Source organism: Photinus pyralis, unplaced genomic scaffold (assembly GCF_008802855.1).
Source record: "Photinus pyralis isolate 1611_PpyrPB1 unplaced genomic scaffold, Ppyr1.3 Ppyr1.4_LG5, whole genome shotgun sequence".
In the NCBI taxonomy this organism is placed as follows: domain Eukaryota; kingdom Metazoa; phylum Arthropoda; class Insecta; order Coleoptera; family Lampyridae; genus Photinus; species Photinus pyralis.
The window spans coordinates 32,269,432-32,341,520 of record NW_022170596.1 but is presented as its reverse complement, the minus strand read 5'-3'; the positions used below and the strand labels follow the sequence as shown (position 1 = coordinate 32,341,520).

The following is a 72,089-nucleotide window of genomic DNA, read 5'->3' as shown; positions in this document are numbered from 1 at the left end:
AAGATAAGTGAGTCCTCTTTTTTAATCGAATCGTTAAAGTCTACGGATTTTTTTAAGTGACCGCTGAAAGTCTTGAAAAAGTTTCCACAGGGCCACTGCAATTTTTCAAAATTAGCAATCAAAGAATACCAAAAACTATTTCTGATGCCAGAAATTTTCTGGGTCATTAATTCGTAGAAGTTAGGCAATTCTCTGATCGCTGTCAGCTGTCATCTCCGCCCAATTTTTGTAAAACCTTGTATGTAAAAAAATCGTTCTTTTTCAGAATTTTACGTAATGACCCGAGAGATGTACGTAGGTATAGGTCATTTTTGAGTAGGTATTTGAGACCGTTGGAATCAATGACGTAAGGCACTTCATCCTAAGTTCTCGGCTGTACAACTTTTTTTTATTATAAATTGACCCCTCTTTCCCGAAACTTACCTACTCCTCTCCACCATGGCAGATCCATACAAAATGATTATTTCAGATCTTTCACTTAAAGTGTATCCAATTAAAATTATTTTCTTAGGTATCAACTAAACGATTTGAACTAACTCAAACAACAAAAGCAAAGTAGCAAGCACAGAACAACAAATACCATCAAAATGTTGTAGGTTGGTATTTCTGTAGAGAGAATTTTATGGCCTTTAAAATGATGTGCCACTCGATGTGGGGCGCAATTTATAATTTTGAAGTGGGGGAGCTGGGGACGCGGGGGTAAATCCTAAAACTAAGGTAAATCATCAATTAAATTTCCCCCTGGACTATGAACGTGTTGTTGCAGTTTTTGTTTGAGACAAAATTACAAATTACCTACAATCGGTTGTTCGTTTTGAAATGAAACAATGTAGGTATGGCCTTAGTGTCTATTCTTACACTATGGTACGGCCAGGGGTACGGCGTATACCTAAGCAAATTCAGATTTAGATAATGACAATCATTTTGTACTGATTGTGATTATAAATCCATGTACATTGCACACGCACAGAATCGCAAATGTGTTAACTTGCTCATTCGAGACTGTGCGGCTACAACAAATTAAATTAAAGTTGTCCCCGTGCGTGTATGCTCGATAATAAAATTACCGCTTTATTAAGTTTCACATAAGCGATCGTGCCCAAATAGAGTAGAATTCATTACGAAATAATGCAAATACCAAACACAAACTTAATAACTCTTTAATGCAGTGATCTATCACTGAAAGCGAAATCCGTATCATTCACCCTATCCGTAACCCTGACAAAGTCAAATCCTCTAAGCCCAAAGCTAACAAACACGTCCACCAAATAATTTAATTAAATCAAACGGAGGGGCACTTTTTAATTTCGTACCGAACTGTAAACAAACCTGATTATTGGAATACGGATTAGAAACGAGAAATCATTCTTCATGTCTATAAAATGGCAAATCTGGTTTAAGAAATAAATGGGTTTTGCACCATTAGAAAAATGGCACAAAATTAACAAAATAAGGAATCCCTATATCTACCTATAATTATAAAACACAATTGGGGTATGATCACGTTGTTCCTACAGGGTGATGGTCCTAAATATGATGTGAAATACAGATGGGGCTGATTCTATTAAGAATTATACTTTTATTTAGTCAACTAAGAAAATTGATTTTTGTTTCTCCATAACGGTCTGAAATACGAAAAAAACAACATCCTGTAGATTCTCATTACCATTAACATGGCCAATTATGTAAGAAAGAAGAACTTAAAAAATCTTGAAAGTTAATCACCCTGTAGATCGGTACAGAAGCGGTTGCGGACCTATGCTTATATGAACTTTTAGCCATAAAATAAGCCAAATTCTTCCGTATTTACATCATGTCTAGGAACACGTTGTTTAGTCTTAGTGCTGTATACCTACCAACGATTTTTAAAAAAAAACCGTTACTCAGTCTGGGGGAGGATGGTGCAGTGGCCGATCACGATAAGAGGTCGATGAGGAGGGCTATGGTTGGTAGAAATTAATTCCTTTCGTTGAGACCTTTCATTAGAGAACCATAAAACTAGTTACACTCTCCCCCACCCTCGCCCTTCGCCCCGTACTTTGATAAGAGGACAGAAAGAAGGACAGTAGTAGAAAACGGTTCCTTTCGTTGAAACCTATAATTAGAATACAATGAGAGATAAAATTAATCTTTTAACCCCCCCCTCCCCCAGGCCCCGTCGCACACTGATCTCGAAAAAGAGTCGTACGGGAAGGTTATAGTTTGTACAAACCAATTTATTTCGATGAGACTTTTCATTAGAATACCATGAAGGGTAGAACATGTGTTAACCCCCCCCCCCCTCCATTTTATAAAGTTTAACTTGGCACCACTTTTCGTGAGACTTTTCATTAGAATACCATGACCATGAGTATAACTTGGCACCACTATTCGTATGCAAAATCTGAGACCAATTGGTTGTCGTATGTAAAAGTTATGCACATTTTTCTTTCAAAAACAGCATCTCAGGAAATAAATTTAGACACCGAAATTTGATGGCCATTTGGCACACCTTCAAGGTATAGGATACCTACTGCAAAAAATTCCAGGATTCTAGGGCCATCCCCTAGAAGTAGATCGAAACGGCAGAAGCGAGTCCGGACGGACGGACAGACAACACGCAAACAATAGCACATTTTTTTTTATTCTTAAAAAAAATGCGCAAAAAAGTCGTATCGATGGTGGGAGATTGTAAATCGTGCGATGGAACACTTGGGACGCCATATTTTCCTGTCAATTCCCGCTCTAGCAACGCCACATGGCAACGAAATGTTACTAACACTGGCACCTCTGTTCTACCTACTCCACGCCAGTCCGTAGAAGGCATTTCGATGTGTTCTTCAAGTGACAATGATGATGTTTTTACCATGGCACTTGCCTTATATAATGAGGACAGTAAGAAGAAGAAACTGAAAAGTAAATGTCAAATGCAGCAGTTAGTTCTCACTAAGTGATCGGATATGATCGGACCGGATGCCCCCCTATCGTTGAGTGAAGGATTTATTACTCAATGCTCCTATCAGTAAAGCCCGTTTGTAACGCTCACTTATTTAGTCAAATTTTTAGTCCTTTTTTTCTTCAATAAAGATAATGCTATCCTAAAAATGTCATAAATGATGAAACTGTATGTAACATTCCATAATATTGTCAATTTTTTAGTACCAGTAAAATGTAAATATTTGTACATATGTTATATTAAATCTGGAGACTAAATATTTATCTTCTGTAAACTAAGGTCTCTATCTACTGTCAACGTATTATAGTGAGCTTTAAAAATGAATATAAATTTAATTTTAATTTTACAAATTCCCTATAATCTGTCAAAAGTTCTAAAAAATTGAGGGAAAATAGGACAGGTTCTAAACATTACAAAAATAGGACAATTTTCAGTTCCTAAAATAACTTCCAAAAAATTGATCAAAGTTGATGTATGAAATGTTCAATTTTTTTGTTCCTAAAAAAATTATTTAAAAATTGACTAAATAAGTGATCGTTACAAACGGGCTTAAGAATTTTGAGCATATAATATAACATAGGGTTTTGAGTGGCAATTTTGAGTTAACGTGTGAGGTTCCTACAGAAGAATTTTCTTGAATGTAACTAGACTCTAGAGACATCTATCAATGACAACTAGAAGTAGCGTGAGCATTTGATTAGTGATAATGCGAACATAGAATTTTGTATGCAATGTAATTTTCCTATAACGGGCGATCAAAAATGAGTTGCTGTTGAGTCGCCTTCAGGTTAAGTACGTTTTCCCGTGTAAACAAAAATTCCAAAGGTGACTCAACAGCCACTCATTTTTGACGGCATAGTATATTAGATTTTAAAAAACACGCATCAATCTATTTGAATCTATTGAGTAATTCAAATGAGTAGTAGATAAAATTGATAGCTGTTACATTTTTAAAAATTTAAGCAAAATGCTTACTTTAGAGATGAAGGTCCAAATTGTCAATTGGTACAAAAGTGAGAACAGTTTTAGGAGAGTTCGAGACTTATTTGCAATATACAGGGTGATTCCTATAGTACCTGCCACCGTTTGGGAGCGTATAGGGGGTGCCTAGGGGAGTATTTTGATATAGGACACTTGGGGTCGGAAATCTAAAATAAGGGCGCCAGAACCAAATTTATCTTCTGGAATTTCACGCCTGTATGTAGGCAACCCAACCGACCGACGTTTCGCGCGGAGCGATGCAGAGCGAGTTAGCGCGAGGAAGCGACATGGGAGGGAAGGAGGGAAAACGACAGTCAAAAGCAATAACGGTTACAAGTGTTCAACGTGGCCACCGTTGTTCTCAATGCACTTCCTACATCTAGCCAACTATTATTATACTATTGCCATAGTGGTTATTCACTTGATACGCGTCGTTGCAGACGGGATTTCGTGGGTTTAAACAAAATTCTGATCAAGTGTCAGCCACACATCGCCGCCTGAGATCGCTCCGTGTGCACCGCCGGCCGGTTGGGTTGCCTAACTACAGGCGCGAAATTCCAGAAGGTAAATTTGGCTCTGGCACCCTTATTTTAGATTTCCGACCCCAAGTGTCCTATATCAAAATACTCCCCTACGCACCACCTACACGCTCCCAAACGGTGGCAGGTACTATAGGAATCACCCTGTATGTATTGAATAGATCAAATTAGTAAAATACCAGATGCACATAACCTACAAATAATTGAAGGTTGGTTCACAATTAATTGTGAGATCAGCGTGTGCCTTATAGTATATTATACAATGCTTATAGAGAAGCTAAGGCTTAGACCACCGGCGTACGCAAAGGGGGGGCTGAAGGGGCTACAGCCCCCTCCGAAATAATCGACTTAACTACTCAGCGGCACATCCCGTAAGTCGTCAGTCATGGTATAATTATTTAAATGCCAAGCGACAATAAAAATGTTGCAGTTGCTGGAAAAACTACCTTACTTTTTCCTTCACTTACTTGATCTTGCGAATGTGTACGACATACGTGAAAATTTACATACTTTGGTCTTAATTCTCGAGTTTCAGCCCCTCCCGAAAAAAAATCCTGCGTACGCTACTGGCTTAGACTATTAGCGTTTTCGATTGGCAAAACTCGTACTGCACGAGTGTTGCACGAGAAACTGAAGAAATCCATGTGAAAATTGCTCTCAATGGAACATAAATATTCGTAAATATTTGCTGTCATTTGTCCATAACCTCATTTTAGATTTGTATTTATACAATGATTTAGGTAATCGACAAATCTGTATTCTAAAAAATGACTGAAACGATTTCACTATTATTTATGATAAACAATGAGGAATATAAATTTGAAATTCCTGTAAAGAACCAATTTTTGGCGTTCACTTTAAAGAGTAAATGCAACTTTTTGTACCTAAAGTAGAAGTTATATGGCTAGTTCATCATCTCTATCGCTAGATGACAACAAAAAACTCTCCAACGCAAGAAACAAATTCAAATTGGCGCACTTTTATTTTGAAAATTTGCTCCACGAGCTCTCCGACCTCGTGCGTCAAAATTTGCATTTAGTGCGTAATTGTTGCATCACATTTGCCAATGGAACACAGAAAATTGCCCTAAAATTACCAATAGAACGTAAAAATTGCACTCGTGCAGCACGAGTTTTGCCAATCGAAAACGCTATATGAAAGAAAGGGGACTGATAATATCTTATCAAGGGCAATGCTGCGCGTTGAAGCCTGGGGCGGCCATATTTTCGGAGCCAAAGTTTGTTTAATTTTTCATTTTCGTGTTTATGCGATCCTTAAGTATCGAAGTGTGCGATTAAATCATTCTTGGATAATGGTACATTGTAGTGCACGAAAGTGATAGCCAAAAAACACACGAAAGTATATCGTTTTACAGGTATAATAGGTTACTTTTCGGTGAAATAACAAACAAATGTGGGCTTCACTTTACGATCATTATTATCACTCCTCACTCTCTCCTTCTCTAAGGTCTAAGGCGTGTGCCCTGTGAGGTTAAGTTATTGTAAGTTTAAGAAAAAAAAATTATCCATAAGTTGCTATACCACGGCCTCACATGGCTTCTTTATTCATCATCAAGACTAGAAACGAGAAACCGTTGCTGTTCATAGTCACGCAAGTTGCGCGTTTTTCTGGTACGAATGTACACCTAATAGACTGATGCGATTTTTTTAAACGAACATAGGGAAAATATATTGCATATACAAAATCGTAAGTTCGGATTAAAAAAAAACTCACTGTATATTAGGTCATTGCGCGCCTCTTCTGGTGATCGTATCAAGTAAAAATAAGTGTATCCCCTCCACGAACTTAAGTTCGTGATCCCCTCCATTTGCGGCACGCTCTAAGCAGTGGCGGATTTAAATTTTTTGCTCCCCTAGGCACACCGAAAGATATGCGCCACAAAATAATCTTTAAATTTTAAAATGCTAATAAAAATCAAATTATAAGTTGAATTTTTAAAACTAATATGAAAAGAAATACAGTATACCTAATTTTTACAAACGTCAAAACTTGCATTATCGATTATCTTTCTTACAGTTACAGTTTGTTTAAACTATCTACCAATTCCAATTTATTTCATAATTTTAATTAAAGATTTTTGTCATTTGCAACTTGTTAAGGGACTTACTTTAAAACTCAAAATGTTACCTAACATAAATATAATGCAAAAAATGCCGCCCCTATGCACGTGCCTAGTGTGACTATATGTAAATCCGCCACTGGCTCTAAGTCAACCGAGACTGAGATTTTGTCTCATCAAGCAACGATCAGCATTATAGAATAAAAGATTGGTATTTGCTGCTTAATTTGACACAGGAGAATTCATATTATAGGACCCATACCCTGCTATAAACACTTAGTACAAATTTCAATAGTTTTTATTGTAACAATCCCAACACAATGAGTTTTACGTATTTCGCAGTTTTTATAATTTAGGAATACTCTTGTTAATTGTACCTTGTAGATATAAAAACAATTATGCAATAACTAAAGAAGCGATACAAAATAAACGCAATTAACTTATTTACTATATCTAACGTGGAATGCTGACAACAAAATGCGAAACTGTGTCAACAAGTTCACTACTCACAAGTCAGTCAAAATTTATAATGAGAACATCTATTAATACGATCTGTTTAACCATATCAACGTTTTTAACAGGAAATATGCAATACCGATTCCGTAAAAAATCTTTTCCTTTTGCAATCGGCTCAAATTTTCTAATTCTAATGCCATAACTCGTCTGTTCAACTTGGCCATTTGTCGACGGAGATGCAATATTTCGTCAGTTGTCGACATAGGATCCAAGCTAATGTTTAATGGAGGAGTCGATTCCCGATGGGGAACTAACTCTTCGCCACGCAATTCAGAGAGAACTTGCGTCTTACTTTTAACATGCTTATTTGGTATTTCCGCTGCCTTTGGCTCAGTATCATTTACTCCAGGAAATTGGTACTTATCTAAAGTTAACATTCTAGGAGGAGTTCCCACTCTTACATCGCCGGGATACGGATCCTTAGGAAGTATGGAGTTATCATATACGATTTCTCGAGGAGGGGCTCGCGTACCTGCAAATAAAATGACTCATAAATCTGACTGCCTGCAGTTGTATGACGTACCAATGTGTTGATCTTGGCCCACTACTAATATGCGGTCTGGCACTTGCATATTAAGAACTTCGAGTTCGGAACCCCAGGGATTTGTTGTTACGCCGTTTGTAGGAGCATCGGGATTAAAACTTATTTTATTTGGGACTTTCATGCGCTGGCCTATATCCACTTTAAAGTTGACATCCGATATATAATTCTCGTCGATGTCGGGGTATGAGAGTTCAGTAGTTGCAGACATTTCTCAAATGCTTATCAATATATCAATAACTTTAAAACTAAGAGTTAAAAATAAACGATTACCTTTTCAATCAATGAAAAAGTTACGATTACAAAATTGTTATTTTGACATTTTTCTCAGAAATAGGAAATGCGACGTTGACAATTCTCATAAAGTTGGAACTTGTAAAGAAACCATATGACGTATATACAGGGTAAGTCCGTTGTTTAGCATGGAAACTACAGAGTGAGCAACAAAGATTGAAGCGTGCCGCTTCAGCTAAATTGGCAATGTGCCGCTCATAGCATATGCTGATTTGATACAAGATACGAAATACGAATAGACGCACGTCACTGTGACAGCGCAGAACGTCATTTTCGTATACAACTCCATACAAAGAAGGTAGTTTTGATATTAATAGGAACAAGCGGTGATGACGCACGCTTCAATCATTGTTGCTCACACTGTATAATAGTGATAATGAGGCCATTAATTAGGGAAAGAATTACGGATTCAATGTAAGGATAGACACTACATGATTTTTATTTCAGAACGAAGTATGTAAAGTTGTCTTTTATATTGCACATTTTCCACCTGTATAAAACAAGCGGCGCGACGGAAGCTTTGATATCTAAGTATAAAGTTACTTCCCTATTACTGATGCCTTTGAGGTTGTCGGTTATGAATGATAAAGACAGATGTAGGTAGACGGATGACCGGATGACGATGTATTGTGAGCTGCCTATAATCGGCAATTAATTTTCGCTGTCGATTTTCCAAGACAACTTACCTACAAATGATGGAACAATTTCCTAAATAGCTGTATGTTCGTAATGTTAATATATAGGCAATAATGGCAGGAATTTTTGTTTCCTTTTTTCGATTTCAAAATATAGCACTCTAACAGCCTCCGACGTTTTAAAAAAATGTTTTCAAACATTTTAATAAACCTCCGTGTAACTGTCTAGCTAAAGCATTTACAGGAATATTCGACCTCTACTGCATCTTCACTCAGAATTCAGATATCGTGGAACGAAATCAAGCGTTTTCGGGTGCAACGGAACCTGCGTACTATCCAACCTTATGCATAACACTTGGAGTTAGAGCACCAGTTTTGCACACTTGTAGATGAAATGTACTTTCTGGTTTGCATCTCATTGATTTTTAAGATTTTGTATTTAAACGGATTATGGATGTATCTTATTACCACAGATTACTTACATCATTTGAAATTAATTTAGAATAAGGTACTATCAAAGAGTAGTACTATGTTCCCAGTTAAAATAATAAATACAGGTGAAAGATTAACTTTAGTTTCGTCTCAGAATTAAGCTCACATTGTCCGTGGGTACGAATTCCGTAACACCCTGTAGAATTGCAGTTGGCGTTTGTTAACGCTTTATTTATTTATTGCATATTGTTTTTTAGTTATTCCATTTGGAGTATGATATTTTCAAACCCCAAAACACAAGTAATGCTTCCTTCTATGCTATGTCGTTTATTGTAGGAAAAATGCACCTCAAACATCAGTAGAACGAATGTAACAAACAAAAATCAAAAATAGGGGAACTAATAATACATTAAAATACCAAACGAAACAAATTACAAGACCTCGGAGAACGGGGTTTTCCGCGTTTTTTCAAAAACCTTGAAAATGAACTCCGAGCACATTAAAAATATTTAAAAATATTAGTGGTACTCATTTTTTTGTCAAGAGAAATCGTTGTGATTAACAAACACGATTTTAAAATGAACGGCGTTTGAAAAGTTTCGAATGACCGCCACATTGCAGTGACGTCACTACGCGCGTTGGCGCTCAGCCGTAGCATTGCTTACAATCGATTCAGAGAAAGAAAACGTCGTTTTGACGGAAAGCGTCGAATAATTATTGCATTTGTACCTGAGCGTGATAGCAGACAGAAGTCATCGCGAACCTAATAAATTGTATATAAACGTCCCAACAGGAAATATACGAAAAAAGTTCGACGTGATACCGCGAATTTGACATCCCATTTGTATTGTTGTGAAGACGATTCTAATTAATTAAAGTGCATAATGTCGATTTACTTTCAGTCAGTTATCGACGAAAATCCATAGATATAATATTGTAATTGTAATTCAGAATATGATTTACTTCGAACTCTGTTCTGGGCATATCTGTGCCCTTACAGCGCACACATTTTTCTCTATTTTCACTTCCACATATCCAACACCCTAATTTTCTCGTTGAAATCCGTAAGGTGCATACTGTATTAGGTACCTACACTATACCTTGCACTATACACACATAACTTGATGTTATACTTCCTATGAACCATAACAGATTTGCTTGTGGGCTTTGACTCCACTCAACCGAGTGGCATGGAAAAACTCACTTTTCGAGAAAAAGGCGGCGACCATTAACACAACCTTTGGCAGACTATCTAACTGCCCCTTTACGAACCAGTCAGAACTCGGTTTATGGCAGATTGCCATAATAAGTCGAATCGAACTCCTATCAGTGTCATGCACTAATATAACTCCCGATCGGCAACCCGCGTAGTGACGTATGCGACGCTCGGCCAATATCGGCATGTCGTCGGTTGCATGACAAAATTTGAAAGTTTTACGATATTGTATGTTGTTTCCTGACATGTTGCAATTAGAAAAAAAAGTTTTGTATATGAGATGTTTAATTACAGGTTATAAACTTTACAGTAAGACACAAAAAAGTTACAATATTTTTTTTCAGGAAGACCCTACTAACAAACGTAAAGTGATTTATGCATATATCTTTGGACTTAAAAGTAAAAATGCAATCACGATAGAAAAATGATAACTAACTCGTTATCTTCGTCACCCAACCTGAATGTGAATGCGTTCCATTTTTCGTTGGGTCGTTATTCAAACAGTACATGACAAGTTTGAGCTTCATTCCTCATTAGAGCGACACAATACTCAACATCTGTGAAATAATTATAAATGATTAAATTAATAAAGCGCTCACAACGAGTTGCCATCGTTGGAACACCCTGTAATTGAGGTAGTTTGTTTATGGCAACACTGTTAAGGGGTTAAATGGCCACTACCGTTGACGAATGGCTGTGTCGCGGTACAGCTGTTAAATGTCAATAAATGCAAAGAATTCGGTTATGTTATTTCTCCATAAGCAAATGAGGTTTTTTTATGTTTAATCATTCTTTAATATGTAAAAATAAGCAGAATTATACCATAAGCAAGATGTTGGTGAAACACGGTTCTAAATTATAACCTATACATAGTAACAATGCTTAAAATACAGGAAACAGTTCACAGTTCATAGACCTTTCATTTTCATTCCCTCACAATGATGTCGAATTTATTATATGAGAAACGCCCTCTAAAAAAACCGAGGATAGGTCCCCCTGATGTCTATCCTCAGGAACCCAAGCAGAAGGAAGACGAGCTGACAAGCGTAAACGTTAAACATGGCTTTCCAACAATGACACATTTAAATGACGAATTCGGCACTGCACGTAATTGTAATGTGACCGCTGGCAAGGTACTTTCAGTTAATTTTCTTACCTGGTAGTCGCCTAATCGTGCAATTCTTTCATTAGATTGGGGCATATTTTAATGCGATCATTGCAAAAAAGGAAGAATTAAGTACACTTCCCGATTCTGGAAGGAAACGCCAGCAAATCAACCCGAAAGATAACTTCTGGCCGGTCACTATGAGAACTAAGAATGCCATCGAGGCGTGGTTTAAAGATTTGGCAGGTAGTAAACCACTAACGAGTTTATCAAAGAAAGCACCAAATTTTAATAAGAAAGAGGAAATATTTATGATGCTTTGTGAACATCAGGTTCCGATGTTACGTGCTGCGTGGTTTATTAAGCTGAGTTCTGCGTACACAGTTGCCGTGTCTGAAGCAAAAATTAAGAAGCGACAAATGCCTGATCCTACTACCGGTGATTAGCAAATTGTTTTGTGCAGGTATAATTTGTGTGTTTTAGAGTGGACGAGTACGTTACTTAAATTTTTAAAGGATCAAATACCTAAACTACAGGAGTATTATTCTCAAACTGATAAGACTGCAAATAATTCCACTACAGGTGTTACATCCATTGATACGGATCAAAAAGTTGCTATTAAACAGTGGACATACTGTACACAGCTTCTGAAATTCATGTATGAGGAAGGTAAGCTATTATCATTATCGACAATTGTGTACCTATACTGCATTCGCACCTCCAGATGCAGTCTTATGGACTAAATGCCTCTCTTGCTAATTTGTGTCATTTTGCGATAACGTTACCCTTCTTGCTACCCGCAATGATGCCAAACTGACATATGATTGAATTGAAGTATTAAAACACAACATAATCTTGTGCTGTCATTGTCACTTTTGTACTTCCTAGGGTTTTTACAACTTCGACCTCTAATTCTAAATTCTAAGGAAAATAATGGCGGCGCTCAAATTCCTTACATTCCAAAAGGATTACTTACACAAATAAAATTATTTTAAACACACAAGGTCCGTTTACAAGTGGGTTTTTAAATTTTTTTTGTATCTGTTCAAATAACATCAGCATAAAATAAGTTGGAAAATTCCGATTTTTCTGGCATATCTTCGTTAGCAATCGGAATATTCTGGTTCTCTTTTTGAGCATGATAATTACTCTTTAATTGCGCAACTTTCCCTAATTTGATCATTTTCTATGGTTTCCGAGATCCCCGCGATAGACATCCTTATCTTGGACACACTGTATATTAACTCATTAAATTGCTTTCAGGATTACTGGACTCGCAAGAAGTATTAAACTGGATATTAGAGTTATTAGAAAAATTTCGTACACATCCGTCCGATGATGGACTCTTACGATTATACCTGCCACTCACATTACAGTATCTTGAGGAATTTGTACAATCCGAACTGTTATCGCGCCGAATGGCTTATCTGTGTACAAAAAAACTAGGAAATATGCTAACTAATGTCGCGGAAAGCAACATAATCACATCTCCGCAAAGTGAACAAAACAAAAACGATCCGAAAGAGGGAGAGAAAGAGAAGAAAGATGTTGCACTTGTGACGCCGATTCAAAGCACGCTATTAGAGTACCAAAATTGCCCACACCACAGGGATTTAGGTAACTTACCAGTTTGAGTGCCTTATATTATTAATCCGAATTATTTTTTAGTATTGCAGCTTAGTACTATTATACAAACAATTACATTAGAATGCCCTAGCAGTATTGTATGGTGTGGTGCGGGTGTTGGTTCTGTGTGGTACGGTTCTCCTTTAGATTTATTACCTATACTCCCTTCCGCTCTACCGACCCCAACTCGATGCAATGCGGCTGTCTACAGGAAACAACTCCAACAAACTGAGCATAACATACGAGAGAGGAGTAAACGTGCTGAAGGTCGTTGGTGCAGCGAAAAATGGCAAGCCTGCTCTACAGGTATTCCAAGTGCAACGAAATGAACGTAATGATGATCTCTTTTAGGTGTTACAACAACATGCGTTTTGGCTGCGTTAGATGCTTTGGATCGGCATCGTTTCGATCGAATGGACGCTACAAATTCACTAGATACTCTTTATAATAAAGTAAGAAAGATCTGGGTTGTCAGACGTATCACTTTCCGCTTTTAAGGTTTTCAGTAGCGGAAATGACCAAGAAAGTGCAGTGGTGAAGCTTCTTTGTGAATGGGCCGTCTCGCCCGAAAGAACTGGTGAACATCGAGCGTTAGCTGTCGCGGCTTTGTTGGATCGTCGACAGTCGGATATATCGTCATCTACAGATCAGGATACAATCATTGATGATCGAGATTCGAGTAGCTCAATGCCTGGTGGACCTCCAATGTTTCAATCTTTGCTGATGAAGTTTTTGGATACTGACGCTCCTATACCGTCTCTTGACGACTCTCCACAGGTACAGTGTGTGTAGTACTATGCGTATCAGTCATTCTTCAAGCATTCTCTTGCATTACCGAAACTCATTATTGGTGTCTTATGTTTGTTTTACTGTATTGAAAGTAATTTAATTTTCAAATAGTTTTCTTCTTTTGTGCATGAATTTTCTTACAAACACATATATTTTTTGCTATAGCCTTTTAAAGTAATTTAAATGAAATGGCCACTTCCTTTTTTTAAATATAAATAACCTAATTCCTCAAATTTGAATAATACATACGTATACATACACACCTAACCAATTTTTTATTTTTTGTATAAAAGAAAAAATGAACCCTTGTTTTTTGGCTGATTGATTATTGAAATTATGGAACAAACTTTTAAACTTGTACAAAAACGAATTTTGAATCTACACCAAATTCAGTAGGCTCTTCAGTTGCGTTCGCTACAATGAAAAAAATCTCGATAAAGATTTAATTTTATTATGAATTGCTCCATCTTGAAAGTTCGGTGGGGTTATAATTATAGGAAGAAATATCTTTCGAACTAACGTTTATTATAAAGAATATTCTTTATAATAAACGTTAGTTCGGAAGATATTTTTTCCTATAATTATTAATTTTATTAATTTAGGAATCTTAGCAGCCTTAATCACATTCATCAACTCCAAGGAATTATTTAAACAAATGTTGAATTACACCTAGCATCAGCTACTGTATTGGCAAAGACAAAGATTATTTCTGTAAGACATAAAAAAATTAAATCTATAAGCTGAAAGAAAGATAGGCTTTAGATCCAGATTTACACATTCCACGCATGCAAGCGATCGATTCTCAATTTAAGAAATCTTAGTTACTTTTAAATAATTAAATAATTTGGTCGTTAACTGCAATTTTTGGGGCGCAAAGAACTAAACAAACACTCGCTGACAGCTTCAAAAACTACACTTCTTTTCTATTACACTTAATAGTGATATCATAAACTGGCTTTATTGACTTTGATGATTAAATCTTGTGGCTTCTCGAATGATGGAAAGAAAAATCTTACTTTAGCGCATACTTGGAGTACCTTGCTGTGCAATAAACTGCTTGGTTGACACACTTGAACTATTAATTTTTCTGTATACGGTTTAAATGCTTTAAATTTCTCTCAAACTTTATTAATTAACTTCGTACTATCAACTAACTTTTTCACCCAAAAAAACCTTTCTTTAAAATTTCGTAAACAAATAGCCAATCAGAACCAAATTTGATTAACGCCAGCTTCGACATTAACTGCACACCTGTTGTTTTCTTATTGGCGAAAAACACGCGATTATCTTGAAATTAATTAAATTTTACCTTAAGTAACGCGATAGCAAATGGTTTTACCCCGTATGTATAGGAACCTGCGAATTTCTTTCAATAAGTTTTTAAGCAAGTTTTTCAGTACAATAGGGGTTTACAGTATAGTTGAATTCCGTAATTTAATAGGCGTATACCTGAAACCATAAAACAATTTTTTGGACAGTAAAAGTTTATTTAAAAATAGTGACTAGAAAAAAATAATGAACATGTGCGGTATTAGGGGTTTAATCAAAACGAGATGATTGTGGCGGGCGCTGTGACGTAATAAGCCCGACCAATCAGCTGCTAGAACCATTCAGATGACATACGACTTGGCAATATTGCAGGAGAATGTCATTTGTAACTTGCGTCATCTGTCACAGGCACTTGTCGTTCACTTTCGCGAGATGCCTGTGAAAACGTCAAATCCGACAAACGTCAGACTCTCGCACAAGGTTGCCCGCTCACTTTTACGTGATTGGTTGTAGGTTTGTGACGTATTTCGACTGAAGCGTTTCAAATTCGAACCAAAAACACAGCTTTTTAATAATTTATTTTTATTGCCCTTTGTAGATCAGAAATAAAAAATGAAGGCGGGATGCCCCTATTGAGGATTGTTTTTCTCTCAATGGTTTTGCTTACAATAGCAATTTTTTGTTACAATTAATTACAAGGAATAATTTAAAGTTGCAAGAAAAAGCGTTAAAAAGTCGAATAATAGGTATGTAATAAAGCTATGAAAAAATCTTCAATGTATTAGAAAAATTATTCACTGGGGACCTTCTTCAAAATAATCTATTTATTTTGAAATTGCAATTTGGTATGAACATTTGGTGTTTGATTAACGTTTTTATTTTCTTTTTTTTTTTCAGAAAAAAACCGCCTTCACAAACTTGGTTCATTTGTTTTATGAACTAATTCGTCGAGATGTGTTCTCACATGATGCATATATGTGCACTTTGATTTCAAGAGGGGATCTTTTGGGACATGAAGAAAGCACTGACATGACGCAATCAAAAATGGAGGTAAGAATTGAGTAAGTTGGTCAGTATAGTGTAGTGTAGTGTTATTTCCTCAAATCAGACTGAGATGACATATTTCTTTACAAAAGAGTGCATTGCATAGGTTAGCTCAAATACCAACAATGGATGTGTCAGCTAATAAGTTTGTTTAAAATAATTAAGCGAAAACCACGGGATAATTTCTAAATGTCATTCTTCGGACCCTCCTGACTACAGAGAAACTGGAGCCAGGCTGCTTAGGTGTTCTAGAGCGGAGCTGAATTCGAATCATTTTGACGGATTCGAAGGCAGGATAGGGAATTTGGAATTCGGATTCTTGTCAAAGGATTCGTATTTCGGTGATTCGGTTGGATTTCTGCATCAACAAATCATTCTGCACCACTTTCACAATGCTTGTTCTTCATAGTACCGTTCACTGGTTGGCCATCCAGACGGAAATAAACGAAAACGGTACCAGTAACGAGTGCACACAAAATTAATCGGAGATACATATTAGCAAAAATGTTGTGTGAGGCCACCTCCTTATAAGAGCTGTACGTTTGCTAGAAAGCGTTTATACGGACTTTTTGTCTTATTTTGGCGTTTAAAACACGCCCTAGGATTTCTGCCGGATATTTATGAAACATCCTGTATTATTTATTCAACTCTACATTTCTACAGCTAGTTTTACATCAACAATTACTTGATGAAGTTATTTGTCAATTTATTGAACAATTTCTTGCTTTCCTTGATTTTACACTGCTGTTAACACATTGTACAATTTCACCACCATTTAATTATTTTGTTAGGTTTTCATTTTTGTGTAGAAAAAAGTCAAAATTTTCGAACGTAAGTTTTATCGCTAGACATACTTATATTCATGTTTCGTACGAAGCGGTATATGCGTCTATTTCCCTATGTTTACAAAAATATAAATTCGAAAAATTACTAGCGACCACCCACTTTGCAATGTGAACTTTGCTGTCTTCCGTTTAATGCTAATTAATGTAATAAATTATTATTATTATTACTATACCCGCGCATGCTTACCCAAAAACGAAAACTATTGAAGTGAAATGAAAAGTAAACACGCATAAAATTGGCTGTTTTGTTACCAAAGAAACGCTGTGTTAAGCCTGGTCTTGTATGTGGAGTCTATGTATATGGAGTTTCTGGAAGACTAGAATAGAAGCTTACATTTTTAGCGCATTTTCCGACGAAGTTGGGTGCGCTATTTTCAGCCACTTTCACTGTCCGCCCGTCTGTCCGAGGCCTTAACTACTCCTACAGTTTTCAAGATATTAAGTTTGTTCTTTTTGCATTCGGTAGTGTATAGCTCTAGCACCTGAGCCAAGGAAAATCTTGACAATTAAACTGTGCAATGTTTCCATATTTGTTAATATATTTTATTGAAATTTTAACCACAGATACTTCTGGTGGAGGTAAATATATCGCATTATAGTAAAAATCACTTGTGCGCATGCGTAATAGCAACTTTCTTATTTATGGAGGTATTTCTTTGAAATTTTACCCAAAGATGCTTTTAATGCAAGCAAACGTATCGCATATTGTAAACATCAGATTAATGCAGGATGCTCAATATCAGCTGCTATTTATCGAGATATCTTTTTGAAACTTTAATCATAGATGCTTCTGTTAAAGGCAAACATAACTGATATTGCAAAAATTAGATATTGCGCATGCGCAGTCAGTGCCGTCTTTGTTTATCAAGATATTTCTTTAAAATTTTAACTATCACATGTGGTAAACATCGAAAACCACAAATGTCATTAGGAAAGGTAAACATCGCACATAGTAAAAATCAAATCCGCGCATGCGTAGACTGCAAAATGCCAATTTTTTTACTTATGAAAATCTCTCTTTAAAGTTTAACCATAAACGCTTCTAGTAAAAACAAACATCACATACCTATAGCATAAATTAAATGAACTCATGCGCGAACTGCGCAACGCCACCTTTTCTGTTTATGGAGATATTTCTTTGAAATTTTAACCATATATGCCTCTAGTAAAGAAAATCACAGCGCACATAGCTATGGCCTTTTGGGAAGTACTGGATCATTCATGGAAAATGCCCTGAAGTTACTCGCCTTAGGGCGAAAACCTTTTTACTTGTTTTATATTTTGATGGATTTGTATAATGTACCTGTCTGTAGTTTGAGCCTCTATTTGCAAGGTTGGTTCTCTTTTCTGATTTTATTTCTACCTCTCTGCACTGTTTCTGTTGGTACCAATAATTTATTTCTAATTTGAATAACACTATTGCCAGACCAAGCTCATCGTTGTCTCTCGGTCATCATTAGATTAAACAGTTTTATTTTTTGTGTCCTACTTTGGCGTATGAGAAGTAGAATTTCTAAAAATCTTCAAAATATATACAAGTATAATTATTTTTATTTAATTATTTATTATTATTATTATATTATAATTTTTGTTTGTAGGATCATTCCCATGGAATGGATTATGACGATTCTAAAATAGACGATGATTTAGACAAAATCCTGCAAAACATAAAGGAGGATCAACAAAATTCAATGGACATTCCAGACAGTCCGAAAGATCATGACCACAGCCATCAACAGCATATGCCGAGCTTAATGGGACTAGCGCCAATGGAAAATGATCATAACGGTCACAAAGTAAAACCGTCACGTCATTTATTATACACCATACATTTTCCCCTTCCACAAGACGACCCCTTTTCACAACACGATTGCAACCAACGTCACGTATTGCTATATGGGGTGGGTAAAATCCGAGATGACGCTCGTCACATAGTCAAAAAAATGTCGAAAGAAATATGCAAATTGTTTTCCAAAAAGTTCAGTATAGACGTTGCCGAAGGAGGCAAAGTTAAGAAGCACTCACGCAACGAATTCAATTTTGAGGCCACCACTCAGAAGTGCCAAAGTTTGAGTTACTTCGATCAGCACGTCGTAACGTGGCAGTGCAGTGTTACCGTAATCGAAATGCTAAATTCTTTCGCAACTGGAAACTCAAATTACTTACCCGTTCAAGAGCATGTGGCCTTCTTGTTCGATCTGATGGAGTTGGCTTTAAACATCTACGGCTTGATTGATGTGTGCATACAAATACTGAAGGAGCTTCCCGAAGTTGAGGCCCAACTTTTAGCAAAAAACTCAATCTTAATGAAAAGTTATACCACATCGTTAAGTTTATATATAGTTGGTGTGTTACGAAGATACCACTGTTGTTTATTATGTAAGTAATTTTTATGTACAGTAGAAGATACACACTCTGCATTTTAGTGTCGCCCGATCAAACCTCGGCCGTATTCGAAGGACTATGTCGAGTTGTAAAGCATGTTTCTAATCCGTGTGATTGCAGTTCAGCGGAACGTTGTATTTTAGCTCACCTTTATGATCTCTACTCGTCTTGTAGTCTTTTAAAGGCAAAACCTCACACTGTCGAACCGTTTGGCAATGCGTATCCGAAAATTCGGCAAGCCTTGTACACAGCCCTTCAACCCATGCCTAATAATAGTTACGTTTACAATCCGCAATTTATGCAAGAAGTATTTACGAATCCGAAGAAAGGTGGAAAAATTGAAGGCTCGTGGGCTAGACAATTAAGTGAGAATGTGAATAATAGGTAATGTAGACTTTCTTCCTGTCACTAACTTTATTGCTTATGTCGTGTAACCACTGATGTGATAATTCAGTTCAACATAAGAAAATAAACATAACTCGTACAGCGTACTGGTATAATTTGGTATTGCACTCACAGTGTTATAAATCTCGTTTTCCTAACAATATTGCACGGACCGTTCTTTGTGATCATAATACAAACGCCCATCATATCGCCAAAATGATTATCTGAAACAAATGTCGGAAGTCCGGGAAGCCGGGAGCATGTACAGCTGAGTCAAATAGTACCATACCATTATGCCTAAAACAATAGGTACATTGATAAATCTAATTAAAATGAAGATCTTCATCTTGACTTATTGTTTTTTTTTGTTATTCTGCAAACCAGAAATTAATTAACCGCGCCACATAATACCATTGACTTTATACATAATAAAATTTATAAATAAAGTCAATGATAATACCAAATAAGTTAAACATAACCCCATTTTTGAATGGCGGAATTCCATGTAAAAAACCATTTCAGGAATAACAATAATTAGATTCGCGTCTATTACGTTATTATTGCAAGCACTGTTATTCATATTCAATTGTTAACGCATTAATCACATAATATTAACTGAAAAAGCCGCGCATCAGGTTTAGGGCGAATATTTGTGGTTAGAGTTTATCTCGCACGATCGCGACATCCCAGACATACCCGACGCAACGGTCTCTACACAAATCACCCTTGTGGATCTCTACATTTAAAGGCCAGTCCAGACTTGTTGCATATCCTCATATCGTATCAGGGTAGGCAGGGATACGTTGCACAGAACCGTATCAAAACTGTGATACATGGAACGCTACGGACGTGGATCGCCTAGTTGGCGTTTTTTCGCGCCGAGACCTCAAAGGGATGACATGCCACTAGTTTGGACGGCTATAAATTTACATGTTGCAACAACGTTGTTTTTAAATATCTCTGAATGTTGTATCCTTTTTTGAAATTGTTGGCCACAACCTTAAGAGACGAAAAACTGTGATACAAAGAATTAGCCCAATTGACTCTCCGTGTCTTTTTTTTATGCGGATACTTTGTGCTGTCTGGAGTTGCGTAGCTGTTGCACTGTATCATGTCAAATAATTCTCAAACCGCCATTGCTTTTTAGGTATATTGACTACGACATTTACTGAAGTGAGAAAGTCAATACCCAACAGGGTCTCCCTTCCATTAATATATCACATTACTACGTTACAATGTGCACCAAACAAAAAAAAGCCACGGTTCACGTTTTCCTCTGCTATATCAAACATTTTTCCGTCACTCACTTTTCGTCTGTACTTCTGTATCAAATTTAATGCGTCTCCGATAAACTCACACCTTTAGCGATAACACGCTTTACGCAGCGATAAACTTCTTATCGCAATGACCGGATTTAAAAGAGATAAACTTTTACAAAACAACACGCAATTATTTCCAAATGTTCCTTAACTTATTAACGCACGTAATTTAACTTTACAATAAAGTAAACAAATAAACAAAGCGATTATTTAAAGAAAAATATTCCTTTATTAAATAAATCTTAACCAAAAAATCAACATTGATTTCAATTAGAATAACATGATCGAAATTGAACATTTTTTACCGCAATGCAATACCTCCCTTATTTGCGGGTGGTAATAACTATTTAGTATAAAATAAAAGATCAATCAAGCCTGAAAAAAATGAGACTGTTACTATCTCCCAGACTATCACAACTCGATTTTTATGTTTATATGCTTTTAATTGTATCAGAAGTAGAGTGTAAGAAAATATTTGTTCCAGGTATTCATTTGTAAGTAACGCCATTATATATGTATGCCGTGAGACTGACAATGAACGACTTAACGATCTGGCTATTATGTGTGCTGAAATGACGGCATGTTGTAATTCGTTAGCCTTTGAATGGTTGGGTGCTTTACTAGCCCTATGTTGTCCTATGTCTCATCCCGGCTATTACACAGATGTTTTTGCGCAACTCGACATACAGGTTATTATTTTACATTCAATTGGTACTGTTCTGTAATGTGTGGTTTTCAGGATATCAGCATCCACAATGCCTTAGCAGTATTTACTTGTGTTCTTATCGCTCGACATTGCTTCTCATTAGAAGATTTTGTAGCCCGTATCGCTCTGCCGAGCCTTTTAAAGGTAATATCCTTAGTGTATTAGAAACAAGGTTAGAAATTATTTTTTAGGTTAAATCGTTGGATAATAGTGGGTCATCTGCCGAAGGTGGCATGCGACTAACGTGTCATTTACTTTTAAGACTGTTTAGAACTGCCGAAGGTCCACAACCTGGACTTTATTCTGTAGGATCTCCTCCCCTGACAGCTCCTAGACCTCCTTTAGGAGTACGATTAAGTTGTGATAGGCACTTATTGGCGGCCGCACATCGTAATATTCATGTGGGCCCGGTACTTGCCGTTTTAAAAGCAGTATTAGTTGTTGGCGATGCAACTGCGAAAGAGGGAACTGAACTGAGTATTTCGCATATTTTAGGTACAAGTGATTTGCTTAGCGGCGGAGATGGACCATCTTCTGATATAGTGTGAGTTCTTAGGCGGACGTTTTGCAAACTTGGAAATAAGTTGTTCACTTGTTACAGTCCATCGAGCACTGTAAATGGTGAAAGCACTGCCTCCTTATCTGCCTTCGCATGCCACGTTCTACGAGAAATATGCTCACAACAGTGGGTGTTGGAAAGGTGCCTGTCTCATCCCGAGGAGCTCTGCCATCCTGACAATTTACTCGATCCCTTATTATCGCATTCCCAGGCACAGAGATTGTTGCATATGATTTGTTATCCCGACGTGAGTTCAGCAATTGAAGAGTTGGATCAGAAAAGCATGATTGGTCGCATATTAGAGGTGACACAACGTTTTTTTTGTCCAAATTCCGTGAGATTGAATGTTTCAGAATTTGGAGCAGTGGAGTTTACGGATGTCGTGGTTGGATCTCCAATTGATGTTTAAACAATTTAATACTACCTCGTCCGAGCTAAATCAATGGCTGGATACAGTTGCTAAGGCCGCGATTGATGTGTTTCAACTGACACCTTCTTCAAATCCTCACAGTGAAGAGAAAAAGTAAGTTAAAGTATGAACGAATCTGCTCGTATAACTAATTTAATGCCAGAAACAAGCATCATAATTCGATATGGTTAGTCGCTCCACTTATTTCGAAATTGCCAAGTGCTGTGCAAGGACGAGTTTTGAAGGTTGCCGCACAAGTGTTGGAGAGCGGTGGGTGGTGTCGTGAACAAAAAAATAAACAGCGTTCCAATGTTGAAAACCAAAGTTTACTGAGCCATCAACCATTTTTAACGTTGGTTCTTACGTGTCTCAAAGGACAAGAGGAGGGTCAAAGAGAAGGGCTGTTATTTTCCTTACATTCACAATTGACCCAGGTCAGTATAATACAATTTTCAGGAGGGTAAAGGATTTATATTGCAGTTGGTGTCATTGGCCCGTGACGGAAACTTATTGGAGATTGTTAGTAATGAACGGACTTTGGATGGTTTGCAGTTGAGATTCTCTCTTGTTGGTGGAGTTTTTGAAGCTATCCAAAGAAGTTCCACAGCTTTAACTGATTGGTGTCTGCTTTTGGTTCAATTGGTAACACATGGCTTAATCGATTTGCACACCCACAATGAGTTATTCACAACTGTCATTGATATGCTGGCTACACTTATACATTCAGCTTTAGCATCCGATAGTCAGGTACTTTTCATTCAACCTCGAAAATGTTTAAAATATCAAAGGTTTTAGGATGATGGTAGAAAAATGTATCAAAATCTAATGAAAAAACTGAAAAAAGAAGTAGGGGAAAAGTATAGCGCATCTTTACAGCATATTAGACAACTGTTACCATTTCCTAGGCAAGTAACTGAAGTGATCGCTGTTGAACCAATTGGTTGCCTTACCGACAGTAAAGGAAATAAAATAAGTTTCGACAGTATTGATAAAAAACACGGACTACAAGTAAAAACGACCAACTTTTCATTCTCATTGCAAAATAAAATAATTGTAGATGACCGATCGACAAAGAGTGAGCAGTTGGGATTTACTTGAGGGTATGAAGAATCCGGCTCCGTTATCATGGGCGTGGTTTGGTGCGGTAAGATTAGAACGGCGTCCACTTGCATGTGAAGAAACATTTCGATTGCTGAGATTTCATACCCATAATTTACAAAGACCTGCCTCCCATTATCTGGATCCACCGCCTCTACCACCAGAAGATTTAGAACCAATCCCTGACAAACCTGTAAGTAAAGGAAGAATTAAATTTAGTAAGCTGTGACTGACAAAAAATTACTTGTCATTTTGATGTAAACATCTGTAGAAATTCTTGTTCATTTAATTTTTTATTTTATTGTGTATAAATCATAGGTTGATACACCATCATCGGTTGATCAAAGTCCGCACAGTGGCATTTTAAGCAAAGGACGTGGTAAAGGCCAACGTAGACCGCGCAAAGCAAAGTCCGCATCTGGACAAATGGCAAGTGCAGCAGCAATGGCTATGACGCAATCACCAATGGCGCAGACTCAACCAGGTATGGCAATGCAAGGTGTGCAAGGACCTTCTCAGCAAATGCAGCATATGGGACAGTACAATCAAGGCGCTACTGGAATGCAACAAGGCCAACAATTTGGTGCTGCAATGGGACAACAACAGTGGTATAATCAACAGCAGCAGCAACAGCAACAACAGCAGCAGCAGCAGCAACAAGGATATTACCCCCAGCAGATGCCTAATGGTAACACCCTTCCTTACTTCTTTATCTCTTTAAATGACGGTATTTTAGTAAATCGATTTGAACGCCCTCAACAAATTAACCAATCAAAGCAAGCCCTGTCGCTCATGTTAAAGCAACGCCATCCGTTAAATCAATTTTTGGGACCGGGAGGACAGAATTCGGGGCCCCCAACTCAAAATGCCAATTACGCAACTATGCAGAGACAGTTTCCACGTCAGCCAATGAGACAGCAACATCCGGGAACCATGCAATCAAATCAGGTAGGGCCAATTTCTCTTTTAGAATCCTACCTACAGTTTGGTTTACAGGCAATGTTCCAACAATACGGAAATATGCCCAATACGATGAACCAGCAGTGTAACAATTACGGCAATCCTGGTAATATGATGCAGGCGAGTTTGCAAAACAATCCTCAGCTTATGCAAACGCAACAAACTGGTATGTTTGGCGGGCAGCAACAAGGCTTCAGCCAGGCGCGAGCTCCACAGCCGGATTACAGGGGAATGGCACAGCATGCGCGACCTCAGTACATGCAGCAAGTTCCTAATGTGACAATGAACGCCAACCTCAATAATATGAACGCTATGGGCGGCGCGCAGACTGGACCGGCACCGCCATATTCGAGGCCTGTCGGACAGGGCATGCAGGGAGTACAGCAAAACCAGTTTCAGCAGCAGCAGCAACAGCGTATGAGGCAGCAGATGATGGTAATGCAACAGCAGCAACAGCAACAGAATGCAGGGTTAGGCGCACAACCTTCGCCTGCACTTGTTGCACAACTCCAACGACAGATGAATCCCAATCCGTATCCTCCTCAACCTCCACCCTATAACCCGCCTTATGGTTAATTTTCCTACTATAATTACAAGTGGTCAAATTGTCTTGTATTAAATAATTGATGTAATGTCTTAAGTAAATTTTGTGGAGGAGAGTATGCTTTTTATAAGATTTTCCAAATCGAACATGGTTTATCACTTTAGTATTACAAAACGAAGTTGAAAATGCGCGTTTCACTTGCAATGAAAATCCTATAAAAAAAAAATGGGACAAAAACCAGACGAAAATAATTCCACGTGAAACTACCATACTGGAACGACTTTAAAAGAAATTTTTCTCCGCTGTAACTGTTACTTTCCTATTTGTGGCCCGCCGCCGGACGGCGCGTTACCTATACGGGGGGGGGCTCTATTGTTATGTTTCTGTGTATTGAGTGGTTCAACTGTTTCCATGAAGGAAGTATCTAATACGGTACGTTACTTTGCTGTATCTCTTACTCGTGGCCCAAGGATACTATATAATATAAGGATTGCTCGATCACTGAATTTTTTCGCCGCGTGTAGTGACGTCACTCGCGGACCCAGTACCAACGCATGCTTTGATTAAGGCCGATTCCCATTATAGCAGCATCGAGCAGCGCGGCGCGGTGAAAAGCTGCTCTCAATTGTTCGCATGTAAATAAGTAGATCCGTTTTCACCTAGGCAGAGCGGTGCAGAGCAGAGCGGCGCGGTGCAGCGCAGCAAATTTTAAACGCGTCGGGAAGCATTGGAATATACGGCGCTGCTTTGAAACGCGCTGCTCTGCGTGTAGACGGACAAGTGGGAATCGGGGAGCGAAGCAGATCGACGTGGTGCTGCGGCTTGTGAAAAGCATTTATTTGTCTTCTGTGTTGAGCTTGCGTGTGTTAGTGGATTCGCTATGGACGGACAAAGAATAGAAAAATTAATTGTACTCGTCCGCTTTCTTTTTCTTCTTTTTTCGTCATGTACATGGCATAGTGCCGCTATAAATATTATGAAATCATCTGGTGATGATGATGATGGCTCTTCTTCGAGCGTGTAAGAATACATTCTCCCTTAAACTGAACAGACACGCTGCTTCGTCACGCTTTCAAATGGTACTTAAGTGGGAATACCCCTCTACAATTTGCTGCTAGCGACGCGCAGCGCTGCTCTGCGCCGCGCCGCTCGGGGCTGCTCTAATGAGAATCGACCTTTAGGATTACCATAAAATACGTTCAAATGGGTGTTGTAGGCAGGCATTTACCTAAATTAGAAACACTTGTCCATTAATCTCGCTTGCAGCACCATATCCATTCCTTGCGTATTAATCCATCGGTTTTAGGGAAGTTATGATAAATGACTTCCGGGTTAGTGATTTTTGTGCAAACACGGCTGTTGTTACAGTCTAATATTGCACATCGGCATCCTGGCGTCCATGCAAATACGTTCACAACTTAGCAAATTATAACTGTCAATTCTGACAGCCAGGTCCGTTGGTGACGTCACATATGACTTAAACTTGGGCAACATTACAAGTATAGGGATCGAGCAATCCTTATATTATATAGTATCCTTGCTCGTGGCCCACTGGTGGATGGTGCACAAGTTATACGAGAGAGATCCTCTAATATTAACATTCCTTCTATTTAAAATGTGTTGTGCTTGGTCGATAATGAACTTCAACATGAATATTTGCTATTGGCATTCTTATATGTACCTTGGGTGTCAGCGTGTTAAATTATTTATGGAAACAGGCTGGAGTAGAGCCCCGCCATTTTGATGTTTTCTTATGTACATACAATTTATCATTTGCCGTTGTTTTATCTCAATTGATCGTATATGTGTTTTTGTACCAAATTGATTAATCATGTTTTCCACTTGCATTTATGATATCTAGTGTGTTGTTTTATTTAGTGAATTTGATGTTTAACTGCATTTGATTTGTTACCTGATTTTTATCCTACAATTTGAGATGTTTTATTTGCTGGGGTTTTGTCCCATGGAGGTTTCCTGGGCATTACCTTGTGTGCGTAATCTTATTTGTTCTTGTCTTTTCGTACGCACAAAAGATTATACTCACGTTCCAACAACAAGAACTTGCCTGTCGTTTCGACTTGTAGGTGGCTCTGCTCGTAGTGTTTCCATATATATATACTTCTCTTATACAGGGTGTTTGGTAAACATGCGGCAAAAATGAAAGAGGTTATTCCTTGGACTATTCTAATGTTATTTTATCCTTTGATGATTTTTTAAAAAACGCTTCGTTGCGAAGATACATGTGTAATTTCTGCCCTTATTACTTAAACGGTTGTTTGTGAAATCCTCTATCATGGCTCATTATTCGAATGAGTTTTTTCAAAAATCATCAAAGGATAAAATATCATTAGAATAGTCCAAGGAATAACCTCTTTCATTTTTGCCGCATGTTTACCAAACACCCTGTATACATATATGGTGTTTCCCAGAGTTGGCAACTGTAAGTATAGGGTAAGTCAGCATTTTCACTATAGGCTTGGGGGACCTCTAGCATCATCATAAGTTCCATAATTTAGCTATAATGAACCATGAGATCGTCACCTTCTTGAGGAGCACCATATCCTATCCTGTCGCATTTGTGTCTGTTTTTTTTCTATATATAACGTATATTGGCTTTTTATTAGTTTCATTAATAGCCTGGGAATTGTGTTTATAGGAAGAGACATTCAATATAAGGAGTTTACTAATCCTTGGCGGTTTAAGCTAATCTTCTTAATAACTAATTACTACAAAAACCAAATAAATATAGAAATCGCCTACAAATGGTGGTGACTAATTCTTAAAAAATTTATACATGGATATCAGGACACGCGCCGGAATTCCTGGTAACTTGGTAGTTGACAAAGCAGCACAAGAAGCGTCTAGAGGTACCTACTTACCTTAATAGCATCCTCGTAAGACCAAATAATTTGAAAGGGTCCCTATATCAAACAATCGTTGAAAGATACATGGCGGACGAAATGGGATAATGTACATACTTACCTAAAGGAAATCAAGTCAATCATTATCCCATGGGAAAATAAGTACTACGGAAGTAGAAGAGAACAGGTTGCGTTATCAAGAATAAGACTTGGTCACACAAACTTAAAGCATTATTAATAACAGCAAATAAGCATTAAAGCTTATTAGGAAAGAGCCCACAACAGAAATGCAACGACTGTGATATCTATTTCAGTGTCAGGACATGTTCTTGTGAATGCCCAACGTATAACACAGAAAATGCAAATACCCAGAAACTGAATGAGAAATTTTTCTTGATGAGAAAAGTGCAATAGAAACATTACTGACATATCTAAAAATAACAGGACAAATAAAAAGAATCTAAAGCCAAATAGTAGGTACAGTAAACTTAAGAAATAAAAGCAAATGACCATAGCAAGCCTTAACGAAAAAAAAACGAATTAATTAACAGAAAGATGTGGGCATGCGCAGACTGCGCAATACTAAGTTCTTTATTTATAAAAATATTTATGATCTCACACATCAATCGTCTGTTAGGTACATGATCTTGGGAAGTCGGTACCGATGCTGATCAATTCATGGAAAGTGCTTTCATTATACTGGTTTAGGTCCGACTCGATGACTTGTTTGTTTCATTTCCGCATTGTACAGGGTGGCCCATGAAAGCTTTCGTCTGCGTAAAATTCAAACGGTTCCAATGCGCACGCTCGAACCAACGTCGTGAATATGTAGGAATCTCCTAATAACCAATTAATTGGGTGGGTGACTAGATTGCCGAATCCAGTTCCACGTATTAACCCAACCAAGAACTGTAATTGGCTTCTCCTACTAAACTTTTGGCGAGCAAGAATTTTGCAACTACACCGGGGAATGGTTTCATAACGAACTCTATCGGAACCGGTTTACCAACAGGACTGTTTAATAGCAACATCTGTTGAAACTGAAACAAGTCTGTTATACCTATTCGTATGGTCATAATAACCTGTCTATCCAAAAGAAATAGGTCGGTTTAATACAATCAGGGATGTGAACTTTAGATTCTGGTTTGGATTTGGACACATAATATTTGATTAGTAACTACTGTCCTCACGGCGAGTGTTTGCCCAGCGGTAGGATGCGCACTCGTCCGAATTTAAATTGTTTGAATGCGCGCGATTGCGTATCCTCGGTGGCGGCGTGAGGGCTAATTCATATAACGCCGAATCTAAATTTTGATGTTTCGATCTCCACAACTAACAATCTTAAAATTCCGGCGATGGGCATGTGTTCTATTTTGAATCATTTGACGAATATACAAACGTAAATGACTTATAAATAAAGATTGATATACGTATTATTTTTTTTTCTTGTAATTTTGCGGCGCCACTGGTAGGGTAGGTAATTTAGACAACCGACCGCTGCCGAGCGCACGATATACCTGCGCGACACGAGGCAAACACTTGCTGTGAGGACTGTACACTCCGAGATTGCAACAGCGGACATCTGTTTTGCCGTAGCCATAGCCACATTCAAATGTACTGCAGCATAGCCACTTTTATATTGTTAACTTTTAGGTTATAAACTATGGCATTTGGCGGGATTCCTGAATCCTGATTTGTTTCTGCAATTTTATAGTGTTGGTTATGTGGTGTGTATTTTCGTTATAATAAAACAGTTTAAAATGGAGTCATTTCTCAAGTCTGGAAAGTTGGGCAGTAGTACAACAAAAGTAGATAAGAGTAGTCATGCAAATAATGAAACTTCAAAGAAAAAAAGATCAGTTCCTTGGATCGAGAAATAGTGGGTAAGCAATCTGACAATGTCTTTCTAAAGCTCCATTTTAGTCGGCCACGAACAGTTTCGGATATAGTTGAACAAAATGAGGCCGTGCAAGTTTTAGAACAGTGCATTGCAGGAGCCGATCTGCCTAATTTACTCTTTTATGGACCTCCAGGTACAGGTAAAACAAGCACTGTTTTGGCAGCCGCACGGCAGCTGTTTGGAGACATGTATAAAGATCGTATACTAGAGCTGAATGCATCTGATGAACGTGGCATTCAAGTAATTCGTGATAAAGTGAAAACGTTTGCACAATTAACTGCTAGTGCAGTTCGTCATGAGTAAGAGAAATTGTGAGCTTGTATGTTTTAAGTTCATGTACATTTCTAGTGGAAAACCTTGCCCTCCGTTCAAAATAATCATACTAGATGAGGCTGACTCCTTAACAAACGCAGCACAGGCTGCTCTCAGAAGGACAATGGAAAAAGAATCTAAAACTACACGATTTTGTTTAATATGTAATTATGTGTCAAGAATCATTGAACCTTTAACTTCGAGGTGTACGAAATTTCAGTTTAAACCGCTGGATGAGTCCAAGATACTTGAAAGGTAGACACATGTTTTAATTTTCTGTTACTTATTTGTCCAATTTGCAGATTGCAACACATTGCCAAAGAGGAAAGTTTGCAAATAGATTCTGATGTTCTAAATGCTCTAGTGAAAACTAGCGGCGGAGATATGAGGCGTGCAACCACATCTCTTCAAAGTTGTTCCACATTAAAAGGGAAAGACACAACCATCAGTATGCAGGATGTCTATGAGATTACTGGAGTATGTTGATTTTTGTTATTTTCTTTTGGCTCAATTAATGATTTCTAGGTGGTTCCCGAACAATGGATCAAAAATTATTTGCAGGCATGTAAATCAAACGATTATTCAAAATTAGAGGTTTTTATTGAAACATTTATTTTGGAAGCATATACTGCTTCACAGGTAAGCACAAGTCGGGTTTTGGGTTCTTTGTGATTTGGTTTTTTAGATTTTGAAACAGATGAATGAATTCATTGTAAATACAGATGAATTTAATGATAAGCAGAAAGCGATAATTGGTGAAAAGTTAGGGGTGAGTTTTACATTTCAATGTTGAACAGCATGTAATTATAAATTTTTTTAGACTGTGAGTTATCGTTTACAGGATGGTGGTTCCGAATACATCCAATTGCTTGATTTGGGATGTGCCATTATGATCGAATATTCTAAAACTTGATAAACAGTTTCTTGGCATATTTATTTTAAACTTTGCATTTTTTTTGTAATTAATGAGTTTCAAAAAAAAAACTTTGGTTTAACCTTGTATCATTGATAATTATCTTTTGTATTATTATTTTCTATTGCCTGCGCCATGTTTCCTCCAGATACACCGAATTGGTAGAAATCTACCTGGAAACCAAGGTGCAGGCCTTTGCTGGAAACAATTCCGAAAATATTGTAACCATAGCAAAACCTACCAATTCTGTTAAACCAATGAGCTCAATAAAAAATTTGGAATTTTGCCACCGTCGCGATCGTGCTAGTGAGCAGTATAAAGTTACTGTTCCTCTAGTCAATTTTCAAATTATTACAAATGGTTAGACCACCAACAATACACATTCTTTGCTCTGTGATGTAGTAAGTAATACCACAGATTTAAACACTGTAATACCACAGACAACATGATATATCTAGAATAGAGCCCAGGGCCCTTCCTAGACTCTTGGCCGCCTGCGTGATAAAAATGAAATTGCCGCCCCTTTTTCCAAATTGATAGAATAAACTAAATTTTGTTCTATTGCTATAATTTGTCAACTGTTCTTGTGTAATTGACAGTCGCAAATATATTTTTATATCAACATTTCCTCAACTTAATAAATGACATTTTCAGTTCAAACCCCGTACGGATATAAACTTTTTCCTTAAAATCACCCGAGGATTCACACCCTGTATTATCGGCATTCAATTAATTAACAGCCTGTATAATCAATCAATAAGTGTATAATAATGAATCCTTTGAGGAGCGCTTCTTCTCTTGTAACTTCGAGCCGCCCTTTGCTTCGGCGGCCTGCGTGATTTTCACGCATCGCTCTATAGATAGGAACGGCCCACCGGCCCTGCTAGAGCCTGCACATACACACTATATCAGAAATTGTTAGTGAAAATTTGAAGTGTTTATAGCTATTGTAACTGCTGAGAATATCTCAGCCGGCTAGCCATATAACGAATATAATAGTGTATTTTTTTCAAAAATGCGCTAAAAAATTTAATAATGGAAGAAAGAAAAAAAGCCTTGTAATGACATGACTTATAGTATAAACCATTTGAAAAAATTCAAAATGGCAGTCGCACTCAAAAACCATGTGTGAAACAAATTTTTTTAACCTCAAAATACGTGAAATAATTTCAAATGGAAGCGTTTCATGTCTATATCTCTAATGGTTTGAGTGTGAGAGCTTTTGCTCCATCTTTAATAGCGACAATTTGCATTGTCATAGAAAAAACTATTTTAAAATGAAAGAAAAGGAAAGGGAGGCCCCCAGAGATGCATTGCCTAGGGTTAATCCGGCACTGCACTTGCCCTTTATGAGTACTCTCTTCCGATACTTCGTTTTAGATATTCGATTCGACCTAACCCATAGATATGTCTAGTGTCCACCAGACGATCCATTTTGCCTCCGACATACCGTTTTTGAGAGATTTGCTGTTAAAGTTTTGGGATCACCAAAATGGATATATTTTTTCCAATTCTCCCAATCGTCTATCAGTCTGGTTCTTTTTACGTCCACGCGCGAAGGAAGACGGAACCGATGATGGGGTGGTTGACATCCATAGACATATGATATGTCTATGTTGACATCACACAGGATGAACTGGCTCACTAAGTTTCTGGGATGGTCTAGGTTCGGGGACAGCAGCTTGAAGGTACGGTAGGTGTTGATGATACGGTCTCATTGGCAGCAAAAAGTTTATACTTGCCCGAGACTTGGCGATGTCGCGAGCTGAGGACGGGAAAAACGGACACGTCGGCTCCTGTCTCCACTACGAATCGGGTCGGGTGTTGGGTTTAACGTCTTTAACGAGTAGGCGGCAAATGCTTTTGGTGTCATCACACACTGCCGTAGACGGCGACGAGGAAATTAGTTTTCTGGATTGGTAGTCCTGTACGAACTGGGATCCGTGCAATTTTTTACTCGGACACCGAATATTCGATTACACCAGTATTCGCCTGGGCGTACGTAGGGGAGATTGCTTCTAGAAGATCGGAAATGCGAGCGTTTTCGGTGCCACTGACGGTTGTCGCCTGGATCTTGTGTATGGAGGGCGTTGACTCGAGCCGTCAAAGTGGTTTCCCAATTAAGTGGTGATAATTCCAATGGTTTATACCTCATACAGCTTGTCGGTCATAGTTACGACTTACGAGTTGATCCAGGTTATCGGGACTGACCGCTAAATCGCCTGGTGCTGATGTGGCAATCGTGAGAGCTACCGTAATGACTTGATACTGGCGTACCCGCTGCGTGGGAGCACCTAGGTTAAGAAGTTGTAGAAGTAATTGGGACGGTTTGAGGTCGCTCAGTTCAATTCCAATCAACAGTTTTTGCAGGCGTCGCTTTTCGCTGTCCGTGAAACGGGCCGTCGATCTCTTTTTCAGAACTGAGTACTGTTTTCGGCCGGGGGAGAGTGGATAATATCGGAGACCCCTCTGTTTTATCTTCTTATGCAAGCGTATGCTCGATTGTGTTCTTACTATGTTGAATGCTGTTTTTTCTGAGACGCCAGTTATTTAAGGAGCGACGCTAAATAAAATGTTGTTGCGTTTTATAGAAATATATTTACAATATACAATATACAAAGCAACAGTATTCAAATTAATGAATATGACAGCCAGATCTTTAAATGTTTTACGAGTTATTTTGGTTGCATAAAATTAGGCGCCCTTCAGAAAAGATTTTGTAATTTCAAGTAGACATAGGAAGAAACAATACACGTAAATCTCTATGTCTCTATGCTTCTTAACGAAGCATTGTATACGAAATGGTACCCGAAGTGTAGGGATCTACGCCCCCCCCCCGCCCCTCCCCCCCCCCAAACCAGCGAAATTTGATGGCCGTCTGGCACACCTCAAAGTGTAGGCCATACCATTGCAAACAAATTCCAGGACTCTAGGACCATTCTCCAAAAGTAACTCAACACAGCAGAAGTGGGTCCGTACGGACGGACGGACAAAACGCAAACAAAAGCAATTTTTTTTAATTCTTAAAAAATGCGCTAATAAACTATGTAGGTAGGTCGATCTTCAATTGCATTGCGAAGACTTGATTGGACCTAAGTAGGGGGAAACAACTTTGAATTTTTGGTGTACACTCCTCTTAATTTATTCATTTGAATTAATTGGAATTAACGTGAATTAATTAGAATTACCGTGTATTAATTAGAATTAACGTGTATGAATTAGAATTAACGTGTATTAATTAGAATTAACGAGAATTAACGTAAATTAATTTGAATTTGCGCGAATTAACGTGAATTACCATGAAATTACGTGAATTAACTTGCATTACAACGAATGCGGTTAATGTCCATTAATGAAATGCATTCACACAGTAACCGGACACAAATAATCTGTTGGGAAATTGTTTCATGACGATCGTTGAAGATGCTTCACGATGTGATTTCAAACGAAACTATTCGTACACCGTTCTGTCATACCACAGATGTAAATATACTATTAAATCTGTGGTCATACGCATGGCCTAATAAGAGTATATTTTAGGGTTATGGTCACACGTACGAAGATGGATCGATCGATGATGTTCGGTGGATTAAATTCTTCTACGCTTTCTCTATCTCCAGAAGGGTTTCTTCTAGGTGATTTGATAATGTCGAATTTTCCCTTCGGAAATAAATAGGAGTGTTATGTTGGCAAAAATGTTGAACTTGTGCAATTTGGCTTAGTTCTTGAGCCGACTGCTTGTCGACGTGACAACTAAAGCTTTATATACATACCTACTTATTTACTTTACATATAAGGACATAAAGGTATCCGTCAAACAGCCAAATATGACCTCACCCTTCTGGGACAAACTGCCAAAATTAGGCGATGTCCCATTCAGACTTTGCCCCTGGTCTCCAAAATTTTCCAAGGACAAAGTATGAAAATACCGTTATACCTACTCGTGTATTTTAAATACAAATTAAGTGTATTTTGCTCAGCGTTGCTTGTGGTTCAGTTAAATATTGTATGGATGTAAGTATTTATTGATTTATTTTACTTTCATAATTAAAACCTAGCATTTTAAATTTTGTTAACGCTATATAAACATGAAGGACGAAATCAATATAACGTAATCGTAAATGTCTCTGTCGTAGTGAGGACGTATAAAACAAACTTTCTCTAACAACATTGAGTAAATATAGTGCGAAAAAATATTCTTAGATCACCAACGGTCTATCTAAAAATGATCTAGATCACAAATCTTTAATGAGGAGCAGATAAGAAGGTGTGATTCTCTTTCTGACACCTTCGTAATGTGATTTTATCATTGTAGAATAGAAGACGGCACATAGGTACCTAGTATCTCATGGAATGAGAGAACTCCAGTCTAGACCATTTTAGATAGATCGTAGGTACACTTCCATCCACAAGAACAGCAAATCTATAAGTCTACAAGAACTCCCTCTAAGGTAATTCCAGGTGCTACATCAGTTACAACATGTACATCCTCCCCAAATGAAACTTTAACTTTTGGTGCTTCCTTCTTGATCCCTTTCAACATGTTCTTTTTCTCTGCCAGAGACTGCTCAAACAGTTCATTTTGGGTGGTGTCTTTATCTGAATCTGTTTTTTCGTCAAATTCCTTTCGGTAGTTAGTCTTTCTCAGCATAGCTTGAAAATTAAACGGTGGCTCGTCTTCGTGAACAAGCGACTTTCGTCTCCCTTTACTTTCAAGCTCATTGATTGGATCGGCGTAATCATCTTTCGGTTTAGGGGTTTTCTTTAAAATCGGCGCCTTTATGTATTCGAAATCCTTATCGGCCGAAGTAGTATTGTTGATACTATTTAAATGTTCCACTACTAATTTACGATTGATTAAGGGAGATTTGGGTACTTCGTTTTCGTTTTGTAATTTACAGACTTCGACATCGTTTGATAATGGGGTGAATTCGGAAGGTTGACGCTTAAATGGCAGCTTTGTTAATTGAAGTTTTGCTTCCACGCCCTTGTAGTAACCTATTGCGGATATATCGGAAATTTCGCGCAAATAAAATGGAGAGTCCCAATTCTCTTCATCTTCAGAACTGCAATGTAATTACGGTATTATTTAAAGTATTATTTTTTCAAATTTTCGTCCAAATCCACTTTGCCACAGTCTAATCTTTATTCTCCAGTAATATAAGTCTATATAGACCTTGTGGCTAGACGTTTTGTGACGACATTAACAGATGGTGCTACAAGTTGTAACTTACTCTTTCGTTGTCAAGTGACACAGATGCACTGTATCGTAAAAGGGTATGTTATCCAATCGAAACGGCAATTTCAAAACGGATGACTTATTCTCCCCCAAAAATATTTCAGGATCCGCATTTGAAACAACGGAACTTAGCTCCACGTCTTCCAACATGGTAACTTCATTCATAATGTATTGATTGTAGAGGTGGACCTTTGGGAACAAAAAGTAACTTGATCTAACCTGATCTGGCGTCTACACTTACCTGTTGGGACAAATTATATAAGTCTTGGTATTGAGATGCTCGGTATTGCAAAAGTATTTGGTACACGGATTTTCTCTTCCATTTATTGAAAAAGTAACTCGCTAACTTTGTCTCATCGTTATCAAGTGGAACACCCTTGTGGTGTTTTCTTCCGTAGTAGTTTCGATAGGCTGAAATAAAGCAGTCGTAGTTTTTCATTCACTTAAAACCTGTTCTGTTCCAGTTGGTTGTTCGGAAAGGACCGTGAAGCAATAATGTGAAGCGATCAGAGCAGTTAAGTAGGTTATCTGTAAAATACCGTAGGGTTGTTTTATTTTGAGCGAAATTCGCGTTGAGCCATAACCACCTGTAGATTATTCTGGGGTGTTTTATTTGTACCGAGAGAATTCACGCAAGAAGTGAGACAGGGTTACGTCAACAGCCTGTAATTTTGTTCGTTGCGTTGGTTGTTTCGATGTGTCTTTTGTTTCACCTTTGGTGTTGTTTCTTTTTGTTCCACCATGTTACATTACGTTATAGTACTATACGATCAAAAGTGAGCTGTTGAGTGACCTTTGGAATTTTTGTTTACATTGGAAATCATACTAAACTTGAACTTTCAAAGGCGACTCGACATCAATCCATTTTTGATTGCCCACCTGCTTAGCTACGTATACGTTATCTTACCATTCGTTACGCCACGGTTTGTTTCGTTTTGTCTCCAGTTTTAGCTCCTTCTCCCATCTGTTTTTCTTTAGGGAAATTTTTTTAAAGAAACTCCCATTTATATTATGGTTTTGTCCGTCCGCCTTCTGTCTGTCCGTCTTTTCCTCGTCTAACTAGAGACAGCAATATCAAACCTTTGCCAATCGATTTCTACGAGTTCAAGGACCAGTGCTATTGAATAGGAGTCGAATTAAAAAATCTGTTTTCGAATGGGAACCGAGTGTCAAAAAATTCCCCTACTGAAAATCGTATGCGATTCTTCGTGTCTTGTTCCTTTCACGTTATTTTAGATTTTTGTGTCGCTTTGCGTCATACGCGACGCTACAGCTACGTTATAACGTTACTGTACGTTACGCTACGGTTCGTATAGTCTCCACGCTTTGTCGTCTTGTTTGTCCTCGTGTAATTACCTTCCATTTGACATCGTTTCGTGTCGATTCTTTTTTCATTTCGCTTTAGTTAACATTCTCCTTTCGTCTTTTGATTAGTATATTGTTTCGGCTTTCGTTTTTTCCTGCGCTTGGCCTTTCGTTTCGCATTTCGTTTTGTCTTCCGTTCCGTCTGTCATTTTGGTTCCGACTGTATCTTCCGTTCCGTTTCCTAGTTTGACAGATGGCATTCAGAACCACGACTTTTAATCCGGCTCATTTTTCAATACTCATAGAAATCGATTCGCGAAGGTTTGACACCACTGTCTCTTATCGTTCTTGAATTAGACGAGGAACAAGCGGACACACGGACGGATAAAACCATAACAATTTTCTTTCTTTAGAAAAATTTCCCTAAAAATTGGCCCACATATATTTGGACGAAAATTCGGAAGTTTGGCTAATGCTTCAAAATTGTACGTCCTCATTAACGCTACGTGAACTCTATTTAGAAGAAGCGAGCGGGGTAGTACGCCCAACTCAACTTGCAGACGCTCAATAGACACGTTAATGGATCGTAAAAAAGTAGCGTATTGTTTTTAAAAAAGTTGCTGCGTTTTGTTCCTTTATGCTCGCGATTGTTTTTTAATGCATGCATTTGTCTTTGAATGAGACTTGGGGTTGGATGAAGGGGTGGATAAAATGAAGACAGGGGGGGTGCGACTGTCCAAGGAAAAAGAATCCACATGCTGCGCTTGGCAGAAGGTTGCTAGCTGAGACACAAGAAGAGTCAAAAACAAAAATCATACTCACTCTCACTCCCCTCCCCCTCCCCCTGTTCAATGGTTACATTGAAAAGAGTGTGGATGAAGACGAAACATGAAGACAGGAGGGGGAGGGGGTGTGAATGTCCAAGGAAAAACAATCCACATGCTGCGCTTTGCAGATGATTGCTAGCTGAGAAATAAGAAGGGTCAAATACAAAAATCATGGTGGCGAGTACACACGGTACAACGGCAGAGTGGTCACTAAGCGGCGATTGGTTAGAAAACGTTTCTTTTACGTACCTTGGAAGCAAGTTACATCGGATGGGAGATCAAAAACAGAAATAATAAACCGAATGCCACCTTTAACAACAAACGGAAACTGTTTACCTCCAACAATACTGACTTCTGATAAAAACATTTAATGGAGCGTTTTTCTGTACAGAAGTAAGACTTGGACACTTGCAAAGACTGACAAAAAATGGGTAAAGAAGGCGCTAGAAATGCCATGATACTATGTAATATTAAAGATTTCTTGGGTGGACAAAGTGAGAAATAAAGAGGTGTTGAGGAGAGTTGAAGAAGATAGACCTTGTCTGTGGCCTACTCTGAAAAAGAAAAGGGACAGTAGGATTAGACATATTCTAAGACACGAAGGTTTGCTAAAGACTGGAAGGTGCTGTGGAAGGTACAAATGCTAGACGGTTACTACTTAAACTTGCTTGCTTAGATTATTATTGGTTGCATTGTTTGCGAAGATTGTAAGAATTTTTCATTTTCATCAGAATTCAATTTGAGGTAACTTTTGGAATGTTTGTCACAGTTGTTACTGATTCACAAAGGGAATGAACAGGTTTCTTTCAGAAGAAAGCTAACTAAATGTACTGGAGTATTTAAAATATTCTGCTAACAGTGTGAGATAGCACTTTTCCAAAGTTATTGCTTATGAATTTTTAATTAGTAAGCGAACCACACTGTAGTATTACCGCTAGTTTGAGCTAGCTATAGAAAATCATGCACAAAAAAGGCTTGAAAATTTGAAAAGAGAGTACCTTTTTGAACGACTATAGCCGCTTCTTCTCTAATTAAGTCCACTCGCTCCTTTTCACCTTTACCTAGAAGCACAAGTATGAATACCTACGTCATGTGAATTTGAAGCTATTACTTTTATTATCAACTGTTAACTTTTTAGCCATTTTTCTTTTAATTAGATATGATCTTATAAGCGCTTGAATTTTAATGATCTTCTTCACCTGCTTTTCGTATAATCTACCAAAAATGCTTATTCGAGTGGTTCCTTTTCGTTTGTATCACAACATACCTGGAGAGGTATTCTTCGTGATAATATTTTAGAAATACCTTCGTCTTTCCTATAGCCCAATTTTCCATGTTTAGTCGAATTAGGAGGAGACGACAATTTTCCTTTGTGATGTCAACGGCTTCGGTAAAATCGAATGCTAAAAACTTATATCTGGAAGTGCAAATATTAATTTCGTATTAAAACTAGTGTACTGAATTCAACCTTTTAAGAAATTCCATAAATGGAATTCGTAGTGAAAAACCGCGCTTTCGAACGGTTGCCGTTTCCACCACCGCCAATGCTCGCAATTGTTGTTTTATAAGTTCTTTGTGAAAACTCTGCGGGTTACCAGCAAAGTCCGATCTGAGGCAGCGAACAAAGTGTGCCCCACCAGTACGTGCACTTATCGATAGTTCTTTCATTAACTCAAGACTGGATGCTTTAAATGTGGTTGCTGCCGAGTACAACTTAGCAGTTTGAGAAAATTGTTTGGCATTCTAAAAGTGAAAGGTTGTACTTAAAATGAAAAAATTAGACAAATTTCACTTTTTGCAAATATTGCTCATTGTTAATCAACTCCTTTCGATGTTTTAAATCCTCGTCAAACTTCACGCAGGAATTTCCCATTTTGTTTAATTTGCTCATGAATAACGTTTTTAAAATGGCATCGTTCGAACTGCGTAGTAGTTTAATAGTTTCTGCTGGCAACACGTCTCTGTTAAAAGCCGCCATTTTAGTTGCGTCGTATACTACACTTCCGGCGTAGTGATTTGCGCAAAACTCACTGTCGGTTTCTCTACTGACAAATGTTTTATTTTTATTAATTAGACCACCTGAAACACAGTTTGTAATTATGGGGTTACCCAAGTTTCACGTACTGATAATGTGAGCCCTTCCTTTATTCTCCTTGGTAGCCTCTTCGACCAAGGCAAGCACGCTGAATGCTCCCAACATCTCATCCAAAGCCTTCTTGTTATTGTAGTACAATACTGATTGGTATGGAATATTTTCTTCAACTGATTCCAATTCTTCCCACGAAAAAACGGCTTGGTTATAAAAGTACTGAATCTGTTCGTTTGTGCAATTAATCAAAAATTGAGAAAAACTGTTGGACTTAAACGATTCAAAACCATAAAAATCCAGAACCTTGATCGCATATTTATCCCCACTACAATTCATTTGTTTAGTAACGTATCTGATGGGGATTATACTTACAATATGGCCCGCCCATAACAGAGTTTACTATTGATGGCACTAACAATGTACTGCACCACTCTGGAGTACAAAGTATTGGCAAGGACATCTCTGAGATGCGAACTAGTCAGACCAGAAATAAAGCCCTCTTCTTCTATCTTTAACAATTGAGCCACTTTAGAAGCGCAATCTTTATTAACAATTTCGTTCGATTCAAAGTCTATATCACCAAGTACTAGTATAGCAGCCAAGGCGCTAAATATGGCTTCGATTTCTTCCTTTCCAAACAGAAACTCTCGCAAAATTTCGAGAATTTTTTGAAACTTTTTAGTGTTTGACTTGGGATCATCTCTTGGTTTACAACTACATTTAGCCTCGGGTGGTATACGAAGATAACGACATTGACGATCATCTCTGAGGAGATACTTGTTTAACTCTCCATTGGCCTGTATTCCGTCATAGAAATAGTAGAGAATATGAAAGTTCGCTTGCGATCTGCAATAAAAAAATATTGCTGTGTAAAAAATGTCGGTCAGGACGTTGACTTTTGAAATTAGGACATTTGGAATGAATTCGAGTGGCCTAGTTATTAATTAATGTTCATTAAAATTTTGTTTTCTCTGTTTAATGTCGTGGGCCTGATTACGTCTGAACACAAAACACTTTATCAAATCGTGGGGTCAGGGTTATATTTATTTATTCTCTGTTTAAATGATAAGGTATAACTGGGAATTGTGAGATTAAGAAATTAAAGTACCCTTAAGTTTTACTTGTCAAGTTGTGACAGTTTCGAGTTGATTTATTAAGTTTCTCCTGTATTTGTGAGAGATAAAGGTAATTGTTTGGAAATAACGAGGCTATTTTAATTATTAAAAAAATTGTAATATTAGGTAGAAATTGATCGAATTATATAAGAAAAATTCGTAGAAGTAAGGTGTACGTGCCGTATCGAGGTGTTATGTGTTGGTTATTATAGTTTCTAGGCAGTGTTTATTGGTTGGTAAAGTTTTACGAAAAATTAAGTGGGATTTTCATTCAAATACGAAAGACGTGAAACGAAGACACTTTTTGTTAAAATTCGGGGCGGAACCGCTGTCCGTCTGTAGTAGTATTTTTCGTCGTATAAAGTTTTCGAGTCCAAGTTTTTGGTTAAATGTTTGTTTGCCAGTTTCCAGTGCCTCTCGTTAAAAGAGAATACTGAGTTTAATTTCACCCAGTTTCGTAGCCAACTGCGTTTTGGGTTGAACAAAAACTGTAATCATGTTGGAGTTTTGTTTGTTAGTTAAAGGTCGGTCTGGATTTCGTTTGTGATGTTTTCGAAAGAGGTTTTGTTTGTGCGTGCATAGAATCATTTTTTGAAAAGTTGGGTTGGCGGTTTCAAGTTTGATAGATATTATACGTTAACATAAAATAAGTATAAATACAATTACGTGGGACAGAAGTCGAAGGACCAAGTTTGTGCGTGCTGTAAGTAATTTTAGGATTTAGTTGGCACTTTATTAATGAGCTTCTAGCGAGTTTATAATTTTACGGTGTCTGTCCGTCCGTCCGTCCGTTAGCACGATAACTCATAAACGAATGGACCGATTACGATGAAATTTTGCAGGTGGATTGTTTATCAAATTTGTAGATCGGAGTTCGTGAATTGGCATTGTAGACCAAAAACTAAAGTAGGTCCTTTTGACATCTCCGTTAGTTATGAACCGAACTGCATGAAATTCAATATGCGCATAACTTTAGCCATATAAAACATAATTCCAAAAGTTGAGCCTAATCGATCAGCATTCACAGTGCCCTTTGCGCATCTCGATCATTTACAGACCGAATTGCAACTTTCTTATTGATGAAGGTATTTAAATAAAATTTGATACATAACCACTTGGAATAAAAACAAATTTAACGCTAGTTTCAAAATTCCGTTTTGCGCATGCGTAGTGCCAACTTTCTTATTTATGGAGGGATTTAAATGAAATTTGATACATATCCACTTGGAATAAAAGCAAATATAACGCCAGTTTCAAAATTTGGTTTTACGTATGATGTGCGGTGCCAATTTTTTTATTTATGGAAGCAATTGAATGAAATTTCATACATATACACTTTAAATAAAAGCAAAACTAACATCAGGTTTAAAATTTGGTTTTGCACATGCTATAGCAATACCCAGGAGCTCGTTTGCTATATTTGTTTAATTTATTGTAATATTGTTTTGAACACTAATACCCATTTTAACAGGACTGTAATGGTTGTTTTTCTTTTATCTTATGGGTCTGTAAAATAAAAGTTATCTGTGTAATTTCACGCAAGTTGTGTGTTAATTCGGACCCTCTATTAACAACGAACAGAGAAGTTTCATATTCAAGTTACGAGTAATTTTAGTAGATTCTTGCCCAAAGTTCATTTTGAGTGTTAGTCAAAATTTAGTAACAGTCCGTTTGGAATTTAGAAGACATTTTCAATTAACACCTGATGTAATTCGGGGTACGAAATAGAAAAATTTAAGATGAAAACGATTCTCTTTTCTATTTAAAGCAATTTTTCTTTCGTTTCCATTTCCGCCTTCACTTCCTTAACAAATTAACGCGTCGTTAAACGATAAACTGCACCTGTGTTCTCCTATCTTGAAACTAATCAGCTTGCGCCGTGATGACAATACTTCTTATCTATGTACGACCGGAGATAATCTATTACAAATCCAACACCATTATTTCCATATGTTTAAATATAGTCTTTTAACGCATAATAAAGTTGAACAAATAAATAAAATACAAGGTGATTATTTTAACAACATTAACAACAAATAATTCTTATACAAGAGAAAATTGACGTAGCACTCGAATGACATGTACGGAATTGCGCTTAATAATTCCAAAGAATTTTTCAATTAACACCTGATCTAATTCGGGATACGAAATAGAAAAAAGTAACATGAAAACTATTCTCTTTTCTTTTTAAAGCAATTTCCCTTTCTTTCCCATTTCCGCTTTCACTTCCATAACAAATTAATGCGCCGTCAAACGATAAACTGCACCTGTGTTTTCTTATCTTGAAACTAATCAGCTTACGACACGATGACAAAACTTTTTATCTACGACCGGAGATCAATCCTACACAATTATTTCCAGATGTTTCAATCTAGTTTTTTAACGCGTAACAAAGGTTGAAAAATACATAAAATGCAATGATTATTTAAACAAATTAACAACAAATAATTTTGATACGCAAGAAAATTGACCTAGTATTCGAATGACATGTTCGGAATTGCGCTTTAATCCCAATGTACAACAAATTTAGCTGAAACAAGCTCTGTGAATAACTAATATGCACAACTTTGTGTGGCGCAATTCAGTTATAAATGTATAGTGGGTTGGGTTGGTAGAGCAGCTTTGGCTAAAACCCCTCCCACTCAAAAATAAAGGCAAAATAAAAAAAAATAATAAAAAAATCTATTTGCAATAGTGCAATAATAATAGTAGATCCGCTTTTATGAACACTTATGATGTGATAGGAGTTTAATAGTGTTAGCTTAGCACACCCTGATCCGGACCGAATTTCAAAGAGGCACTATGCGCCATAGTTTCCTATTACTCAAGAAGCAAAACTCCAGGTACTCAAAATATAGAGTCCAACCCTGGATAAGATAAGAACATGCCTATGATCGTCCGGCGGAGTCGAAAATCGACTTATTCTTTTGTGTTCGTAATGTACCCTACCACTAGACCACTCTCTCGGTATTTGCGTTAGTATTAGTACCTATTAGTTTCCCACATACTAATCAACTCAACTCGTCGTTGAACGCCCTGTAGATAATGTCTACTCAGACTAGAAAATTGAATTGAGTGAGATTGAGAAAAATGCGTTCAATATCTTACTGTGGGAAAGAAACTGTAAGAGCGAGATCAACCTACTAACCGCCAATAAACTCAAAAGTGCACTCAGAGACAAAAAAGCAATGGTAAAAACAATGTAAACTTACTCATCTAAACTAGATATTCTCCACTTCTCAATTTGATACACTTCAAAATGCGCGCCTGTATTTTTCCCAGTACCACTGTAATTTATTTCAACGTGGAAAACCGCCCTCGTAGAATGATCATTTGATGGCGTAGAAGCATGAGTGAATGCTTGCAGCAATTTAATTGCGTTCCGTATTCTTCCCTGATTAATATTCTTGTTTCTCCCCAAAAACAGTAGATGCTCTATCAGGTGAAGAAAGTTCGTCGTTTTACCAGACGAACTTTCTCCCGTCAAAATGATATGTTGCACTTTGTCCTGGTGTAGTGCCGCCTGATAGACGCTGTCCGCAACGGTGAATATGTGAGGGGCGCAATCTGATCGAGATGTAAATTGATATTTTGAATGTTGCTGCAACGTCACTGGGAACATTAAATGAAATTTGTCTCCGAGTTTACCTTTTCTCCATAAACGTCCTGTTGTTCATTGGGGTTAAGAATAAGCAGTACGTCACCAACAAAGGTGGAAGATTGGCCAATAGACATTCTTTTATTTAGTTCTTCTAAAACAATTTCTTCGTTAATTTCATCTAAGGCAGATAGATCTTCAACAAGCATTTGTTCCATGGGTTCATTGTAGCCCTTCTTGTATAGGTTGGTGTTTATAATCATCTCAGGTAGTCGATTCGCTCTTCCAATGGAACCAAATGCTTGATTTAAGATCAGCAACTCTTGGTTTAGCTACGGCATTGGCTAAATATGGAAAGACTATTGCACGGATTTGCTTACATAGTAGTACTTTTTAGGAACCAACTCAAAAAAGGGATGCTCAAGCAGTTCAACCATAAACGGTCGGTGTTCGGGATTTTTTACCAGGCATCTAAAAGGATTCGTATTGTAACCCTTTTTGTACATCAATTATTACTTACTCCTCGATAAAGTCTATGAAGGTATCCGACCAATTTCCTGGTAGATCAAGTCCCGGTGGAGGGTTTCGTGCGATTTGAAATATGGCTCTGGTGGGGTGCATGTTGTGATACGGCGACTTACCATTACTGAGCTCGAGCGCTAAAATGCCTACCGACCAGACATCGGCCCTACTGTCGTATCCGTTGAATTCGGGGTTTGCCACGCTAATGACCTCTGGAGCCATCCAATTTGGTGAGCCTAAGCAGGAGTTTGTCCTTTCCATCTCAGATTTTAATACACGACTTAAACCAAAGTCTGATAACTTTATATCACCTTCGGTTGTAAGCAAAACGTTGCTTCCCTTAATGTCGCGGTGCATTATGTTGTTTTCGTGCAGATAAGTTAGAGCCTAAAAGTGCTTATTGAGAAAACGAATGCTAAGTGGGATCTACCTTTAGAATTTCTTTTAAAATAAGCGAAATGTGTTCTTCTGCCATCCTTCGGTTGCTACTGACTACTCCTCTTACTAAATCCATAACCGTTCCACCTCCGCATAACTACAATCAGTACTGTTTCAAATATTATTCTAAATACCCCATTTTTGGTACCTCCATAACAAACCAAACTTCGTCCCCCATCTCGCCAAGATTCTTATAAGCGCCATAAAACTGCACCAAATTAGGGTGGTTTGAAAAATTACTGAGTATGTTGTACTCTTCTTGAATGAATTTCATATTGTCGTCAATGAAACTTTGTATCTTTATGGCTACATCTTTTCCGGTTTCCGAATCCTTCGATTTAAACACTTTCGCATGTACGCCTTCTCCGAGACATTCGCCGAGTGTAAATCGCTGGTTTGCCGAAGGCAAATCTTCGTAACAAAACTCTTCCTTCATGTTTTCCAGAAACTAAATCGCTGCAAAGTTTTGGTGCACATACAGCATTTGATCTAAATTACACTGTAGAGGGTTGAACTGTTTGCCGTTATACGTTTTGCACTTCGTAGCCTGAGTACCTTGTTGTAAATGGATTTATTTCACAGAAACCCTGAAGTGATCTCAGTAGGGTTTCCTTTAATTTGTCCTTCACCTAAATTACCTGCGGGAAATATAATTGACGAAATCGATAACGCTTCCAAATTACCTTTTTTTTCAAATATAAAACTTATGGAAGAAACGTTCGGATGGTATAAAATGTAACCACATTCGTTGGTGTAATGAAGCAACAAATTTAGAACTCGCAAACAAATTAAATCGCTAATGGAATACGTAATAAGTTTTCAAATAAAGGTGCTACCGTAATAAAATAAGGGAATTAAAAGCCGAATGGCAGTAACTGTAAATCTAACACGCTGTTTCATAAGATGTAATTCGTAAATTTTCAATATTCTCATGTTTAGGTAATAAAATTCTGTCGTTTATTTTTCCCTCTTATTTAAAACAAGTTTGTAAATTAGAGTTGCTTTATGAAAGATACGTACCCTTTGCATGGGAGGCATATTGTGTCAACGGAAACTATACATTATTATTATTACATGGCGAGTGCCTATTATACGCTCGGATTTTAATGATTATTTAAACTAGGTGTAAAATTTGGTTTAATTGTGTAACCCGATCAATTGAGTTGTTTGCGACAAGTACGTCGGTGGTCGTTGTAGTAATGCGACGAAAGAAAATAGCCTGGTAGGTACGCGAACTTGTGTTAGAAAAAAGATATAATGAAATTTTACCCTATAAACCACCTTTAAATTAAAATTTGACATTTAAATATTTTGCACGTAAGGTATTCAGCTTCTGAGTTAATTTAAAGTAGTATGATTGCCGTGTGAAGCTGGCACTTGTATTGTATTTTCGCCACTCTTAGAAAACCTCTCGACATATTATCGTAGTACTTCAGATTTTCTACTTTCCTGTATCACTAGATGCCCACTTGTATCCGTGCCACCTCCATTTTTTCCAGCTCTCTTTAGAAGACCATCTTGTAACTGTAACCAGTCTCACTTTTTTACGCATTCCCAACTGGACCGTATCGACATACCGCTTCCTAGGTTGCTATTCTCTTTCCAGACGTGAATCACAGCACCTTTTTGAGCTGTTCTTGGGGTGCCTAGTTATCATCCATATCCATATATAAGTCGTGCGGGTTGATATGCATATTTGTGGTCTCGTTTTTAGCAGGACATCAGACATGGTATTCTAGATAAGTCATCGGCAATACGATGGTTTCGTCCCGCGAAGTTGTACTCTTGCAGTCTTTCCAATCGTCTGGCAACTTGGCCTTCTGGACTTACAATAACCATCGCAACGTGGCATAGTCGGTCTTTACGAGAAACTTTAAATTGGTCTTAAAATTCCAATTAATTAAAAGCGCTCTTTTTGAGACCCCTCACGATTTAATCGGATGCTATCTACTGCAACTCATTTAATTAGCAACGGTTAAATGGGGGAGATGAAATTTCTAAATTCATACTCCTAATTAACCCCTCATTATCTCTTGAACTGCAGTTTTAATGCTCGTTTTCATGCACTATTAGAAACTAAAATCCATTAACAATTACTTAACGGAGAAATCCTAAAATATTACTTCGCTCTTGTCTTCTACATGACAAAAGGTTTCGAACGCTACAAAAGTGATTTAATTATTCTAAATGGGAACAGTTTACAAAGGGAATAATTAAATACGACCTCTTGTTTCTCTTATCGAACGGATCTACTAATTAAAGAGCATCAGCGAAATTACACATAGCTTGTCTTGCCATGTATGAATCAGTGTAATAGATGCGCAGGGAAGTCACATGCGAATTAAAAGTGAAAAGCGAATTTACTGCAAGTTGATAAATAATCATTTTTTTTGCAGTAACTTTTCAGCTAAATGACCTATACTGTGTTTATGTTTTTTTAACTAGGAGGACTGATTTAAAAAATATGAGTTACTTGTAAAATGATGTTTGTTATCTTGAATATGTGCTCTTTCGCCTACATAAGGACATATGCTGAGAAAACTCGCCATTTTTGAATTATACGCTTTCAAAGTGGGGGGAATTTTCAAATTTGATGTGCACGATCACATTCAAAGTCCAATAAATAAAAATTCGAGGTACTTTTGGCGAAGGGGCCTATTGATTTGTTATCTCGAATATGTGCCCTTTCGAATAGCCACTGACAAGGGCTAATAGGTATAGGTCACTGTACCACCACTTTGGTAGGCTAATTAAAAAAAAAAGCGAATGTAACTTTAACCCAGTGTTAGGGATTTTTTGTTTTCCGATGTAAGTTGGTACTATCCCCAAAGCGAATTTCCTTGAAAAAAAAAGCGAATGTAGCTTCAGCAAGGTCTTGTCGTATTTGATTAAGTAAAAATAAGATGTTTCGTGTTCATATTGAATTGTTCTAAGATATTTACTTCATGTTTACTTTCAAAAGGAGGCTAACTTAACCTAAAAACATATTACTAGAGTTGCACCCAAAAGATGAAACAGTGGTCGACAAACGACAACTACAAGAGCGTTGCGCAAACACACTTGGTAAGTAAAAAAGTGGTTGGAGAAAAAATTTTATTTCATTCGTACGAAAAATGCGGTTTCGTGCCTCGGAATGTTGGTTGGACCACCACCCTTTCTCGTCCCGAACACGTGCATTTTTCGTACTTTTGAAACAAATAACTATTTTGGGGTCTGTCTGCTTCAAAACGTCCAGAAAACGCAATATTAACATACCGAAAATTTATCACGATTACAATACTTTCTCCTTTATACATACTTCGTGTGTAGTCGAAAAGTAAAAAAATATAGTATCTACATAAGCTTTATCAGTGTTATAAGTAAATAGGTAAATAAGTCAATTAGGTCTAGGATATTACTACCCGCAGGCGTACTTACAACAATGCCAACACAAAGATTAGATAAATTAGGTTTTCAGTAGTACCATTAAATAAAAACCTCCTGTGGTTGTTATTCAATGGTAGTACCAGTGTAGGATACGATGGTGTAGTACGTAGGTTGTACATGGACTCAGTGTGGTTTCTGAATTTGAGGTACCCACTACCTTTGTTTAAAATGAATAAACAAAGCTACATACGACCTACGTATGAGCAACAATGAACACTTACAACGCTTCCTGTCTTGTACTCAGAATCATATATCTTAAAGATTTTGCAGAAATAGTAGGAAATTATTCAGAATGTGATTTCGTACTGCCTGTATGCTTCCGCTTCTTACACCTTCATTCATATCATGTGTTTTAAACTTACAACTTACTTACTATAAATATTTTATTTGGTTAAATGTGAAATTTGAAAAGTATCCTTAGAGGGACAAGAAAAGAACACGATGCCTTTTTCGATTTCAGTTTAACTATCAGAACGCCCATGCTTTATTCGAATGGATTACATTTTTTTTAGTTTTGAACATCACATTTTATTAATAAGTAGTGCCCACTAATTTCTGTTCGATCCTCGTAAATTTCCATCACTATAATTCTTCAGAAAATGAACAGCACCTGACTCCTTGTATCCCACCATCGTTACAATCAACCCTAGAAGGAAACAATACTTTTAAACATAGGGATAGTACAAGTGGAATTGTACGTGAAATGAAGCAAGCGTTTATGTACCTAGGTAACAGTAAGGCCTGATCTACTTTGTAAAGTATTTTTTTTAAATTAAAAATACTACTTACGTTGGTATACCGTCACATGGCGGTTGGATAATGCATTGGGCAGCGATCATAATTATTAGAAAAGTACGCTGCTTGACAAGCCACCAGTACTATCACAAGAGCCAACAGCAAGAACTTCATTTTTAAATGTTAGTATTGGGAATACTCTACTGCTTGGAACTTACACATATCCTACACTTTTGTATTGAAATTGAAGAGGGAACCTTATCAATAGGAAGCTACAGGACACGTATCCATTGATAAGAGTTTACCTTTTGAATAAAAAAGTTTAAAAATAACCTCAAGTGTCAAGATACTTATCGGAAAGTATTTATTGAAAGTAGTTTTAGAAATGCGAAAACGCGCTTTTTTTGAAATTTATTGTTCTTTACAGAAGCAAGTTGTTGCATTAATAAATATCCGATCGCATTAGACATTCGCAATGTAGGCAAGCAAAAGGTAGTAACGGTCTTGAGTCCATCACTGTATCCTGTATCTACTTATAGAAACTTCGCATAAGGAGGGTTGGAAATATTAACATTTCTCCTTGCTCCTTATAATCGAACCGAACAAGCCCCTCATTTTTTAATAGCAGATTGTTTTTGTCGACTTTATATGCCATCCATAAAGGTACATTATCACCCGCACTTGAAAGATATACACACGTGGTCATGATGTTTTGTCCATTGAAATAACCAAGGTCGAATTGCATTAGCGATTTGGCAGCACCAAGTGTTTTTGTCATTTTCTGGTAGATCCGTGGCGATCGTGTGGTTTTAATAATCTAATTATGTATCTATAGCGTTTGTTTTGACTCGGCTATGATCGTTCTGGATGCAGTATAGGTACATACATTGAAATCATCGAATCATGACAATTTTAATTTAAAGGTATTCTTTTATTTTTTGACGAAGAATGCAAAAAAACCGTTTATTTTGTACGAACAGAGTTAACTACGTACACAATTTTTACCCTTCTCAAGCTTTCAGGGATGCACCCTACAGTCAGATAAGCTCTATAGAGGTGCAACATGATGCAAGGAAGTGGTCCCAGGCCCTCTTACCAGAAGAGCTGGAAATATCCCGTTCGGTCCTGCCCTCTGCATAGGCTGAACGTGCCCACCTCCCGTCTCAAATATCCCTCGGTAACCATCCAGGCAGCTACTTTCCAGTAGATCACTGTGTTTTCAGGAGAAATGTGAGAATCTCACCTGCATCAGACAAACATCTACTGTATATGGAAGCCTGAGTGACACCAATCTTTGCCCCGGATCTTTTAAAAGCAACGAAGGCTCTCTATATTACCACAGCAGATACTCCATAATCATCATTTAGATAGTCCATATACCTGCGTTGAACAATGCTTTTAAAAGCAGTTAATAGTTATTTATTATACAAGACGATAAAGGGACAGTTTAACCATTGAGTGAAAGGCCACGAGTGAATTAACTTTCACAAGATGATTAGTTTTCCTTTATCGTCGTGTATAATACAAAGGTTTATTTTATAGCAGAAGTCATATAAATCATTGTAAAACTTCTGACAGTTCTGAATTTAATTTAGGACACCAAAAATAGCAAGCTTAGGTTCTAACGTCGCGATCGTTGCCATAGAAACCGAATTGTCATATGTTCTGAATGTCATTTTATATCGTTCATTTGAAATAAGAATGAGAGATGTCATTAGAATGCGCACTCTGTTTCACTTTATCTACCGTTAGTGTTTGTTTACAATGAACGTATACGTAAATATTTCATAAACCGTAACTCGTACATATTCGTATCGTTTCCGTAAATTTACTTCGCTGTTTACAATAAACCAAAGATCATACTACATAGTAGCAAAGAGTAACCATAATACTCTTTGGTCATGGCTACCGTGTTTTGAGACCGATAAGGCGTCCTATTTAAAGAGTTTAAGCCTTACGGGACCACCATTAATTCGAAACTTCATTGCAAGACCTTGGAAAAACTGAGATGAGCCATGCACAGTGATAATGTGCGTTGGCACATCTCTCGTCAAAACACAGACTAAATCGCCAAATTTGGCTGGGGTATTGCACCGAGTGATTTTTACTTGTTGTCAGAGTGGCCAACGCTTCACGAGGGAGGAAGAAGTGCAAGAAGGGGTAATCTAAATGGACTGACGGATTTCCAAAAGTGGGCCAACAAAAATGGGTTGTTTTCAGTATTACGTAGATACATAGGCTCATTGTCGTGCACAAACCAGGCTTCTCCCTATTTACGTTATCAATGAGTGGGGGGAGGTGGTTACTGACTTTGGAGTAGTTACTACCTTTGTTTAAAATGAATAAATAAAGCTACTTACTACCTATGAGCCACAATGAACACTTAAAACGCTTCCTGCCTTGTACCATTGAATCTTGTACTATTATCCTAAAGAACCTACCTGTGCATTTATTCAAATTTGTACAGAAATTATTCAGATTGTTATTTCGTGCTGCCTGTACCTACGCTTCTGCTTCTTACACCTTTATTGTCATGTTTTAAACTTACAACTTAATAAACATTTGGTTAAATGTGAAATTTGAGGGACATGAAAAGAACACGATGCCGTTTTCGATTTCAGTTTAACTATCAGAACGCCCATGCTTTATTCGAATGGATTACATTTTTTTTAGTTTTGAATATCATATTTTATTAATAAGTAGTGCCCACTAATTTCGTTTCGATTCACATAAATTTCCATTACTATAATTCTTCAGAATATGGACAGCACCTGACTCCTTGTATCCCACCATCGTTACACTCAACCCTAGAAGGAAACAATACTTTTAAACAGGGATAGTACAAGTGGAATTGTACGTAAAATGAAAAGCAAGCTTTTATGTACCTAGGTGACAGTAAGGCCTGATCTACTTTATAAAGTATTTTTTTTTAATTAAAAAAAAACTACTTACATTGGTATACCGTCACATGGCGGTTGGATAAGGCAGGGGCAGCGATCATAATTTTTAGTACAGTACGCTACTTGACAAGCCACCAGTACTATCACAAGAGCCAACAGCAAGAATTTCATTTTTAAATTTTAGTATTGGGAATACTCTACTGCTTGGAACTTAGACGTATCCCACACTTTTGTATTGAAATTGAAGGGGGAACCTTATCAATAGGAAGCTACAGGAGGACACGTATCCATCGATAAGACTTTACCTTTAGAATAAAAAAGTTTAAAAATAACCTCAAGTGTCAAGATACTTATCCGAAAGTATTTATTGAAAGTAGTTTTAGAAATGCGAAAACGCGCTTTCTTTTTAAATTTATTGTTTTTTACAGAAACAAGTTGTTGCATTAGTCGCATTAGACATTCGCAATGTAGGCAAGCAAACGGTAGTAACGGTCTTGAGTCCATCACTGTACCCACTTATAGAAACTTCGCATAAGGAGGGTTGGAAATATTAACATTCCTCCTTGCTCCTTATTATCGAACCGAACAAGCCCCCCATTTTTTAATAGCAGATTGTTTTTGTCGACTTTATATGCCATCCATAATTTATAAGATACATTATCGCCGGCACTTGAAAGATATACACACGTGGTCATGATGTTTTGTCCATTAAAATAACCAAGGTCGAATATATGGCAGCACCAAGTGTTTTTGGCATTTTCTCGCAGATCCGTGGCGACCGTGTGGTTTTAGGGTATGGTAAAATGTCGAATCTAATTATGTAAGTATCCATAGCCTTTGTTTTGACTCGGCTATCATCGTTCTGGATATAGGTACATACATTCGAATCATCGAATAATGAGAATTTTATTTAGGTATTCTTTTATTTCTTGGCGAAGAATGCAAAAAAAACCGTTTATTTTGTACGACCAGAGCTGGATACGTACACAATTTTACCCTTCTCAAGCTTTCAGGGATGCACCGTACAGTCAGATAAGCATAAAGAGGTGCAACATGATGCAAGGGAAGTGGTCCCAGGCCCTCTTACAGAAGAGCTGGAAATATTCCGTTCGGTCCTGCCCTCTGCATAGGCTGAACGTGTCCACCTCCCGTCTCAAATATCCCTCGGTAACCACCCAGGCAGCTACTTTCCAGTCGATCACTGTGTTTTCAGGAGAAATATGAAAATCTCACATCATCAGACAAACATCTACCGTATATGGAAGCCCGAGTGACACCAATTTTTGCCCCGGATCTTTTAAAAGCAACGAAGGCTGTCTATATTACCACAGCACTCAGCAGATACTCCATAATCAACATTTATTTTTTTTTATAGATAGCCCATATACCTGCGTTGAGCAATGCTTTTAAAAACACGAGTGAATTAATTTTCACAAGATGGTTAGTTCTCCGGCCTTTATCATCGTGTATAATACAAAGCTTTATTTTATAGCAGAAGTCATATAAATCATTGTAAAACTTCTGACAATTCTGAATTTAATTTAGAGACGCCAAAAATAGCAAGCTTAGATTCTAACGTCGCGATCGTTTCCATAGAAACCGAATTGTCATATGTTCTGAATGTCATTTTATACCATTCATTTGCAAGGATACTATATAGTATCCTTGGTTCATTTGAAATAAGAATGAGAGATGTCAGAATGCACACTCATCTGTTTCACTTTATCTACCCTTACGGTTAAAGTGATTACTTTAACCACTCTTACTGCTAAAGAGAGACTTAGCCTTCTCATTCAACCCTGTTAAAATGTCAATTTAACATACTCTATAAAATAAAGTAGGTAATTATTTCCTATTGTCCAAACCATTCTTATCGTAATCTACCTAAACATAAATCGTTCATAATGCAAAGCTATTATTTTATATATATAAAAACATCTAATAGTTTAAACAAAATCAACAATAAATTCAGATTTAATTACTATGAGTGAATTTGTGTTTAATCCAAATTAACGACCACATTTAGATTCAAAACATTGAGACTCAAATTAAACAGGTTGACCCATTACAGGTGCCAGTAACGTCCAAAACAAGGTAGTTTACGTAGCAATATCTTCGTGAATGAAAATTAATCTTCGGATAGTTGAATGTATGGTATTGACGGATTAAACTTAACTGTAAACAGTTCAATGTAGAGAATTATTATGGATTAATTGGCAGTCGACATCTAATTGATCATAGCACAAAATCACATTCGTCTTCCAATTCATCCCTGGAACAAAATAGTTATCATATATTTTGTATTTATGCACTGTGTCCAAGATAAGGGGATGTCGGAAACCATAAAATTCCCATTACTTCCGAAGCTATGCCAATAAAACCGAAATATTGGGTAGCATTTTTGATTAGGAATAGGTACAACGATGTATGACGTACACAAAAAAAAAATCAAATGAAACTGTGAATCGGTACCGGATTTGAAAACTGATAATGTCTATTGGGCTAATATTTGCAAAGGACATCGTAATTTGCTAGAATATTCATTGTAACACTGACATTACGTTACAAAGCGTCACATACACATTTATGATAGAAAAGTGGCTACATTTGAATAAGTGCTTACCTTTAACCGAAAAATATGAATTAATAAATAACTGTTATTAATTTCACCTTTCCACAAAATCTCCAAATGTCGAAAACTGACAGTGACATATTAAAAATCAAACACCCGACCACATTATGCCGCATTATTAATTCACACGTAAAGAATCACGAAATAAAAGACCGCAAAATAACTGCAAATCTGTCTGCAGGTTAAAAATTATGTTTATTCCTTCTGTGGTTAATACAAAATCAAGTCATCAATGATTTGGGTATAATAACATAATAAAGAAAATAAATGCGGTAGGCTTGGGTGGTCTACGCGTGACGACCTGCGCCGGCATCATGACCCATCATTAAGCCATTGCAAAAGGCGATCTAATTACACGCCTGAACACCCAACATCTTTTTACATCACACCTTCATTTTTGTAATTTAGAAACAATATCTAGCTCCCTTTGTTTCGTGCGGACCACCAATTTTTTATGCACACATTTGTTTGCCATTAAAACTTTTAATATTCTCTTAATAAACTTCGAAATTTATAAAGACGACTTAAAGAAACGACCATAAAAAACGGTACATAAAATCTTGAAAAAAAGGCAATAAAATATCTAATGAAGAACGCTTTATATTAACGACGAGATCGGAAGTTGGAATTAATAGCATCCGCTAATGGGAATGCTTTACATAAATATTTATTCGTGAACTTGACATATTGGTAGCTTATACCAAAACTGGTTAATTTTATTTCAAACATTAAAATCCGCACATTTAGTATTGGTAGCGATATAAAAATGTGCAGAATTAATTTTACTCTTATTATCCTTACATGCAACATTTCATGCAATTTGGGTAACGGAGATGTCAAAAGGGCCTTCATTATTAATTACCAATTAACGAATCCCGATCTAAAAATTTGATAAAGGATCAACCTGCAAAATTTAACCGTAATCGGTCCATTCGTTCTCTTTTAAATCAAAGGACATGAAGCCATCGAGCGAGCTATCGATCAATCGTACGATTGGGAGAACACAATAACCATCTCGTTTAAAATCGACGCTAAACAATGACGAATTGCGTCTTCAACTAAATAGATAGAGCTGACTGCCCAAAATTTAGCGTAAACAAATTTAACATACTTCAACCGTTGCAAAACTAGCAGCCTTGTTCTCTTGTTGTGTTCAATATTTAAGGAAACACCACTTCCACCATAAAGTTATCTACTTCTTTGAGAATTTTCAAATAAATCGCCAATCACGAATCCTAGATGAACCACTTTCTATATGCGATAGAATTTGGCGTCAAAATGCACACTGCGTGGGCACTCGAAAGGGCACTGGTGCCGAATAACAGTGCATTACGCGAGCAAACTATACGTGCTGTTGACACCGCACTCGTTGCGAATTATTCGCAACACCTTTCTAGCTCTCTTTTTATGTTGATTGAGGTTGTGTTGCATTGTTGCAAGTACGGCAGACAATTTCATTAAACTGTAAACTTTTTTTTGTATTTTTATGAGCTTTGGAAATTGGAAATTTCAAAATTTCCACTGGCAACCAGGATTGTAATATTTGAGAATGATTCTACAGGAGCTAAGTAATAACGCCACACAGATTTGTCAAACCTTAGAATTTTAACGTCTTGGATAAAGTGAAAATTTTCCAAATCAATATGAGACTTTAGGGACCCTCTGATTAATATTTCCTCTAAAATGTTTTACTTAAGCGATAATCGACGTTCACATGAATACTTGCTATTGGCATTCTCATATGTGCCTTTTGTCTTAAATTAATTTATGTTAACAGAGGCTTGAGTAGTCCCGCCATTTTGATGTTTCCTATGTACATGCAACTTATCATTTTATGAGTTGTTTAATTCAATTTTATTGTGTTTTTGTGCTAAATTGATTTCTCACGTCCCAACGCGTACAGGAACCGATTACACAACGTAGGAATTCATTCGTGCCATCCATATTGGGCCGACCGAGATTTACATTCAAAGGTGTCGCGAAGTCTGTCATTTTGGCTTGAAGGGTGGCTTTGTTAATAGTTTTTTTTCCAGGGTTGCCAACGATAAGTATAGGGTAAGTCAATATTTTCAGGGTCGACTTGGGAGACCCCGAGGATCATTACACATAAAAAAACAGAAAACTGCTATTAAACGATAACATCACTATTCCCTATATTATGATTATTATTATCGTTCCCATTTCTTGTATAGTGTTTATAGGTTATGTACAGTTATTGACATAAGTAATGATCGCCGAATAGGTAAATTCTGCAGCATACGGAATCAACACTTGAATATATTGCGCAACTCGGAAATGTGAATCGTGATAGGCGTGTTGGTTGCTTATGGCGCAGACAAGAGGAATTTTTAGTCATGATATTGGTGACCGCCATCAATTTTGGATTATTTCATCGTAAGATTTTCCTGTTTGTTATTACGGTTGTAAGATTTTATTTACAAATACGAGTTGTAGATTATCTATGTAACAGAAACTAGCAAAATGATTCAGTGGTAAGTAGGTAAAGTCCTGACAAAAGTAATTTTTAGCGCATTTTTTAAGAATTAAAAAAATGTGCTATTTTTTGCGTTTTGTTCGTCCGTCCGGACGCACTTCTACCGTTTTGAACTACTTCTAGGGGATGGGTAGCCTATACCTTGAAGGTGTGCCAGACAGCCATCAAATTTCGCTGTCTAAAAGGGCCCCCCCCCCCCACGAATTATTTCCTGAGATGCTGTTTTTGAAAGTAAAACGTGCATAACTTTTACATACGACAACCAATTGGTCTCAGATTTTGCACACGCATGCTTTTAGTGGTGCCAAGTTCATGGTATTCCAATGAAAGGTCTCAACGAAAGGAATTAATTTATACTAACCATAGCCTTCCTGCTCGATCCCTTGTCGTGATCTGTTATAATTCCTTATATCTTAAGAGTGAATTGTCAAAGGAAAGTACCTACAAAGGGCGATTGGGACGTTTGGAAGAAATATAACCATTGGGCATTTAAATAAAAGTTAACACATAGCCACTTGGAATAAATGCAAATGTAGCGCCATTTTCCAAATTTGGTTTTGTGCCAACTTTCTTATTTATGGGAGAAATTTCGTAGGGGTGTTTAAAAAAAATGCGCTTTACCTGCACAAGGGTTGTGCACAATTTGTACTTGTTTTTATATGTTCGCCTATTAGGTGGTAATGTCTCACAGTTGATTTATTTGCAGTATCGATTGGTAGCATTACGCCTAAAACAATCCATTAACAGAACTAATTAAAATAAAGATCCACAACTACTAACTAATTTTAGAGCTCGACTCGACCTCGCGCCACACTCCATCAGCCAGAAGACCTGCATCTGGGCTCACCCCAACGACAGAGCTCACCGTGTGCACCTCGGTTACCATTTTGTACATACTATAAATATACATGTTCCATAAAACGCAACAGCACTTTATTTGGCGTCATCCGCTAAAGAATGTTTAGAGTTTTAATTCCCATAGCCTAGGTATTAATACATACGGGTGGTTCCTATTTTGTAGAACGCGGAATTTTATCCATTTCCACCTCTAAAATTAATTTGATTACATTTTCACAAGTCATCGTGCAATGTAAAACAGCTTACGCACCACACTCATTTTTTCAATACTTTGATTGCTTTCAAAGGTGGAAGTCGATAAACTTCCAAGATTTGCAATATAAGATCCACCCTTATATACATATACCCATATAAATCCAAAAATATACTGCAGAAACTAAATTTTTTACCCCTTTTATTAGTATTGTAACCTATGAGAAATTTTAAATGTGTATTCTGGATGACGTTTTCCCGCCTGCAAAATGCAAGCATTCTATTGGTTTAGAGTTAGCAGACAACCTTTCTAATTAAACAACCTTGACCTACATACTTTTCCTTAGTACCTAATTATAGTGACGGCATGGGCAATTTGATTTTCAGGATGGCCATCAAATTATTTTTTAGCTATAACCTTTTCCGTCTTTTGTTTAATATGATCAAATTGTGTCGCTTCCTGTAAAGATATTAGCATGATTATTTGTGTTTTACTTATGTGCATGTCTGTTTTTGCTTCAACAAGGAGTATAACGTTATATCTCGAAATATCAAGTTTGTCATCGGACATAAAAAATTAATGTTGAATATAAATGTACCTAATATTCAAAATGTCCCTATCCAATTTGAGTAATATTTATGGAACATATCAAGCGAGTACGAATGTTAATTGATATTAAAGTTAATTTACTTTAGATGTGTATGCGTTTATAAAAAATTGTCTTTAATTCGCCGTTACTATTATTGTTAATAATCTTGTAGGTTTTCATGTTTTGCGTAAAATAGTACGTTTCGGAGTGGCATAACAAGCAATTATATCACATAACTTGATATTAGAGCTGTACGTTTTTGTATAAGTGATCAACGCGCTGTAGGTAAATTATAAATTTTATAACTTAAAATAATTAACATGTCAAGATGTCATTTTACTAATCGTATAATACCGCTTTTTATATTAGATTAAGTCAGTTGGCTTCCTGTAGAAGATCTAATTTTTTTACATATTATAATTCAATAGAGATCTCTAAATTACTGTAATGGAAAAATCATATAACGATTTAGTCATCAAATAGAATTCCGGATTTCAATAATTTCGTTTTTATGATAATTTACGATGACAAACTTAATTAAAATAAGTTCGGGAATATCTATAATGCCTGTGGTTGAGCAACACAGGTGGTGATCAAAAACTTGGAAATCGTCCGACGCTTATCTTTTGTTTTTGAGTTAACCAGAACACCAACGTTGATAATCGATTTGAGATTTGAACATCGACATTTAAATAACTATAAATTTAGATAGTCATCATCGAGAATACATCCGCAAAATCACCGAGAACAAGTACTACCATTTATAATTGTGTTCTTTATTGGATCGTTATCCTCCTTTAAAAGTTGAAAAGAATGTAAGCTTCCACTTAGGTATATACCAACCTACCGAACAACCGCATCGTTAGTCAGTGTGTTCGTAAATATTGAAAAATATGTGAATTGACTAAATAGATCGCTAATTAGGTATAGAGGCAGGTAGATACCAATTTAGAAATTTGTATAAGTTTGATGTAAAATATTTTACTGATTGTGTCGACTGAATGTTAATGTTACCATTTAACACGATAAGCAAGAGGCAACAAAGAATATTTAAAATATCAAAGAAACGTAAATTACTGAACGCCTTGCATTAGATTTCCTTTATCGAATAGGAATAAATTAACAAGCAATTAACCTTTATAGAATTCTTACCTACGTACTTGCTTTGCTTCTCATATGCGAACTTGATTAATTTTCTTTTCTAGTACATCCTTTTACACCGCATAGGTAAAGTATACCAAATCACAAATTCAAAACTCGCAATAGACTTATTGATCTAACGCGCGATCAAAAATGAGTTGCTGTCGAGTCGCCTTTGGAAGTGCGCAAGTTAAGTACGATTTCCCATGTAAACAAAAATTTCAAAGGTGACTAGACAGCTACTCATTTTTGATCTCATGGTATAATTCTATACATTTGATTATTTTCAATATGTGGGCCCATTTCACCCAAAACTTGTATCTGGAGATTTCCTAAATTGCCTCACTGATGGGTGACAATTGCCGCGGGGGCTTTATATTGTAATTTTGCTACTATTTATTGATTGACAATTTACTATGTTTGGATTAAAAATGAAAATTGCAATCAGAAAACTGTGACACAAAAACATAAAATTGAAATAAATTGCTCCGGTAACTAGTTCATTCGGGACGCTTCTTTACTTTACCTTTTTCTTTACTATATTTTGCTTAAGTGACCTCCCACAGCTGAAATAATTACTACAAATGTGGAATACTGGTAATTCGCACTGTCCAATTCAATAACAACGGCAGAAATGATTAACTTTGGGAATATTGGGATCTTAAGTGTGCATCTGCTTAGCAACAGTAATTTTTAATTAAATAACTTAATCTGAAATTCCTATCTAGCACCACAGAGTTGTATATAAGTAAATAGAGAGGCAGTACATACGACCTGCGCGTGGAAAAATAACTCCAACTACAGTGGCCGACTTTTAATGGCGGAGCCGTTGGGACTCATGCGCAGTGCGTGAAAGGGAATCAGCACGATTTTTGGGTGCATTCAGTTACATAATCACAAAACAAAACTTCAATAACTTTTCAGATGCTTCAGCTAATAAACAGACGCTTTGGAGCAATAATTTAAGCATGCTCATTACATTATACTCTTTACCGCCATTTCAATGTTTAGTAGGCGACGATCTGTACATAAATAAAGGATATTTTAAAATGCTCCTAGAAAAGTGCAAGAAAAGATCAAATATATGGGTGGAAGGAAAACTCTTCCAAGCAATTGTTGAAACTTGGTTTTCGATACAAGAAGTGTCGGGACAAACGTAGGTTGGTAATGGAAAGAAGTGACATTGTAGTATGGCATCTCGTTATTTAAGAAGATTAAAAGAAAATGAACAACCTGAATCCTGAATGTGACAAGAAACCCGTTATATACTTGGACGAAACCTAAGTATATTCACCCATCGTACGGAGTGAGTAAATGCTAACAATCAGATGAAGTATCGGAAGTTTATAATAGGGCTGGTCAGATGTACATCGTAGTATGCTGGTAGTCCTTCTGGTTTTGTAGAGGATGTCGCACAGTAAATTGGGGGATTATTACGATGATATGAATCATACCAACTTTATGCAGTGGTTAGAGAAGCAGCTTATACCAAATTTACCAGCAAACTCATGTACCTTATTAGTGTTCAAATAAATAAGCCACCAACAATGAATAATCGTAAAGTGATACGTTCTTGGTTAGAAGCAAATAACATTCCTACGAGAAATGAATTTATTGACAATGTACAATTTATTGTGAACACCGGCAGTTCCGATGATGATTAGTGGTCAAGTGACGATAATGAATGAAAAAAAGTTAAAAGTTGTGTGTTAATTTAGTCAATGTGAGTGTTATTAATTTCAATGTGATTGTTTCAATAACTGTCCATATTTACACAGCAGAAGTGCATCAGAATTGTAAATTGTGTTGAACATGAACATCTAACAATCTTAAATGTGTTTACGTTTTGTAGAAATAAAATTATTAATTTTACTGTTTCCCCTTGAAGTAATGCAACTCATATCGCGTGGCCCACTTATTTATATTTAGTAGAGTCAAATTTTGCATGAGAATGTAAAGTCTAAATTTCCAACGTCCTCGGACACGCCCTGTCAGGAACCTTCTGAGCGTGGTGCCACTGTACATACCCTCTGCCGATGCTCCATTTTTGAGATATTTGAGTTATTGGCATTTGATGTTTGTCGACTTTGTGGCTACCCGTATTCAAACTGTGTTTTCGGCATTGCACACCTGAAATTTTGTCCCGCACCAAAATAAAATTTCAACTTATTTTATTCTTTCATTGCTTATTTTTATACTCACTGAGTGCATAAATAGATCTTTAAACTCGATCGCACGACAAATATACGATTTCCTTTATACCAGAATCTCAAAAAATCTTTTCTCGATTCTGATGTTGTAAGCCCCTGACCAGCTTTGCATTGTAGTCCACTGTATTATAAGTTCTTAACGATTGTAATGTTTCTTATTTATTCAAGACACAGTGTTAACAACATCATTCACCACACATTGAATTTCTTTTCAATTTTTGTTGCAATGAGAAACCATATTATTCTCAAGCCGAACCTGCTTTAAGGATCATTTAATTTGAAGCCGGTTCTGTTGTTGATTACTGCGCACACTCACCAACGGCCTGCGCAAGGTTCAATTGGAGTCAATTTTTCGCTACAAGACTGTCTCTCTATTTACTTATATACAACTCTGTGTCTAGCACGGACATAAGGAATTACTTTCTAAGCAGAAATAGCCATCTCTTTCTTAAATTTAAATGGTTCAATAGTTTGCACTGCAAAAGCAATACATTTTGTTTTATATTGACGCAATACCTTCCGAGTTCGGTTCCCTTAACATGGAATTCGCTTAGATTCCAAAAAATATAAAAAAGTCTGAGAAGATTGGCTGCAAACTCAGAAATTTCTGTCAAAGAGAATACAAATAAATTGATACAATTTTACATAAGTTTTTCGACACCTTTATGATTTGGTTCTGAATTTAATTGGTCTAGTAATAGTTATAAATTGGTTTTCTTAAAATACTATAAAGCTGCCGAACGGAATTTATAATAATAATACAATATGGTAACGAACCGGGTTGAGACCTGGATCTGGATGGTTTACAGTTCACGGTGATGATTCATTACATTAGTGTATAGTTGACAAGTGATTACTGGGAATGTATTCTTAGTCCGACGGCATGGATATGATTGACTCCAATAACATCTTTTGGAAAGAAACGGCATTGAAGCAGATCGGTTTATCTGCAAATTTCGGTTGTAATTCTTTTTGGTCAGTGCACAATTTTTACTAATTTTTGAGAGTTGATCAGAAAGACGGGTCCTCGTATAAACTTGTCTCTTAAATGTTTGTTCTAAATGGGACTTTCACTAAGGGCAGTGACAACAACTAAAACGCGCGATTGTTTTAATAGTCCAATATGGGAACTTGAATTCCTTTGAACGCAAAACTTTTCCACTTGGGCAAAATGCAAACTTCCAAAAAACTACTCTTAGAGCTCGGTTAATCCCGAACGCTGGATTATGGGACTCTAAAAGCCTCTAAATGAAAACTCTTACTAGCACCACGGCTCGGGCCAGAATCTCCCTGGTTGACTGAATGTCCATGAACTTGGCAGGCCTACTACAGCAGACCATGGTTCTGCTTACTCATATCGTTAGTGTTCCGTTAGTGCACATTAGTGCCGCTGAAGAAATCGTTAGTGCACAAAAGGAAACTTACTATTTTTAAAAAATATTTGTGGGCCTGCTAACTTAATGCCAGCAGACCCATCTGAGAAAATCGATTCAATCTTTACACTAGTTAAACTAGCAGCGTTAGTGCTCGTTAGTGCCGCCAATATAAACGTTAGTGTTCAAAGTGTAACAGCTCAAAACCTTGTAAAAAGGGGTCTGCTAACTTCATGCAGCAGACCCACATTTGTCAAATTGGCTCTGTCCTAATGCGAATTTGAAGCGACTCGTTAGTGCTCGTTAGTGCTTCACATGCGAACGTTAGTGGTTAGGGTATTTTTTAAAACAGAAATATGCTAAAAGGCGCGATGATAGGCTAAAACGTCAGGACCTACCACAACCAATTAAGGAATCAGGAAGTAAACAAAATGACACAGCAGGTACAATTACAATATGCAATGAAAGAATGTGCCAACTCAAAGAATTAGAATGGAAACCAGAAAAAATAGATGACGATGAAAATACTACGGGTGTTGTGATTACTGTTTACCCCCAATGACGGAAATAAACATAGAAGTGCACTTAACAAGGGCTAACTGGAGTGTCTACGTAAATTATGGAAAGGCCCAAACAGAATTATGGAAAAGAGAGGGGAAACCAATTTCAAAATACGAATGGTTTTTAAGAATAAAGAGCCAACCGTTCATGCGAATAGGGTAAAGAAATAGAAGGGCCAAATAACATTAATTTACACCAATGGAGAATGATGATCCGGTGATCCCGAGGAAGAGCCTATTCCCGTCGAAATATTAATCGTACTTATGATGAGTGGTGTGCTCAAAGAGTATATCGTTATATACTCTTTGCTGTACTATATTTGGTCAACAGGTATAAAGAATTTGAACGAGCGCCCAAAAGAAAAGTACGGGCAGACGACAATTAAGATTTAAAGGAAAGCAAACCAAACATGACATTGGGAGTTCACTTCATTTCGTCGAAAACGGAGGTTATGTCACTCATATTTCGTCATTCTTAAGTTCGTGTAACTGAAAAATGCGATTCAATTTCCTAATTGAACGAGAGTATGATCAAAATTGTAACTGATAGAGTTCCACTTTGGCCTAACTGAGTATGCTAAAATCGACCGTCTGCCGCCTTAGGTCATGTTACTTGACACTCATGCGGTACTTCTTGCGGTACCAATTTTAAATAATTTCTTAAGAAAATAAGTTATGCACCAAATGAAAACGTTGCTCTTAAAATAATATTTTGAAAAATCACGAACATTTGATAACTCCGTAAAAAACAATTTCTTGGTCGGTTTTTCACGAACTTTCTACGGATATACCTAGGTTAAGGCCGATTCAGAGTTCCGTAACGGTATGAGGTATGAAATAAGAAATTAGCGGTAACGTAAATCCGTAAGAGGTAAGGGAAGACCGTTTGCGTCATATGTTGTCAAACTGAGGTTTGAGATTGTAGTACCAAAGGTTATTTTGCTTTTCATAGACGTGGGTAAACGAATATGGATAGTGACATCATAATCATAGCGCTTCTAGTGTTAATACACCTTCAACACAAATGTTTAACGGTCGAATACATTCTCATTTTAATAAACAAAACATGATTCCGTAAGAGATAAGGTATGAAATGAAATAATCCATTTCTTACCTCTTAAGCTGAATTTATAGTTCCGTACCCGCAACGCCGTACCGTAACGTTTGGAATTAAACCCTACTTGTTGCGTGTGAACATTTATAGTTCGCGTTAACGTTGCGTTAGAACGGTTACGGTACGTAGGAAATGCCCAAATCTTTCTTACGGTAAATCGTGCTAACGCGTTTGTCGTCGGCAGTACTCGGATAATTCAAACAGTTGAGTTTATCCTGACGTTCGTTTCGTTTATTTACAATAATTATTGACACTTTGTTGGTTATTATTATTTTGAAATGCACGTTTACTCTTACTGACAGATGACATAAGTTCGTGGCGCAAGCTCATCTCTTACCACTACGGTAACTATAAATCTTATAATTTTGGTTAACGTAAGATTTTACGGTTCCGTTTTTACGTTCTTACGGCTACGGAACTATAAATCCGGCTTTACTACTAACGTCTTGCATCTTACGGAAAAACTCTGAATGTCTCCATTATAATTTAAATGTTTATTTTTCTTATTTCTTATCGTTACCTCTTACCGCTTACCGTTACGGAACTCTGAATCGGCCTTTACGGTTGGATGAATGAAGCTGATTTTTTATACAGATTAATGATAGGTTCTGCCAATGACTAGGACCGTGTTTCTTTTTTCAATTTTTTCTTCTAATTATAAGATATCTTATAATAATCCGATAAGATTTTAGTATACTCGGATAGGCCAAAGTGGAACTCCATCTGTTAAAACTTTGTTGCAGGAAGAAAAAGGTTGAAGTCCAGAGACGTTTTGATAGAACTTTTTTGGGATAAATTTAAACTTCGTTACCGATTATAACGGACGATCGAAAATGAGTTGCTGTCGAGTCGCTTTTGGAAGTTCAAGTTAACTACGACTTCCCATGTAAACAAGAATTCCAAAGGCAACTCATTTTTGATCGCATAGTACTTTTAATTCAAAAGTCCCTACTTCCATCTGTTGCTGTATGATGCATGTAACTTTATGAGAAAATTCTCTCATTGCACTCGAGGGAATAGTTGTATGCCTTACGTGACGCTTGATTTTATGCAAACGTTGGACACCGATGGTTCTATATTAGAAATGAGCAAAAAAGAGCGGTGAACTTTTACTTTGGCAAAAGTTGCTTAAACGTCGTTGTGATTGAGGAATGAGGATATCGTCAATGAAGAGGGAAAAAATTCTCACGACGGCTTCGCAACTGAGATGACATATAAGGACGGCCAAAAAAATAGAAATCAGGAAAGGCAGAGAACGGGTGGAGTAAACAAGAGTTGTGCTGACTGCTGGTATTCAGCCGGTAATTTCAATCTTTAATTGTTGCACTGCATTAAGTTTAGATTATTGTGTAGCTTGAAAAAAGTATGAATTTTTTGTAAACTGTAGTTGCTTTCGTAAACAGGATGTATTGTATAGATAGGTACTAAGATAAGTAGTGTTTTTGTCAACAACTAATCTTGAATCTCTGATAATGAAGACATCTCCTATATCAATGGGGTAATCAAAACCCTCAAAGATAGCCGTTATTTTTTGCAAAATAACTACTGTGACATCTTATCTCAAACGGACAGCTATTAAGCTTAATAATTTACCGGATGTGGATTGAACAGAATTCAGATATCTTTCTAGTGGTACCCTACTTGACGAGAAGCAGTTAAAGTAAAATTGCATCTCAAATTTTGCCATGGTCTTTTTAAAAGGCGTGAATGGAGTAGGTATATTGTTTACCTACTTTTAACTGGACTTTTAGTTAAGGGAATTCAAAAACTGACAAAATGACATGTTCAAAGTTTCGTTATTTAATTCCGGTTGAAAACATGAAGTGACGTAGATCTTATTTAGGATATCTCTTTACCAAAATGGTGGCCGGATCACGGATGTCGTGAAGTAGCGGATGATTAGCTGGAACTGGTGGCAGCAATAAGACGGACAGTTTCTCTTGTTAAAATTTTTCCAAAATGCTATGAAGTTCGATTTACACTCCACCGCGACGTTCTAACCCGATTTAAATTCATTCTGGTATATTTCAGACCTCAAAACAGGCTTTAGACTTTTAATAATAACAAAATTGAAACTCCTTTGTTGCCTTGTTTGGAATTGCCCATTTTTACAAATTAGCCTCTTAGGGAGATGTACCGGATGATCCAATAGAACTGAGAACAGTTCGAATTTCCCGCAAAACTAAATTTTATAATGTTGGTAACGTTTATTTAAAAGCAGAGGTGGATCAGTTTAATGGATACCGGCTTTATGGATCAGTGGTAGAGCGTTGGGCTATAAATGTGGAGGTCGGGTGCGCCAACCTGGGTTGAGGTGAATTTTTCGTCTGTAGGAGAGATTACCTTAGACCAGTTTCGAGCATTTTGCCGGTTATTCTGAATTAGGTTTTCCTGCAGTTTTCCTAGTTCGTAAGGTAAATACCGGAGTAGTATAGGACAATTTTTAAGACCTTCTGCAAACGTTGGACACTAGTTCCATTACACACACTACATCCAAAATGGGCAATGGACGGTGATTGGCAGCTTTTACTTTGGGGAACAAGATTGTAAGTTGAGCACGTTCGTTTGGTCATTTGCCTAATTTGTTTATTAAAATCGGGAAAACTGTTGGGACGGATAAAAAACGCCGGGAGCTAGTGGACCGTTTCCCGGGTCGCATGAACTAATTTTATCTTTGCCAGAATTTTGGTTTATACAAAAATTGGATGTAGTGTACAATCCACCCTTATGGTTAGGCAACACACCTTTACATCTGAAACAAAAATATGATACGCTCTGTATATAACGAATCGACCGTTCTGCGCAGATTTCGAAGACTAGGGGTTTTCTATGATCATTGAATTTCTTACCACAATTTGATATTATTTACATTTTGCTGATTTATTTCTGTATTCACGAGGAGTTGATTGTTAGTGCCATGTTGCTCTGTTCGATTGATTCGTAACTATTCCGTGAGAGAAGTACCACTCCAATTTGATTGTTCGCTGTGTCTGCTACTTTCTTATTCGTGGCGCGTTGCAGTTTTGTGCGTTAGCTATACGAAAGGGGGGCTCTCTTATTTGATGTTTCGATGTTTGTGTGTGTGAGTGGTTCATTCTGTCCCCGTGGAGCAGGTACCTAATACAGTTCAACCGTTCGCTGTATCTGTTGCCGACTCGTCTCGTGCGGATTGCAGTTCTTGGTAATTTAGCAATGCGAGACATTTAGGGGCCCTCTCATTAACATTTCCTCTATTTAGAATATGTTCTGCTTGAGCGATAATCGATTTTCACATCAATACTTGCTATTGGCATTCTCACATGTACTTTTCGTGTTAAATTAATTTATGTTAACTGAAGGCTGGAGTAGAGCCACACCATTTACATGTTTCCTATGTACATGCAATTTATTATTTTACGAGTTGTGTTAGCTCAATTGATCCTACAGGTATTTTGATGTACTTTTGTACTGAGTTTATTTATCAGGTTTTCCACTGCATTTATGATGTCTTGTGTATTTTGATTTTATGAATAATAAGTAATTGGTGACTGTATAACAAACGTTATTTACACAAGTCAAGAAGATTGAATGAACAGTAAAAATTCCTCAAATGAATAAAAAGCGTTCGTGATTAAAATCTTTCTTACAGAAGCTTTAAATTGGGATAATTCTAACCTTTTCATATTATCATCTAACGCATTGTAAAACTTTACACCCCAATAGTTAGGACCGTTGAGAGATTTTTGAAGTTTAAATTGATTTAAGCGTAGGAGAGAACTGTATCTGGTCGAATGTTGGTGGTTGATGTTGTTTGATTCATATAAAAGAATATTCTTTTTGATATAAATAAGGCATTGTAATATGAAAATACACGGCAGGGTTAGGATTATTCACCGATAAGCTATTACGTTTAAACCAATCAAATGCACACGAACGTAGACAGCTAGATTTCTCAAATGCATTATTGAGTAACTTATCTCCAATGCTGAATGTCGTGTCATCCGCAAACAACACCAAGTTTGAATTAAAAGTTTGTGAATTGCGAATGATCTCAAGATCATTCACATACATCAAAAACAGCAAAGGCCCCAATATTGACCCCTGCGGCACACCAAGTGTAATGAGGCGTTTCTTGGAGAGACTGTTATTCCACTGCACACACTGGTACCTATTCGACAAATAGGATTTGATTAGATCTATACTGTCGTTGGAGAAATGCAGAGTTCGAAGTTTCGCTATTAATGCGGAATGAGAAATACAATCGAATGCTTTGCTTAAGTCACAGAATGTGGACATTGAGAATTCGCCATTTTCGAAACATGTAATTGTAAATGAAACAAAATCGATAATTGCATCGACAGTGTTCATGTTCTTACGAAAACCATACTGTTTATTAGAAATTAAGCTATTTATGTTTAAAAATTCGTTCATTCTGATGTACATCGCTTTTTCCATTATCTTTGAGAGGGCTGGTAATAACGAGATTGGCCGATAATTGGATATTTCGTTTACAGAGCCACTTTTATGTAGGGGTATGACTTTTGCAATTTTCAGTTGATCAGGAAAGTATTTAAAATGAAAACAATAATTAATAAGTTTAGTAATTGGTAATACTAGATTATTAATATTAGACTTGATAATAAAGGTACACAAATAAATAAATAAATCTCTGCACTTACTTGATTTCAAGGAATTAATCAATTGACGGGTCTCTATTGGGGTAAACTTTTTAAACTGGAACTTAGGTGTATCAGTAATATGGAGAATGCCAATATCATTCGTGATATTGTGAGTAGATATAACTGATTCGGTTAGTTTTTGTTGTACTAAAATCTTTAAACTAAATAATTCATTTATGTTTGATCTAAGGTAGTTTTTTGTTGCTATATAAATAATTTAGAGTTTGTCATTAGAAACTGATACAATAAAAAACGTTGTTCATATTGATGTTTAATAGCAGTTCTTATTCAATTTAATACCATCAACATGGTAGCAGAGCGTGGTTCTTTCTAAATATTCGTTGGTACGTCATTCAAAGGAAATCTTGGTTGCTAGCGTGGAATAGATAGCGCAGCGGATCGATAAAATCGGAATCAATTTTTTTGACAAGAGACGACACGAAAAATGGAAATTCAAGGAATAGAAAAACTACGAGGTATTGAAAATTGGAGTATTTGGAAATGTGCTATAAGAAATTTGTTACGAGGAAAATCGGACGCGTATGAAGTTTGCATCGGGGAAATACTGAAGCCAGAGCAATTAGCTATTGAAGATAAGGACTTTAATCAGGCAGAATACGATGCAAAATTCAAGGCTTGGGACAGGGGAGATCGCGCAGCAAATCAGATAATTATTAAATCTCTAGAATCAAAGGTTATGGCGTTGTTGGTTTCATGTGAAACGGCACGGGAAATTTGGCTCAAATTGCATTCTATTTTTGAGCAACAAACTAACAAGCTGCGCATACTGTTCAAACTGAATTTTTCAATTTTAGTAAAAATCCTGTTGAAAATATGGTGACTCACATTGCTCGATATGAGGAGCTGGTTCTGCGCA

At 37.0% G+C, this 72,089-nt stretch overlaps 4 protein-coding genes across 5 annotated transcripts; 2 read left to right on the top strand and 2 right to left on the bottom strand.

The window, feature by feature from the left end:
* Window positions 1-6,815: 6,815 nt before the first annotated feature.
* Window positions 6,816-7,954, bottom strand: LOC116171117 (transport and Golgi organization protein 11). 2 transcript variants are annotated; one of them, XM_031487802.1, is made up of 3 exons: window positions 7,866-7,954; window positions 7,575-7,813; window positions 6,816-7,523 (listed from the first exon to the last, which is right to left on the bottom strand). In XM_031487802.1, the coding sequence occupies exons 2-3, from the start codon at window positions 7,801-7,803 to the stop codon at window positions 7,078-7,080; spliced, it is 675 nt and encodes a 224-aa protein (XP_031343662.1). In that variant the 5' UTR covers window positions 7,804-7,813; window positions 7,866-7,954; the 3' UTR covers window positions 6,816-7,077. The 2 variants fall into 2 exon arrangements, with proteins under 2 accessions (XP_031343662.1, XP_031343661.1); XM_031487801.1 differs by having other exon boundaries at window positions 7,575-7,943.
* A 2,922-nt stretch (window positions 7,955-10,876) lies between these two features.
* On the top strand, window positions 10,877-25,326 carry LOC116170462 (mediator of RNA polymerase II transcription subunit 12). The gene is made up of 22 exons (XM_031486890.1): window positions 10,877-11,302; window positions 11,361-11,712; window positions 11,758-11,943; window positions 12,538-12,891; window positions 12,943-13,206; window positions 13,252-13,352; window positions 13,399-13,677; window positions 15,856-16,008; window positions 18,446-19,226; window positions 19,274-19,616; window positions 21,420-21,624; window positions 21,675-21,785; window positions 21,833-22,185; window positions 22,243-22,504; window positions 22,554-22,723; window positions 22,773-23,043; window positions 23,090-23,356; window positions 23,405-23,617; window positions 23,667-23,900; window positions 24,026-24,395; window positions 24,444-24,655; window positions 24,704-25,326. Exons 1-22 carry the CDS (start codon window positions 11,108-11,110, stop codon window positions 25,241-25,243), a joined length of 6,216 nt encoding a protein of 2,071 aa, XP_031342750.1. The 5' UTR covers window positions 10,877-11,107; the 3' UTR covers window positions 25,244-25,326.
* A 4,394-nt stretch (window positions 25,327-29,720) lies between these two features.
* Window positions 29,721-31,284, top strand: LOC116171446 (replication factor C subunit 4). The gene is made up of 7 exons (XM_031488301.1): window positions 29,721-29,951; window positions 29,996-30,271; window positions 30,321-30,539; window positions 30,587-30,761; window positions 30,810-30,923; window positions 30,970-31,053; window positions 31,105-31,284. Exons 1-7 carry the CDS (start codon window positions 29,833-29,835, stop codon window positions 31,195-31,197), a joined length of 1,080 nt encoding a protein of 359 aa, XP_031344161.1. The 5' UTR covers window positions 29,721-29,832; the 3' UTR covers window positions 31,198-31,284.
* Window positions 31,285-35,206: 3,922 nt separating this feature from the next.
* On the bottom strand, window positions 35,207-46,975 carry LOC116171912 (neither inactivation nor afterpotential protein C). Its single transcript, XM_031488949.1, has 16 exons — window positions 46,479-46,975; window positions 46,323-46,427; window positions 45,891-46,279; window positions 45,751-45,841; window positions 45,421-45,702; window positions 44,985-45,373; window positions 41,030-41,503; window positions 40,693-40,982; window positions 40,361-40,647; window positions 40,037-40,311; window positions 39,836-39,985; window positions 39,680-39,783; window positions 39,567-39,629; window positions 36,678-36,847; window positions 36,432-36,625; window positions 35,207-36,263 (listed from the first exon to the last, which is right to left on the bottom strand). Exons 1-16 carry the CDS (start codon window positions 46,764-46,766, stop codon window positions 35,621-35,623), a joined length of 4,194 nt encoding a protein of 1,397 aa, XP_031344809.1. The 5' UTR covers window positions 46,767-46,975; the 3' UTR covers window positions 35,207-35,620.
* Window positions 46,976-72,089: the final 25,114 nt, after the last annotated feature.

Excerpts from the sequence above, each read along its gene's own strand:
- LOC116171117 (XM_031487802.1), bottom strand. The coding sequence starts at position 7,803 with ATGTCTGCAACTACTGAACTCTCATACCCCGACATCGACGAGAATTAT. Across the intron at positions 7,524-7,574 it reads GGGCCAAGATCAACACATTG|GTACGCGAGCCCCTCCTCGA; the intron begins GTACGTCATACA and ends TTTTATTTGCAG.
- LOC116170462 (XM_031486890.1), top strand. The coding sequence starts at position 11,108 with ATGATGTCGAATTTATTATATGAGAAACGCCCTCTAAAAAAACCGAGG. Across the intron at positions 24,396-24,443 it reads CCCCCAGCAGATGCCTAATG|TAAATCGATTTGAACGCCCT; the intron begins GTAACACCCTTC and ends ACGGTATTTTAG. Across the intron at positions 24,656-24,703 it reads GAACCATGCAATCAAATCAG|GCAATGTTCCAACAATACGG; the intron begins GTAGGGCCAATT and ends TTTGGTTTACAG.
- LOC116171446 (XM_031488301.1), top strand. The coding sequence starts at position 29,833 with ATGGAGTCATTTCTCAAGTCTGGAAAGTTGGGCAGTAGTACAACAAAA. Across the intron at positions 30,272-30,320 it reads GCTAGTGCAGTTCGTCATGA|TGGAAAACCTTGCCCTCCGT; the intron begins GTAAGAGAAATT and ends GTACATTTCTAG. Across the intron at positions 30,762-30,809 it reads ATGTCTATGAGATTACTGGA|GTGGTTCCCGAACAATGGAT; the intron begins GTATGTTGATTT and ends AATGATTTCTAG.
- LOC116171912 (XM_031488949.1), bottom strand. The coding sequence starts at position 46,766 with ATGAAGGAAGAGTTTTGTTACGAAGATTTGCCTTCGGCAAACCAGCGA. Across the intron at positions 46,428-46,478 it reads AAGTTTGGTTTGTTATGGAG|TTATGCGGAGGTGGAACGGT; the intron begins GTACCAAAAATG and ends TACTGATTGTAG. Across the intron at positions 36,626-36,677 it reads TATATAATTTGTCCCAACAG|GTCCACCTCTACAATCAATA; the intron begins GTAAGTGTAGAC and ends TTGTTCCCAAAG.